Source organism: Mesocricetus auratus, unplaced genomic scaffold (genome assembly GCF_017639785.1).
Source record: "Mesocricetus auratus isolate SY011 unplaced genomic scaffold, BCM_Maur_2.0 Super-Scaffold_100021, whole genome shotgun sequence".
NCBI lineage: Eukaryota > Metazoa > Chordata > Mammalia > Rodentia > Cricetidae > Mesocricetus > Mesocricetus auratus.
In genome coordinates, this window is record NW_024429202.1 from 28,832,136 (window position 1) to 28,899,517 (window position 67,382).

General features: G+C 51.7%; 5 protein-coding genes and 1 long non-coding RNA gene across 17 annotated transcripts in view; 1 reads left to right on the plus strand and 5 right to left on the minus strand.

Moving 5' to 3' along the window:
* Window positions 1–1,574: 1,574 nt before the first annotated feature.
* On the minus strand, window positions 1,575–4,076 carry LOC110341890. The gene is made up of 2 exons (XR_002383893.2): window positions 3,055–4,076; window positions 1,575–1,932 (listed from the first exon to the last, which is right to left on the minus strand). It is a non-coding gene; the product is annotated as an uncharacterized LOC110341890 (long non-coding RNA).
* Cnnm3 (cyclin and CBS domain divalent metal cation transport mediator 3) lies at window positions 3,936–19,970 on the plus strand. Of its 2 annotated transcripts, XM_040729586.1 has the most exons (9): window positions 3,936–5,193; window positions 11,728–11,871; window positions 12,963–13,109; window positions 13,435–13,604; window positions 13,732–13,828; window positions 14,159–14,292; window positions 14,659–14,797; window positions 16,768–16,866; window positions 17,922–19,970. In XM_040729586.1, the coding sequence occupies exons 1-8, from the start codon at window positions 3,951–3,953 to the stop codon at window positions 16,815–16,817; spliced, it is 2,124 nt and encodes a 707-aa protein (XP_040585520.1). In that variant the 5' UTR covers window positions 3,936–3,950; the 3' UTR covers window positions 16,818–16,866; window positions 17,922–19,970. The 2 variants fall into 2 exon arrangements, with proteins under 2 accessions (XP_040585520.1, XP_040585519.1); XM_040729585.1 differs by lacking the exon at window positions 16,768–16,866.
* Window positions 19,971–22,674: 2,704 nt separating this feature from the next.
* Ankrd23 (ankyrin repeat domain 23) lies at window positions 22,675–29,164 on the minus strand. Its single transcript, XM_040729587.1, has 9 exons — window positions 28,084–29,164; window positions 26,634–26,780; window positions 26,316–26,444; window positions 25,101–25,226; window positions 24,837–24,935; window positions 24,645–24,743; window positions 24,408–24,506; window positions 24,219–24,317; window positions 22,675–24,128 (listed from the first exon to the last, which is right to left on the minus strand). The coding sequence occupies exons 1-9, from the start codon at window positions 28,108–28,110 to the stop codon at window positions 24,033–24,035; spliced, it is 921 nt and encodes a 306-aa protein (XP_040585521.1). The 5' UTR covers window positions 28,111–29,164; the 3' UTR covers window positions 22,675–24,032.
* A 1,891-nt stretch (window positions 29,165–31,055) lies between these two features.
* Ankrd39 (ankyrin repeat domain 39) lies at window positions 31,056–40,051 on the minus strand. 3 transcript variants are annotated; one of them, XM_005075404.4, is made up of 4 exons: window positions 39,906–40,051; window positions 35,877–35,980; window positions 34,795–34,998; window positions 31,056–31,604 (listed from the first exon to the last, which is right to left on the minus strand). In XM_005075404.4, the coding sequence occupies exons 1-4, from the start codon at window positions 40,003–40,005 to the stop codon at window positions 31,461–31,463; spliced, it is 552 nt and encodes a 183-aa protein (XP_005075461.1). In that variant the 5' UTR covers window positions 40,006–40,051; the 3' UTR covers window positions 31,056–31,460. The 3 variants fall into 3 exon arrangements, with proteins under 3 accessions (XP_005075461.1, XP_021085970.1, XP_021085969.1); XM_021230311.2 differs by having other exon boundaries at window positions 31,056–31,620; window positions 34,791–34,998; XM_021230310.2 differs by having other exon boundaries at window positions 39,897–40,046.
* A 1,416-nt stretch (window positions 40,052–41,467) lies between these two features.
* On the minus strand, window positions 41,468–51,254 carry Sema4c (semaphorin 4C). Of its 3 annotated transcripts, none has more exons than XM_013117381.3 (15): window positions 51,086–51,254; window positions 49,003–49,148; window positions 47,309–47,457; window positions 47,007–47,069; window positions 46,767–46,865; window positions 46,532–46,628; window positions 46,288–46,404; window positions 46,007–46,158; window positions 45,748–45,923; window positions 45,278–45,422; window positions 44,956–45,178; window positions 44,746–44,858; window positions 43,645–43,805; window positions 43,326–43,396; window positions 41,468–43,195 (listed from the first exon to the last, which is right to left on the minus strand). In XM_013117381.3, exons 2-15 carry the CDS (start codon window positions 49,109–49,111, stop codon window positions 42,366–42,368), a joined length of 2,505 nt encoding a protein of 834 aa, XP_012972835.1. In that variant the 5' UTR covers window positions 49,112–49,148; window positions 51,086–51,254; the 3' UTR covers window positions 41,468–42,365. The 3 variants fall into 3 exon arrangements, with proteins under 3 accessions (XP_012972835.1, XP_012972834.1, XP_005075460.2); XM_013117380.3 differs by having other exon boundaries at window positions 49,003–49,151; XM_005075403.4 differs by lacking the exon at window positions 51,086–51,254 and having other exon boundaries at window positions 49,003–49,886.
* Window positions 51,255–56,358: 5,104 nt separating this feature from the next.
* The window catches only part of Fam178b (family with sequence similarity 178 member B), a 110,112-nt gene continuing 99,088 nt past the window's right edge, over window positions 56,359–67,382 (minus strand). For 3 of the 7 annotated variants that reach the window (XM_040729351.1, XM_040729350.1, XM_040729348.1), the window contains 4 exons: window positions 62,858–62,926; window positions 58,450–58,527; window positions 57,939–58,091; window positions 56,359–56,693 (listed from right to left, as the gene is read on the minus strand). In XM_040729351.1, coding sequence (XP_040585285.1) covers window positions 56,661–56,693; window positions 57,939–58,091; window positions 58,450–58,527; window positions 62,858–62,926 — 333 coding nt within the window. In that variant the 3' untranslated portion in view covers window positions 56,359–56,660. Of the gene's footprint in view, window positions 56,694–57,938; window positions 58,092–58,449; window positions 58,528–61,942; window positions 62,224–62,857; window positions 62,927–67,382 lie in introns of those variants that run through there. The other 4 variants (XM_040729353.1, XM_040729349.1, XM_040729352.1 and 1 more) reach the window with 3 other exon arrangements.

The following is a 67,382-nucleotide window of genomic DNA, read 5'->3' on the forward strand; positions in this document are numbered from 1 at the left end:
CTTTCCTTTCTTCCATTACCCTGCTTGAACTGAGCATGCTATCACATGTAAGCTAGCACACAGGACGCTGAGGCAGTAAGATCATGAATTTGAGGCTAGCCTAGGCTGTTTAAGAAGACCCTGTCAATGGGGGGCGGGGTGGTAGGGAGAAAGCATTTGGGTAGGCAACAAAAAGAATATCTCAGATGAAAGGGTAGCATAGATATGTGTATACAGGAATGGGAAGAAATGACATTCATCTGTCTGTCCCAAAGATATGTTTGGTGCTGAGCTCCTGCTACACATCAGCTGCTACCAACCTCTCAGTGAGTTTTGTGAGGAAGAGCCCCAGAAGGGATCGTCATTCAAGGTCTTTGCACTTGCTGACACTTACACTAGGACATGTCTTCCCGTCTGCAAGGCGTGCCCCTCATGTCACTTAAACCCCTGTTCAAAGTCACCTCCTTGGTTACCTTCATTTCAGACAGCATCTCCTCAGTGTTCCCTTCTTCTCGTTGTAACACTTTCTGCTAGGTCTTAGAAATACAGTCTTGAGTGTTTTCTGTTGTCCCAGCATTGGATTCCAAGCACCACGAGAGTGGAAGCTTTTGTCCTACCAGAGTCCCAGCCTTTAGAAAGGTTCCGGTCCCAAGTGCACGCAGTGTAGGAAATGCTTGTCAAACGAGCAAATGAAAATCTTGGTTAGATCCTTGGCCCAGTCTAGTCAACATAATCAGGGAAGATCATACCAAGTTAGGGACATTGGAACTGAGAAATGCAGAAGCTAGCCAGGGAAGTCATCCCCCATAGCTGTTTGTCTTGTCATATTCTTTTATTTTAAAATGTGTGTGTGTGCGTGCGCATGCGTGTGTGTGTGTGTGTGTGTGTGTGTGTGTGTGTGTGTGTGTGTGTGTGCGTGCGGGCACCATACAGCACATGTGTGGAGGTCAAAGGACAACTTTGTGGAGTTGGTTCTCTCTTCCCTTTAAATGGGTTTAGGGATTGAACTTGGACCACCAGGCTTGTGAGGTAGGTGCCTTTATCCACTGAACCATCTCACTGACCCATGTCTTGTTTAATACAGGGTTTCTTTGTAGCCCAGGCTGGCTTTGAAATTTTATTTATCCTGCCTCTGCTTCCTGCATGCTGGGATTACAGTAGTTATGAATTTTAAATAATAATAATGAATAAATGTTTAGCCAGGCAGTGGTGGTGCACACCTTTAATACCAGCACTCAGGAGGCAGAAGCTGGCTGATATCTGAGTTTGAGGCTAGCCTGGTCTACAGAGCAAGGACAACCAGGGCTACACAGAAAAACCTTGTCTTGGAAAAAAAATAAAAAATAAATGTTCTGATAAAAAGTAGAAATAAATGCTTGACCTAAGCAACCACCAAGGAAAATGTCCCAGGGAGGGCCCATAAGAAACTTAAATAAAAGTCAAGTGTCTCCACTGAGGTTGTGATGGAGCAGAGATGATGAACCAGAGGTGAGGCAATGGGTTGCAGAGACAAGAAGAGCCCTCCAAACTGAAACACCACACCAGCAGCCTGGATTCTGCATATGCTTGGATACTGACTGTTTAAGGATCATCTGTTGTTTTCCAGATTTTACTCGGTCTTCTTTTACTCAAGGTTTTTAGACTTAAAAAAAAAAGTAGAGAGGGGGAAAAGCCACTTGAGTTCTTCCTCTCGTGTAGATGGCTCCTTGCTAGCTGATCCTTCAGACCCGTGACTCATTTCATGCACACCATCTGTTCTGTCTTGGTGTCAGCGTTTTATCTTGACTTGGAGACACAGTGAAAACTGGGGTTGAATCCACTCTAAAGTTCTGGGGCTTTTTTCCTTAAAGACAGCAGGACGGTTCCAATGCAAAAGAACAGCCACGTCTCAATGCTTCTGCTGGTAGCTTGTTCTGTCACCCGCAGGAGGCAAACTTCTTGGAGCATATAGCACTGCTCAGATAGGAAAAACAGAAGCAGAGATGTGATTTGCTAAACACCATTCTGAGTTACAATGCAGAAGAGTCACTGCCAACTCTGGAAAGACTTGGGGAGGGCGTGTGTATGAACCACGTGTGTGTGAGGCCATTGGATGGTGTAGGATTCCCCGGAGCTGGAAGTGCAGGTGGTGGAAAGCTACCTGATATGGGCACTGGGAACCATATCCGGGTCCTCTGGAAGAACAGCATGTACTGGTAACCCGGGAGCCATCTCTCCAGGGAGCCATCTCTCCCGGTCCTTGTTTGATTTTGAGATATGTAGCCTAGCTGGGTAGGAGTTCTTCCCAAATTATTTTCCCCCTTGACCTTTCCTCATGGGCCTGTTTTTGCATATTATCCTCTGCACTATACTGCACATGCTTTTTTAGGTTGGTATTTTCAGGGCCGTGAGTTATGTCTACAGAATCCTTTTTAAATATCACTTAAGGGGCTGGAGAGCACTGGCTGCTCTTGCAGAGGTCCTGAGTTCAGTTCCCAGCAACCACATGATGGCTCACAACCATCTATGGTGGTATCTGATGCCCTCTTCTGGCATAAAGGCATAGATATCACTTAAGGGACTGGAGAGATGGCTCAGTGGTTAAGAGCACTGGCTGCTCTTGCAGAGGACCTGGTTCCCAGAACTCACGTGGTGACTCACAAATGCCTGTAACTCCAGTTCCAGGGTATACAGTGTCCTGTTCTGGCAACCTTGGGCATCCACACACACAGTGTGTATATACACACACTTGAACCCACACACACAGACAGAACAAAACACATCTTTAAAAATAGGATTTAAGCAGGGCGGTGGTGGCGCACGCCTTTAATCCCAGCACTCGGGAGGCAGAGGTAGGCGGATCTCTGTGAGTTCGAGGCCAGGCTGGACCGAAAGCCTCCAAAACAATACAGAGAAACCCTGTCTCGTAAAAAAACAAAAACAAAAAAATATGATTTAAATTGACATGTATAACAAGTGTCCTTGTACTAGGACTTTTGGGGGGAAGTTTAGAGAAAATACAAAAACATGTATGGGGATACCTATAGAGAAGTTAATCCTTTAAAGACCATGTGCAAAGCGTGAAGAATACTCTACCTGATTGATGTAGTTGTCTTCTACAACGAGGACCTAAGAATCGTCTACCGGAGGAATCAGGATAAACTGCGGTTGTGAAGCTAGCAATTATGAAAATTCTTGACAGCTGCTACCTCCTCAGATGGCTGGACGACCTGGATGTCAGGTCGCACATCAGAGCCCAAAGTCTGTGAGCATTGCTTTCCCTTGTAAGACTGACTACATGAGGATTCAAGGAAACTGATTTATAAGGGTTTGAGTATTTACTATGGGTCTCCCTAGCAGGGCAACTTCCTCAAAACCAAGTGTGTGTATTGATGCCCACAGAGTCCGAGTTGAAGCAAGAACACTCTCAAGAAACCTTAGTTTTAAAAACAATCCAACAGGGCTGGAGAGCTGGCTCAAGAGGTGACGAATGCATACTGAGGACAGTTCAGTTCCCAGCACCACCTCACACCGGTAGTAACTCCAGCTCCAGGAAGACCCCACGCCCTCTTGTGGCCTCCTCGAGCACAGCACTCGCATGCAAAAACCCACACACATTCACATAATTAATAAATCCTATAAACAAAGAACTCCTGGCTTCCCTGTGCCCAATCCCTGCTTCTTATTCAGTTCTAATCCTTGTAGGCCAGGGGGCTTAACAATCTTCCTTTCCTCCAACGCAAGAGTTGAGACCCTTTAGGTCGTCCCAGAGCTCGGCTTGGAACCCTCCGTTGCCGGCCGAGCCCCACGCCCCCCGGCCCGCCCCGCGCCGCTTGTTTACTCCCCGGCGCAGCCTAGTTCTCCCCGGAGCCCGCCCCCGCCGGCCGCCTATTGGTCGAAGTGACGCGAAGGCCTGCGCTGATTGGCGTCAACGGCAGAGGCGCGGGTGAGCGGGGTAGGCTGCGCTTGAGGCCCAGAAGGGGTAGCAGGCCATGGCGGCGGCGGCGGCGGCGGCGGCGGCTGTGGCGGGTTGGCTGGGCTGGGTGCTTGCCGCGCTCTGTCTGGGCAGCACCGCGGGGGAGGCGGCGCCGGGAGCGGGACTGCTGGGCTTCTGCATGGAGGACAGCGCGCCGGGCGCAGGCTCACTGCGCGGAAGGGCAGCGCCGGAGGCCACTTTCTGCTTGCGACTCTTCTGCTCGGGCTTAGCCAACAGCTCCTGGACCTGGGTGGCCCCGGAGGGCGCAGGCTGCCCCGAGGGCGGGCGGGCCACGGAGCCCGAGGAGACGGCCGCCCCCACGGGCGAGTGGCGTGCGCTGCTGCGCCTGCGCGCCGAGGCCGGGCACCCGCGCTCCGCGCTGCTGGCGGTGCGCGTGGAGCCGGGTGGAGGAGCAGCCGAGGAGGGGGCGCCACCCTGGGCGCTGGGGCTGGGGGCGGCCGGGTTGCTGGCCCTGGCGGCCGTGGCGCGCGGCCTGCAGCTGAGCGCGCTGGCGCTGGCGCCGGCCGAGGTGCAGGTGCTGCGCGAGAGCGGCTCGGAGGCGGAGCGCGCGGCTGCGCGGCGCCTCGAACCCGCGCGGCGATGGGCCGGCTGCGCCCTGGGCGCGCTGCTGCTGCTGGCCAGCCTGGCGCAGGCGGCACTGGCGGTGCTGCTGTACCGAGTGGCCGGCCAGCGCGCCGTGCCCGCCGTGCTGGGATGCGCGGGGCTGGTGTTTCTGGTGGGCGAGGTGCTGCCGGTCGCCGTGAGCGGCCGCTGGGCGCTGGCGCTGGCGCCGCGCGCGCTGGGCCTCAGCCGCCTGGCGGTACTGCTTACCTTGCCCGTGGCGCTGCCAGTGGGGCAGCTGCTGGAGCTGGCAGCGCGGCCGGGGCGTCTGCGTGAGCGCGTGCTGGAGCTGGCGCGCGGCGGCGGCGACCCCTACAGCGATCTCAGCAAGGGTGTCCTGCGCTACCGGACCGTGGAGGACGTGCTCACGCCCCTCGAAGACTGCTTTATGCTGGATTCGGGCGCTGTCCTGGACTTCAGCGTCCTCGCCAGTATCATGCAGAGCGGCCACACGCGCATCCCGGTGTACGAGGAGGAGCGTTCCAACATCGTGGACATTCTGTACCTCAAAGACTTGGCCTTCGTGGACCCCGAGGACTGCACGCCGCTCAGCACCATCACTCGCTTCTACAACCATCCACTCCACTTCGTCTTCAACGACACCAAATTGGACGCTGTCCTGGAGGAGTTTAAGCGAGGTAAGGTGGAAAGGGTCTCACTCTGCTGGAAAAGGCACTAAGACTTGACCTTTTCCAGAAAGTGATGGCCTTGAATCTGGGAGTGACGTTTTGGAAATATTTAAAGATCGTCTTTTAGAAGCAGGAAGGAAGTGCTGTGTCAGTCTGATGCAGGAGGACTAGAGGGTGGTTCCGGGCCAGCCTGGGTTATGTAGTAAGACCCTGTTTACTTAAAAAAAAAAGTGCTTGCCTAACATACACAAAGCCCTGAATCACTAAGTAGGTGGTGGGCCTACCTCCTTGGAAAGATGAAAGCCAACCTGGGCTAAAGAGTCTGTCTCAAAAATGAATGAAGGAATAAAAGCCTCCCACGACCCTTTTCCCCCCATTGGCAGCCAGCGTGTCTACTTGGCTCTAACCCCAGAGGTTTCTTTCTCCTGGGCCATTTCTGTGCACTTGGGCTTTCAAGCTCACCCAGAGTCTTGGATAGTAACTAAGAGGATGTCAAAAAGATAACTGCAATTCATCAACTTCGCCTATTTAACATTAAATTGCCTGGACCTGTGATGTCAGGACAAGGCAGGACTCAAATACTCTAATGCAGGTACAGAGAAGACTTTCATTTAATGCCATTGAAAGCAACGTCATGAATAATGACTAAACTTCCCTTCCTGGCTTGTTTTCCCCCTAACAGTTTTTTGTTTTGTTTTTTGAGATTTTTATTTGTGTGTGTATGAGTGTTTGCACGTGTTATATCTGTACCATGTGCATGCAGTTTCTATGGAAACCAGAAGAGGGGGCTGGAGTCACAGATGGTTGTTAGCCACCCCGTAGGTGCTGGGAACCGAGTACTGGGTCCTCCGATGCTCTTAACAGCTGAGCCATCTCCCCAGCTTCCCCCTTTCACTTGAATTGTTTTTAAGTGCCAGTAATGAAGTTCAGGGCCTCATCCTTTCGAGACAAGCGCTCTTCCTGTGAGCCACGCCCCTGTTTCCATTTCCACTAAGGTCTCTGGGAGTCTCCCTGAACTCTACATTTTTCACCAAATCCTTTCACTGGTTTGTTTAAGCAGCTTTTTAATTTTTTTTTTTTAGGATTTACTTACGTATGTTAGTGTTTTGCCTGCATATATGTATGCACACTGTGTACATGTCTGGTGCCCCTGGAACTGGAGCTGTGGGTGCTTGTGGGCGCTACATGGGTGCTGGGAACTGAACCCAGGCGGTGCTTTACCACAGATGCCTGGAACCAGGTCCCATCTATCAAGGTTGAAAGTAGAAACCATGAGGCTCTTCAAATGCTAACATGCTAGGCGAGTTGGTGACTGCACCTTTAATCCCAGCATTTGGGGAGGCAGAGGCAGATGGATCTCTGGGTTTGAGGACAGTCGGGGCTACACAGAGGAATCCTGTTGGGGGTTAGGGCGGCAAAAACAACAACCAAAAAGATACGAGTTCCTCTATAGCACTCTGTCCTCATCCTTACAGTGCTTCCCAGAGCCTACGTGATCTTTTCCTCCCCGATATGCCTCCTTGGAGGGTGGGGGTGGTAGACACCAGGGCTCTGGGTGGAGTAGGTTGCTTGATAAGAAGTGGCAGATGGAGCAAAACCCCTTGAGTTGGGCAAGGGGCAAATCTTCTGGCCCCAGGTTGACTCAGTGAGCCCTGGACAGTCAGTAAGAGGCAGCTCTGGGTAATGAGCACACTACTCTTGTATTGAGTGCAGTGTGTGCCAAGCTCTGACGGGTACTCTGCATGCCCAGTCTCCCTTTGTCTTTGCAGGAGACCCATGTGTAGATCATGAATGGGAGGCTTGAATGAATTTGAATGGTCTGTTGGAGGACCTCTCCAGTGTGTCCTGGCTTTTTTCCTAGAACTTGGTCCTGCAGCCCTCTTTCTGGGGTGGGGTCCATCTGGGCTCCTCACCCTAAAGCAAGACACTTCTCATGGTGTGAGAGCCCGCCAGCAGGGTTCTGTTCTTTCCCTGCCTGCTTTGAGTTCCCAGGTCATAGGAAGACTGCTGAGTCTCTCTTGCTCTGATAGTTTATCAAAGACAGAGACTCAGGTCTGGTGAGCTCATTAGTCTAGTGACCATCATTCCTGAGAGAGGGTGTTTGTCCACTCCAAGTGAATTAGGCTTTAATGTGAACCTGGAAGGATAGGTCCTTTAGGAGAGAAATAAATATAGAGACCATCATTGTCCCTCCGGTGTGTCAAACTCTCTTGTTACTAAGGTCTTTAAATTGTTCACTCACATCAAGGTTGGTGGCATAGGCCTTACCAGAGCAAATTTCTGGTTGACCTGTCAGTAGGAAAGATGTCCCAGCTGAGGACAGAGGCGCGGAGGGACTGTGAATTTGAAACCGCGTGGGATGGGAAAGAGGAGTGGGCGAGGGAGGTGCATGCTGCAATGTCCGTTAGGAATTGGCAGCGCTGTTCAGGATGAGGTTGGTGAGAGCTGCTTTTCATTTAGTTAAAATGTTCACAGAGGCGGGGCTGCAGAGATGGCTCAGCAGTTAAGGGTACTGATTGCCCTTTCAGAGGACCTGGATTCACTTCCCCGCTCCCACATGGCCCCTCACAGCTGCCTGTAACTCCAGTTGCAGGGGATCTGACACCCTCACATAGATAGATACATTCAGGCAAAACGCCAATACACATAAAATGAAAACAAATTATTTTTAGGAATGTTCACAGAGGCAAGATGAGTGGAATGATTGTGTATTGCATTGTGGACATGGGTTTGAGCAGTAGAGCTATGAACTAGGTGGCTTTGTTTTTTGAGACAGGGTCTCACTATGTAGCCTTGACTGGCCTTTAACTCCTATCTGCCTGCTTCTGCCCACCCAAGTGCTAGGACTAAAGTGCTGGGTGTGTCCTACGCCCAGATCCTCTGAGTGATTTTTACTGACCGGTGGCTGATGTGGACAACAATGGTGTGGGGAACCCAGGTAATGTGCCACATCGGCCTGTGGAGGTGACCAGGGAGGCATTAGGAGGTAGAACAGAGGATATTTGCTGTTTGGCTAGGGCTGTGGGGCCAGAGGTAGTAGTAGTATTGGAGGAGGCCTACGTGTCTTCCTGTATGATAGCATTGGCTTCCGTAAGGCCTGGAGCCAGCAGCAAGTGAGTGTTTTCTTACATTGGAATTTGTGTCCCAAGGAGCAGATTCCGAGCAGGCAGCTGATATGAACTGCAAACAAAAGACTGAAGAGGAGGTGAAGATCTGAATGTCAGTGTAGACGTAATCTAACTCCTGAGCTACAGGAGTGGCACAGAGAACCCAAGCCCTGGGGAACACAAAGCTTGCAGGATGTTAGGGCTGGGAAGGATGCCGAGAACAGGCTGGACCCTGGAAGTGAGAGGGACCCAGACGCTTAGGGTGTCCTGAGAGCTGAGAGAACAGACCACCTTCTGAGAGAGGTCAGCAATCAGGATGACTGGCTGACTTTCCTCCCAAGTGCTAGGGAAGTGACCCAGAGCCATGTACATGTTAGTCAAACACTGTGCCACTGAGTTTTTGCCCTTGATCTGTGGGTCTGGGCAGAGGAGTAACTGGGAGAATGAATGCGGATGGTCTTCATTCACTGTGCGTGGCTGTGAAGTAGAGCCCAGGAAGCAGTGACTAGCAGAGGACCAAAGGTTGGAGGATGTGTGGCAGGGGAGGAGCCCTCTGCTCTTGGGTTTTAGGAGGGGAAAATAGAGCAGGTTCCATTAGACATGTCAACAAGAAGGAAATGACACAGACAGAGCAGGCCACGGTGTGGTTGCTCCAGATTTGGGGTGGGTGTCCTCTGGAGAACTCAGCAGGAAGGTGTCAAGCATCCCGATGCTTGGGGCTGAATGCCTCTGTTTAAATAGACTAGTCCAGAAGCTTCCCGGTAACGTGCCTTCTAGAAGCTGGGTATATATAACCTGGAGATCCAGTGGGGTCCTGTGGCGAACGGGCTTCCTTGGCTTCTGCGACCCTGCATTTCCTCATGTGGGTCCCTTTTGTCCCAGCTCTTCTATATACTTTTCTCCTCTTGAGAACAAATTACAGTCTTCTGATGTCACAGTTCTTAGGTCGGTTCTCTCCCCTCTCACAAGCATCTGAGACTGTGGTGCCTCTGGTCTTTCTGGGGCTTGAGTCTGTGGTACCATGTCAAATAACCCTTTGGGGCTCTGGTCCATGTGCTCATTCCAAGCACCATTAGGTTGGGACTTTGGTAAACTGGCGGGGGAGGTGCCCCTTGCCGGGGATTATTTTGTGCACAAGTCACCTGACGGAGAGTGTGTTGGAGCTCTAGTGACTTGTATTTTCTGTAAAGCTTTCTTCCCTGTCAGCCCCGTGAGACTCTTGAAGCAGAGGAAGGATTAGGGATGAGCTTTTCATTCAGCCTCTGCCTTCATGAGCTTGAGGTCTGGTTTACTGTCTGTTAAGCCAAGGATTGTCATGGTGCTGAGATGAGTCAGATTTGCCCAGTTGCTGGGAGGAATGTTGGCACATGATTTTTCTCAATGTGCGTGCATACATGATTGCTTTAGGAGACAACAAAGGGGGCTTGAGGCATAGGTCAGTTCTGGCAATAGTGAGAAAGACCGTGGTTTCTATCCCCAGCACACACACACACACACACACACACACACACACACACACACACACACACACACACAGGGGTGCGGCATGAACAGGCCTTCCAGCCTCCAAATAATTGCAGCACTTTTGAGCCTGCTAACTAAGAATGAAATTCTAGAGCCTTCCAGTTTGTGGTTATTTGTGAGATCACACCAGTCACACCTGCCATGGCTCTGTGGAGCTGGCCTAGCCAGATTGTGCGTCTGCCCTAAGTAGTATTCAGTCCTGTCCAGTTGGGGACAAAGTGTTAATCCCTCCAGCCTCCCTTTTTGTCCCCCTGCTATTTTCTTGTAAAAGGCCTTCTGTCCCTCCAAGCTCTCTGTCTTATGGTCTTTTGTATTCATATGGCCAGGGTATTCTCCAATTTGTTATTGAAGCATCCTGGTGCAACAGGTCACAGAATTGTGAGTCTTTTTCAAAGCAGCTTTAGCGCACAGGAGAGGTTAATCCCTTCCAGTAAGTAGCATGCCAGAGGGGCTCACTCTTGGGAGGAGGGAGTACATTGTGGATTCTCTACTCTGAGTGGCCTTTTATTTAGAACCCAAGCTTTGGGTTTGAGAATCCAAAACTTGCATCTTGCACTCTTGACCTTCCCTGCATGACCTCACAAGTTTATTCCATGGCAGAGCAGCCCTTGTGGAAATGGCACCTGCCTGCTGGCTTGAGCCAATTCTAGCACTATCACCAAGGACTGGAAGGAATTTAGAAACCTGGCACTTTGGCCCAGTGCCTCTGACTCAGCAGAATGGGCAGTTGTCGGGGGCAACTTTTCCTTCTGGGAGACTTTAATCTTTTCCTGGGTCATTTAGAGCCTCCTGAAGAAAGATGCTTTATTTGGTTATGTGTCATGGTTCAAAAGGCTTGGACATTTCTCCAATAGCCCTCATGTGGGTCTGGACTGGTTTTTTCACTAGTAATAAGAATGTGCGTTCTCACTGCTTTGCTTCAGACCTGCCTGTCTCCACCCTCTAACCCACCCGTGGCTCTGGAGCCCTGGAGTGGACCCTTTTCTGGGTTGTGGTATGCTGTGAGTGTTAGGCATGTATACACCAGGTTTCAAGGATGTGTTATGGAATATAAAGACAGGTATAAAATATATGTTGTGTTTTTATGTTAGTTACATGTTGAAACGATACTTTAGCTATATTGGATAACATGCAGTCTTAAAATGCTACTGAAACATTTTAAATTATACTCATAGCTTACACTCCGTCTTTCAAATAGATGTAAAGTTTTATAGATAGAAAACACTTATGTGACCCTAAATAAATTTCTGAAGTTTCCCCAACATTTGCCAACCCTATAAGAGCTGGGTTTTTTCAAGCTCTTCTGTCCTTACTAAATTAGCCAGGTGGGAAAGTGAATGAGGAAGAGTTGGGAGTAAGCTGGCATGGTCCAATGCTAGCTCTTCCTCTTGACATGGGATTCTAAATGTCCATGCCTACTCAGCCCCATCCTCTGGAGGACCCCTGACTGGCAGGGAGGACCTCTGAGGATGCGTGTCTGTCCTCTTAGCACTAGAGAGGCCAGAGGGTAACAAGCAAAAGAGGAAAACAAAGCACCATGCTGTACACTTGATCTCAACACTCCTGAGAATGAGGCAAAAAATCACATCAGGCAGTGGTGGCACCCACCATTAATCCCAGCGGAGGCCGGTGGATGTCTGGGAGATCAAGGCTAGCCAAGTCTACAGAGGGAGTTCCAGGACAGCCAGGGCTACTCACAAAAACCCTGTCTCAAAAAGCCAAAGGGGGTGTGTGTAAGAAGAGGGCTGAGGATGTAGCTCGGGGAAGGGGTAGAGTGCTTGTGTAGCAGGTTGAGGCACTTGCGTGCTAGTGCTCAGAGGACAGGGTGTGGCAAGTATAAGCATCTTCTTTCCTTTGGTGCAAGGAAACCTAAGGATGCCTGCAGACTGCAAGTAAGTGTCCCCTCCTACAGGGAAGTCCCACCTGGCCATTGTGCAGAGGGTGAACAATGAAGGTGAGGGTGACCCCTTCTACGAGGTGCTGGGCCTGGTCACCCTGGAGGACGTCATTGAGGAGATCATCAGGTCTGAGATCCTGGATGAGTCTGAAGACTACCGTGAGTTTGACTGTTGTCCTTTCTCTAACTCAGAGCCCTTCCAGCAGCCTGAGGGGTGTCTGTTTCAGAGACCAGTGGGTCTTAATGCTGCTGAGAACTGGCTAGAGTTCCATCCAGACCTTATCTTCCCTACTGTGGTATGGGCCAGTGTTGTCTCTCCATTCAAGCCATGCAGACCGTCCCATTGTTGACTTCTGTGGCCCCTGTGTGAGCAGAGGGTTGTAAGAGCCCTCCATTACTGGACAGAGTGTCTGCCCTTGATAGGCCAGTGCCTTTCTGCTGCTCTTGCTGACCCACATTCTTTTGTGCATAGCTTCTTAATGCATTCTTTGAGCTGGATATGAAGCTCGGTAGTAGAGTATTTGTGTAGCTTGAATGGAGCTGCATTTGGTCACCTGCACATCGTAGGTTTAAAAAAAAACCAAACAAACCACATGCCTTTAATCTCAGCAAGGCAGAGGCATGTAAATCTCTGAGCTTCTGGCCAATGGGATATATAGTTTACCCTGTCTCCGAAAAGAAAAGAAAAAAAAAAGGATTCATTATGACCAGCTATTGAGCAGGTCTTCTGAAGCAGACAGTTGTGGTACCTTTGATTGTGTCTTCTTCTTCTAAGGTTATCAGAAAGCTCTGTGGGGCAGACTCAGAGCCCGTGCTTAATAGCTGGGGCCTCACATGGCTACTTGGGACCCTGCCATGCCATGCCTGTCTTTGGTTCTGTTTGTGAGCCGATGCAGGGTCACCAGGGTAGCTGCTGCCATTTGCTGTGGGCGTTCTTTGAGCGCGTGTACCCTGAAGGATCTCCACAGCAGCATTTTCCCCTGCAGGAGAGCCAGACTTCCTCTGGACATGGCTGGAAATGGCATGTGTGCTATTGCCTCCTCTGTCCTAGGCACTGGGATTGTTGTGTGCTGATCATGGCAGCTCTGTGTCTTGCAGGGAGCAGTGCCGAAGATGTTTCTTTGGGGCCCTGGTGATGTCTCCCCTGAAATCCCTGGGTCTTGGGAGGAAGGAGTAGGTGACAGTACCTTGTTTGTGTTCATAATTGGGTGCCAACATCTGCTTATGCCATCTTTTCCCTGCCTGTGCAGACGCCAGGGTGAGGAAGAAGACTGTTGCCCTGAGCACCCCTCTCAAGCGGAAGGAGGAATTCTCCTTATTCAAGGTGTCTGATGATGAATATAAAGTAAAAATCTCACCTCAGCTGCTCCTGGCCACCCAGCGCTTCCTTTCCCGAGGTGAGGGTGAAGGGTGGTCCTTGCCCCTGGTCTCACCACCCAGAGGGTCAAGAAACCACCCAGGCCAGATGCCAGCTTGGCTCCTAGTGAGCTGGAGGCTCTCGAAGAGCATCTGCTTCCCTCTGCAGAGCTCGTGGGAGTCTCCTGATAAGGCGTGTTCTGGGAACCTCATCTGGCCCATGTTGTATGCCCTGCTTGGCTCTCTTGTGTGGATTGCCGCAGCCCAGGGACCACTGGGAGAGCCCAGGAGGCAGCAGGAGGCAGGTGTGATGACAGGCCATTTGGGCCCCAGTGGACACTGTCCCTTTCTCCCACCGTGGGGCAGAGGTGGATGTGTTCAGCCCATTGCGAATCTCCGAGAAAGTCTTGCTGCATCTGCTGAAGCATCCCAGTGTCAACCAGGAGGTGAAGTTTGATGAGAGCAACCGCCTGGCCGCACACCATTACTTGTACCAGCGCAGCCAGCCGGTGGACTACTTCATTCTCATCCTGCAGGTAACCATGGTTGCCCAGACCTGGAAAGAGAGCGACCCAGACAGCCACCCTTAAACAATTGGGGCAGAGGTTCCTGCTATACTGTTACGATGGAGAGATAACCTGTCCACCTCTGTCTTCCTCGCAGGGCAGGGTCGAGGTGGAAATTGGGAAAGAGGGCCTGAAGTTTGAGAACGGGGCCTTCACATACTATGGAGTGTCTGCCCTGGCAGCTCCATCTTCAGGTAAGCCATGGCCCCTTTGGATCTGAGGGTTGTGGCCAGCTGCCTGCCTCTGACACTCTGGATGTTGCAGCAGGTCTGCGTGCCCAGGATACTGGCTTCCCAAGAGCCTGTGTCTGTCCCACAGAAGACTTGTCTCTAGGCAGTGTAGAGGGCAGAGCAGCATCTCTGCCTTGTCTATCTTGGTAGCCCACTCAGTGTGTGCAAACGCTCCAAGATTGCTTCTTCATGGTCTTCCCTGCTCCCGCCCATCCCCTCTCAAAGGTGACTTAAGCACCAGAGGCTGTGCAGTTGTCCATTGCCTCCCACCGTCTTTGATTATTTCTTTCGTAGCTCACCAGTCCCCAGTGTCTTCACGCCAGCTCATCCGCCATGACCCACTGCCTGAACCAGCTGAGAGTAGCCGCCCCTCCACGTACTGTCCTGACTACACCGTGAGGGCCCTTTCTGACCTGCAGCTCATTAAGGTGACTGTTTGAGCTGCACATTGGTGCTGCTTTAGCTGGCTTTGTGCTCCAAGGAGACTAGTCTAGCTGGTCACTGAAGATGGAGAGTGAACTCGGCACAGGCTCACACCCTGAATGGTGGTACCTCCCCCTCTCCCTGGACTCTTGGGGTCTGGGTCTATCTGGAGGCCTTATACCTGATCTCTCCATTGTAGATCTTAAAATCACTTGACCTTAAAACAAAACCACATGGCTAAAGGCTTTCAGCGCTTCGCTAGTTCAGAGGCCATGCCTGTCTAGTGCAAGCCAGAGGTGGGAGGGAGCTCTGCTGTATGTATCTCACAGATTGCACCTACTGGGTAATTTCTTTCTTCTCTTATCCTCTAGGTCACACGGCTGCAGTACCTTAATGCCCTCCTGGCTTCCCGAGCCCAAAGCTTGCCTCCATCCCCAGAGAATGCTGAGCTCCAGGCCATCCCAGGCAGCCAGACCAGGCTTCTTGGTGACAAGTCCACCGAGACAGCAGGTGAGCCCCGCATGGTACATCCTGCAGTGTTGGGGCCCAGGGCTCACGAGAAATCCCGCTACTGTGCTGCCTGTGTTTTCTGCTCCCCCTGTCTTGTATCTTCCTATTTCTCTGCCCATCCTTTCCCTTCTTGCTGTTGTAGTAGCTTGGATTACACGATCAAGTGGCACTCAGAATAGAATAGAGCAGACACCCTTTTCTCTCCGTGGCCTCTTAGAGGTGGCTTAATTATGTCTGGATAAGTGGGGAGATGTTCAGTTTAGAAACTCTCAGGCCACTTAAGATCGGGTCAGGCCACTTATCGAGATCTGGCTTTTCCTTGGCCCTGGCTCAGAGGCGCACTTGCTGTGGAGTTGGGTCAGCACATGTGGATAGTGAAGTTGTATAGAAAAAAGTGCTTGGGTTAGGGGCAGAAACGAACACGTTTTTACAGTAGAAGTCGCTTTTTGAATCAAGAGGTGACACAAGGTAAAAAGGACAGAAACCCTTGACCCATGCCTTTAATTCCAGCACTCGGGAGGAAGAGGCAGGCGGATCTCTGAGTTCGAGGCCAGCCTGGTCTACAGAGCGAGTTTCAAGACAGCCTCCAAAACAATACAGAGAAACCCTGTCTTAAGACAAACAAACAAACAAAATCTCAAAAACATGAATGTCTTCTGGCTCCAACCACTAACATTGCATAGGCTGTATTCAGGGTACAGATATGAGCTGGGACTGATAGTTCTCTCCTTGGAACATGTCTTCACCAGGAATTTTTCTCTCCTTCCCCCCCTTCCACCTTCTGTCATCCATCCGCGTGTCCCCCCTTCACTCCCTCCTCCTCTTTCCTTTCCCTGCTTTTTCCTTTCTTTCCATGTGCTGGGGGTGACGTAAAGCCTTGCACACACTAGGCGAGCATTCTACCATTTGAGCTGTACCTCTATTCTGTAGAGAATTTGTTTTTTAATGACTTGTTATGTATACAGTCTTCTGTCTGCATGCCAGAAGAGGGCACCAGATCTCATTACAGATGGTTGTGAGCTGTTATGTGGGTGCTGGGAATTGAACTCAGGACCTTACCAGTGCTCTTAGCCTCTGAGCCATCTTTCCAGCTCCCTAGTCTCTACAGAACTTTTAATTCTCTTGGCTTTGCCCACTCTTTGGGCTATCCTATAAAAAGAGTAAGTTACAGTGGCTTGTGGGTTCTTTCTTCCTTATAATGGTTTATCCACCCTCTGCTTGCCAATTTTCACTTAGGTGTGGCCTGATGTTTACTAACTCTGAGGTTTTCCTGTGTTTGTCCCTGTCCTTGAAGAGCTTAAGGTTACTGCATAGTGCTGGTTTCAGTGAGCACTGTTTAAACTAGTACAGGGAAACTCAGTACTCAGTCCCTGTGGATTTGGGCACTAAATCCCTGGCAGAAAAGTGCTTTTGTTGAAATATTTGGAAGGTACAAAAATTTTAAATTGCCTACATCAGTGATTGGGCCAGGTGGTGGCAGCGCCCACCTTTAATCCCACCACTCAGGAAGCAGAGCAGGTAGAACTAGGCCAGCCTGGTCTACATAGTGAGTTCCAGGACAGCCAGGGCTACACAGAGAAACCCTGTCTCAGAAATCCACTAACAAAAACCCTACATCAGGGATCAGCAAACTGTGGTGTGGGAGCCTGATTTGGCCAAGTTCCAGAATTTATAAATACGGTTTTATTAGAGTCCACCCATTTGTTGCTGGCTGTCTGGCTGCCTCTGGGTGGCAATGGTGACCTAACAGGTGACTTGTAAAATGTAAACTCTTGGCCCTTTACTGAAAGTTTTCTGCTCCTGGGACTCCTCACCCTTGCATCCCTGTGATTGGTGACTTCCTCTGTGGTCCCTAGCAAGACCTGTGTAGCACAGAGCCCTCCCCAGCCTTCCGCGTGGTGCTGAGGAGCTGAGGCCCGCTGCCACTCAATAGTGTGTTTCCTCTTCTCTCTTCTCTCCACTCTCTTCAGCCTTCCCAGTAGACCTTTCCCTCTTTGGCACATTTGGAAACTGCAGTTGATAAATGACTGTGGACTAGTGAGCATTTTTTGTTTTAAGAAAACACCAAGGTAAATATCTGTTTCCTTTTTCTTTGGTTTACTTTTCCCATCCTTTAGCTGTTGGTAGGGACTATAGACAGCTTCCCCCAGGTAGGAGTGCGTTCTCTAGGTGGGGGTGAGTTGGGAGGGGTACTGTATTTTATGTTTCTAGTATTTACTTTTTCTAGAAGACAAGGGGTCAGGACACAACTTGTTTATTCCTGGAACATAAGTCTTCCTTGTAGCACAGGGGCTCTTGATGATCCAGGGAAGTTTCTTTTTGCCCAGCATAGCTGCCTAAGCCCCCTGGAGTCAGAAATATATAGCACCTACTGGGTACTATGGCTTAGACCTATAGTCTCCGCACTCCAGAGGATGAGACAAGAGAACTGCCTTGAGTTTGAGGTCACTCTTCACTGCATGGTGAATTCCAAGCCAGCCAGCAAGACTTTGTCTCAAAACAAAATAAGGGCTGGCAGTGTGGCTATATGAGTCAGGATGCTTGCCACCAAGCCTGATGACCCAGGCTCAGTCCCCAGGACCTGTGTGGTAGAAGGTAAGAACTGAGTCCCACAGGTTGTCCTCTGACCTCCATGCACGTCATGACATCTGCATAACCCTCACACATTTACATGCACACACCAGAAGAAATGTAAGAAAAGCTGACTCCCTCTGAAAAATGAAATAAATAAGTTTAAAAGCCAGCTGTGGTAGTACACTCCTATAGACTAGTTCTTGGGAAGTAGAGGTAGGAGGATGTGGCATTCAAGGTCAGCCTGGACTTCACAAGGTCCTGTCTCAACCCTGCTGCCCCAAAGAAGGGGGCGGGGCTGACCCACAAAACCAGTGACAAAAAAAAAAACAATAGTCCATCTTTGTCCTTCATGGGTAGCATCTGCCCTTGGAGTGGGTCTCTTAAGACCTACTGACCATGTTCCTGACTGTGCTTTGATGGTTCCTGAGGTGTCCTAAGGCCCATCTGACCAAGCTGCTTCTTCTGTGTCCTAAAAGTTCAGTACTTGGTTTTGCTAGAGCCTTCTCCCTTGAGTAGTGTGAATACCATTCTCTTTTTCCCCTCTCCTTAGGGTCCAGCAACAGCAGACCTGGCGTCCCAGTGGAGGCGAGCCCTGGGCAGAACCCAGGAGTGTGACTGCTTGCCAGGCAGCCCCGAGCTGGAAATGGACAAGCGTGTGGGGAGCTGGGGAGAGCTAAGCAGGAGCGTCATGCCAGCCTATCCCCAACCTATTCTGGCCACGTTTTAGATGGCCATTATAAGATGTGGGTCCTGGGCCTCCTGAGTGCTAGAGCCTTCAGCTGGCCCTGCCTTCCCTTAGGAGATGGGATTGGCAGAGTGGTCCTCCAGTAGAAGCCTGTTTCTGGGGGGATGAAAGGAACAGCATCATCTCTAGTCCCAGGGTCCAGCTTGTCCCCTGCGACTGTCACAGCAGTGTCTGTACCTCCCTGAACCAGGTGCCACATGGATGGGTGCAGTTACTGCCTTTACATGGCCTTGGCCTGTCTCCCTTTGCTTTTGATTGGCCAACCCTCTGTTGCTGGTTCACTTTATGAGCAAACCAAGAGTGCTGGCTGTAAATGAAGATTCAAATCTATGACCCTGTCATGCACTTTTTGGCTTCCCTTACAATGCCATATTTTCATTCATGCACTCCAGTTTTTTTTTTTCATGTGCCAAATCTAAAAGCACGGTTCCCCAATAAGTCTGTGCCTAGTCCTGCTCCCTCCACAGGAGGTAGCTTCTCTGGCTCCTTCTGAAGTCATGAGCAGGCCGCCCAGTGACACGGGAAGCCTGCCCAGCATGGCCGGTCATCAGCTTGTGTCTCTCTTCCGCCTGCCGGGTCATGGGTGGGAAACCGAAAGTCAGGGTTGGGTACCTGCCTCGTATTTGTGTCCAAGCCTCTGGGGAGATGTGCAGCTATGTCGTGTAGAGAGCAGCACAGGGAGGGTTGTTTGTAAACCTGGAACCTCCTTGTCACCTGCTGAGAAGTTGAGGTTTTCTTATATCTGAAATATTGCTGTTTCCAGTGACACTGCTGTAGAGGTGCAGGGATGGAAAGCACTGGTTTTCTCTCCTACTTTACCTACATTTTCCTTCCACAGTTTCAGCTCTGGGACATAGATTGGGGTGGGAAGGGAGGATTTCTGGAACTTTCCTCAAAAGAATGTGGGTCCTGGTAAGTGAGACTTGCAGGGCAAGAGAACAGTGTCATGCTTGCTGAGAAATATTCCCAAGGAATATGCTCTAATAACAAACTCAGGTTGGAGGCAAATCATTTCTCTCCAGAACAGAATTCTGAATTTTGGCTGCACCTCAGAATCACCTGGCAAATTAGAGCTTCGAGACTTAGGCCCTTCTGGGACATCTGATTTAGTCACCTTGAACACCAGGGTTATGGTCTTGAGATAGGTTTAGATCCATAGAAGAGTTCCATGTGCCCTTTTCTCAGCTTCCCCTAACGTTAACGTGTTAAATAACCTTGTTACATTTATCAAAATTAAAATGTTAACATCGGTGCCATACTATTTAACTGGAGGCTTGATTTGAATTTTTCTGGTAATGTCAAGGTAGGATGCCAAAATGCACTTAACAGCTATTGTTTTCCTTTTTACCTTTGTATTTTATAGTAATTGCAGATTCATACAATTACAAAGATGCAGAGTCCATGCATCCCTTATCTGGTTTTCCTCAGTGGTCCTGTGTCACAAACTATAATGTCATCTCAAAGCCTGGAGTGGTGCAGATGGTACCTGGCCCCTACATGGACCTGAGTAACTGCTACCCAAGTCTAACCCACGTCCTGTCACTACCAGGGTTCCCCCTGGACTGCCACTCAGAGACACCTGCCCCATTACTAAGCCTTGGTAACTGCTAGACTGTTCCTTATCTCTGTTGCGTTGTCATTTCAAGAATGTTGTTTGAGGGGTTGTGCAGTGTGTGGCCATTTGGGGTTGACTTCTTCTCTGGGATTGATCCAGGTCATTGTGTCGGTAGTTTGTTCCCTTTTCTTGCCAAGTGGTATTCCATGGTGTATTCATTGTCCTGTCAAAGGACACCTGGGTTGTTTCCAGTTTTTGGCCTTTTCCAAATAAAGCTGCTATGAACATTCTTGTACAGATTTCAGTGTGAAGATTGGTGTTGACTCTGGGGGATGTGTCAGGAGTACCGTAGCTAGGTTGTTTACTTTTAAAGAGAAACTGCCAGGCCTTTTGGAGTAGCTGGGTACAACTTCAGTTCCTACATGAAGTGTAGGAATGACCCAGTTTCTCATATCCTCCAAGTGATCATTGTTTGTACTTCAGCTATTTAGATAGGTGACCAACAGAACCAGCTGTGTTTCTCATCTGTCACTAATCAAATCCAGCACTACATACTCATCTGCTCATGTTTTCATTTTGTCGTCATTGTCCTCCCCTTTTCCCTGCTTAAGGACTCTTCATATATTCAGATTCTAAAATCCTTCATTGGAGTTTTGGTTTGTAGAAATTTTAGTCTGTAGTGCTGTAGTCTAATCTGAAATGTGCCCCAAAGACCCGTGTGAGTGCTGAGGTCACTGGGGCCTTGGCCTCTTCCTTTCCTTTGCTCCCTGATGACCCCGAGGTGAGGAGGCCTCTGCCATGTGTTCCCTTGTAATGTACACGGCCCACGGACCAGGGAACCACAGGCTCCTTTGAGCTTCCCATCTGCTGTGTTCTCAGTCACGGAATACTAACAGTCAGGCTGTGTTCTTACAGCAGGGTCTTACAAGAAACAAAGGCTTGTGATTAAATTCGTTTTTCCAAACTTTTGTGCTTTTAGCATGTCTGACTGTTGTAGATCGCAAAAGTTGTCTTTTTTCCTGATAGCTTATGTTTTATATGAAAGCTCCTGATGTATTTTTAGTTAATGTTTCTATAAGTAAGGCTTGGGTTACACATTTATGCATGTGAGTGTCTTGCCTGCGTGTAGGTCTGTACATCACGTACATGCTTAGTTTAGTGCCTGCAGTGGGCATTGGATCCTTCGTCAAACTGGAATTACAGTTGTGATGCACCATATAGGTGCTGAGAATCTAACCCAGGTCCTTTGGAAGAGTGGTCAGTGCTGGTGCTCCTCACTGCCCAGTCATCTCTTCAGCCCCAAGGGCTGTTTGTTTGTTTGGTTTGGTTTTTTTTGTTTGTCTTTTGTTATTGGTGTTTAGGGTTTTTGTTGTTTTTAGGCTCAGGCTGGCCTCAAACTCATATCCCTTCTCTGGCTTCTTCCCCTCCTTACTTGTTTAGCCTAAGGATGTTGAAAAGGCATCTCTTCGTCTGTTGGGTGTATGGGGGGGGGGCTGTTTTTGAGTTGTCTACTGTGTCACATTAGTCTGTATCCACTACATTCTAGATCACTGAAGTTGAACCTACTTTTCCTCCCCCACCACCCCTTAACTTTCTCACAGGGTCCCAGGCTGGGTGTGGTGGTGATGCCTTTAATCCTAGCACTCAGAGGCAGGTGGATCTTTTGAATTCAAGGCGAGCCTGGTCTACAGAGTATGTTCCAGGATAAAAACTGTGTCCCCCTGCCTCAGCCTACCACGTACTGGATTTACAACTGTGTGACATGCTTGCCTTATTTTATTTAGGCGTTTTTTCGTATATAGTTTTAGTGTATAGCCTGTGGTCCTCCTGCCTCAGCCTCCTGACTGCCAACCCAGTCAGCTCAGTTTTTTTTTTGTTTGTTTTTTTTTTTGGTAAAAGAGTCTAACATTATGTTCAACCTAACCTTCCATGCAAACAGTCCTCCTGAGGCCTTCCAAGTGCTGCAATTGTTTGGGGTATACATTTGCCTACAGAGTATAATCTTGTCTACACCTTGCTAGGATTTTGGTAGGAACTGTATTAAGCCTGTGTGTTGTCAACTTGGGAAGAGCTGACGACTTTTACATGCTATGCCTTCTAATCCATGAACATAGTATGATATTTTCATTTGTAGACTTCAGCATCTTACAATCTTTTTTAGATTAAACTTAAACAGTTGTAATAGTACTGTATTTTTTGTATCCATAATGTTCACTGGCATTAGGGAGAAACAGGCTTTTGTTTATATTGTATCCTGAGGTTTTGGATTATTATTTTTTATAAAGATTTATTTTATTTATCACATATACAGTGTTCTGCCTACATGCCAGAGGAGGGCACCAGATTGAATTGTAGATGGTTATGAGCCACCATATGGTTGCTGGGAGTTAAACTCAGGACCCCTGGAAGAGCAAGCAGTGCTCTTAGAGGTTTTGGATTATTAATATCAAGGTATTTATCTCCCACCCCCTATCCATAATTCCTTACAATTTGCTAGTATGCATAGACAACCATGTCCTCAACTAATCTTACCTTTAGGGCTTCTGACCTAGTAACCTTAGACGTGGGGACTTTTGAAAAAAGGTTTCCGCTGTGTAGTGCCCTGGCTGGTCTGGAACTCAATATGTGGATCAGGCTGGCCTTGAACTCAGAGATGGGTCTGTCCCTGAGTGCCACCATACCCAGCAGGCATCAGGACTTCTACAAAACTGTAGCGATTGTAAAAGAAGCTGAAGTTGAAAACTGCCCTTTTCTGAACTTGTCTGTCAATGAGCAGAGGTCCTGAACACAAGAGCCGTGTGCCAGGGACACCCCCCCACACACACATACACACATGGGCGCACATATACAAACTATGCCTCGCACTTGGTGACATGTCGTGCTGTCAGTTGGCATAATTGGTGGACTTGAGCTTTGCAGTTGAGGGTGACAAGGCCTTTGGGTTGGTTTTTGCCGTGTAGCCCAATATACTGCTTCCTCCCAGGTCCCATAAGACAGCAGGGCTGCAGTGGATAACCAGTTTAATGAGAAAACAGTGATTTGTACAAAAAGGTAGCTGTGTGTATACGTGTCCTCATTTCAGAGGACTTGTCATATTGAGTCGTCTTGAATGTCTGTCTGTCTTGCCCAGGCACCGGTTGTCTGGGTGTACACTGGCCTGCCCATAGAAAGGACTGTGTCCCTAGGAGGAAGCACTAGCCAGGTTTTTCACATAGTAACAACAGGCTGCCAAAAGTAGACTAAAAATAACTGTCGCAGTAAAGTGAATGTCAGCTCGGGAGTATGTGAGGGAGGCAGCGCCTTCATCTTTTAGCCCTCCGTTCAGCCTGTGGCCTCAGTGGAGGGTCCAGCTCTTTAGTCAGCTTCCTGGCATATAAGGAGCCAGCCCTGCCAGTAATACTCCACACCAGTGAAGCTGGGGGGGGGTGTGCCTGTGTGAGGTCCTCGTACCACCAGGTGGCGCAGGGGCCTGGAGAGGTGTGTATACTGTTGTCACTGCGTTCCATGGCAAGAGGCTGAGCTCTGTACAGGGCATGAAGAGCCTAGTCCAGGTGCTTCCTCCAGTACCAGGGGGCATTAGAACCTTGGTAAGCTAGGATTGCGGGCCGCCACCCCAAAAGTTGAGTGGGCCACAAGCAATCCCCAGCACCTGGCACTCTGCCCTCATAAGGCAAGCCGAGCTGCCCGAAGCCTTTAGGTGGAGCTTCCCCCGGGGAGACACTAGTTCCAGTTCATCAGTCTCCAGCTTCTGGGGCAACCTGGTAGGTACTAACTTCTGTGGGGCCTCAATCCTGTTGACATGCCCCTCAGCCTGCCAGAACCCCCCCCCCTCCAGAGTTCTGAAGACTAGAGATGCCTAGAACTACTCCAAACACTCTCAGGGTTGCTGCTGACAGGAATGGAGTCCCTGGAGAAACTCCATCCAAAAGACAGCAGTGAGCTGCACCAATGCCTGGCCCTTAGGTAGCCTGTTTCTTCTCTTCCACCCTGGATGCAGCCACTGGCCACATCTGAATCTCTACTTAGAGAACAGGCCAAGGCCAATCTCCTAATCTAAGGGCTGGTAGACAGAGGCCAAGACTCAGCTGTGGGTAGTGCTGGTCTGTTCACTTCCTGCTCTGACCTTGGCCCTTGTCTGGACTCAGTTCGCTTTCTTGTTGCCATGTGGTCCTCTGCTCCAGTCCTGGCGGGGAACACAGTGTCCCTCACTAAAACACAGGGGACCTGCTCTACCTGTTGCCTTAGGCCCAAGGGTACAAAGCCAGAAACAAACGGGGACTGGGGCAGAGAACCAGTTAGAGATGAACGGGTGGGAGAGTGGGCTGGAATGGTGGCTGTGAGTGGCCCACAGGTCTTAGTCATCAGCTCCGGGTCCGGGGGTGCCCCACGTGGGCCTGTAGTGCTTCCCGGATGCCCCGCTGCCAGTCTCGAGCCAGCTGCACCGGTGTCAGGGAAGCCTGTGAACCAGGGTGCCGAGTCAGTCTTCCTCTCCCAGGGACGCCCTTTCCCTCAGCACAGCTGGCCGACGTTGCCCGGCTGGTACTCACCACATTCTTCATGCCCAGCTTGGCTCCGTAGAGCAGCAGTAGCTTCGTGGCTTTGTGGTGCCCGTAGCGTACAGCCTCATGGAGCGCTGTGTCCCCTTCCTGTGGAGAGACCAGCCAGTCACTGCTGCGGGCCCAAGGCAGGAGGGGCTGACAGATGCCATCTCTGGCTGCTCAGTCACAAACACCCACCTTGTCCTGTGCGTTGATGTGGGCGCCACACTCCACGAGGTGCTCCAGGCAGTCAGAGTGGCCTGTGCGCACTGCTACATGGAGAGGGGTGCTCCAGATCTAGGAAGAAGTGGGGGGCAGTGCTGGGTCCGGGCTGGCCATGCCACCCGATCCAAAAGACCTGTGCCTTCCAAGGTGAACATCTTTTCCCGTATGCTACGGCAGCCCCTAACAGGTTACCACCCAAAGTCCCCTTACCTTGTCCTGGGCATTGACCTGAGCTCCCTGGTTAAGCAGCAGTTTGAGGATGTCCAGGTGTCCTCCACGGCAGGCCCAGAACACAGGTGTCCTGTCCAGCTGCAACACAGAGCATAAAGGTATTGTGACCACAGGGTTGCAAGGCCTAGCTAGATGAGTCACCATATTCTCTGTGCAGGATGATCTCCTCACCAAGTCCCGTGCCTCTACAGCAGCCCCTGCCGCCAGCAGCTTGGTCACCAACTGTCTGTGGCCCTTCAGACAGGCCCAGTGCAAGGCTGTGCGGTGGAGCTGGGAACAGAAACAAAATTAGGCCAAGAAAGCAGAGCTACTCCCTAGAGCCACCAACCCCTTCTGTTCCTAGAAGGGGTCAGAGTTACCCTGTGTCCCAAGTGAAGGCTAGACTGTGTAAGATGCCATCTACAGGTGTCAAATGCATTCACCCACCCTCTTTACCTTGTCACAGGCATTGGGGTCCCCTCCATCTGTCAGGTACTTGTCAATCAAGGCCTCCTGGTTCTCAGCAGCTGCCTTTAGGAACATTTCCAGGTCCACGGGCTCCATTGGGACCTGCGGCTGCGGCTGGGTGAGCAGAACAGAACTAAGTTACTCCCCAAGCCCGAAGGCACCTGCCACTGCTGCTTTACCAGTCTGTTCCAACACATTTGGCCTGTTTGATTATAGTTTTTCAATTCTCAGGAGATGAATGGGAAGTGTGTGTTGTGCACTGATTGTTCCCATACTCTAGTTCATATGCTGAATCTTAATACTAGTATCTCAGAATATGATCTTTCTGGAAATAACGGTCGTTGCATTTGTAGTTATGTTAGAGTGGGGTAGGCCCCTTTCCGGTACAACTGGCATTGGATACAGGCAGGCGCACAGAGCCTGAGTGAAAGTAGAGATGGGTCATGTGTCTGCAGCCCCAGAAGCTGGGCAGGTAAGTGGATGCTGAAGGACAGCCCTACTGACAGCACACATCTAGCTCCTGAACAAACTGGAATGACCTGTTTGGGTAAGTCCTTGGTGGCCAGCACTTGGTTACTGCCAGCTTGCCTGGGACACTGTTAATTTGGCAGGATCTAGAATCACGTAGGACACAAGCCCTTGGGCACATCAGAGCTAGATTAGATAGATTAGGTTAGCTGAGATGAACCACTCTAAATGTGGGTGGAACCATTCGATAGGGTCCTAGGCTGAAGAAAAAGGAGGAAGCAAGCTCAAGGAAATGAGCATTGGGGTCTGGAGAGACCCAGGTTCAATTCCCAGCACCTACATGTTGCTTCACAACCATCTGTATGTGGCATATAATGCTTTCTTCTGACCTCTGACCACGAGGCATGTACACGGTACACATACATACAGGCAAACACTGGTACACAAAACAAGCTCCCCTCCCTGTTCCTGCCTTTGGTTGCTGTGTGACAGCTCCCTCAAGCTCCTACTGCCATACTTTCCCCACAGCAGTGAACTACACTCTGGAACAGTGAGCCAGGAGTTTTGCCACAAGCAGCTAATGCATTGCCCTATGGAAGGAACAGAAAGCTCTGGGATGCATTCCACGCAGCTCCCACGCACTAAGCAGCGGCAGCACCTAGGATCCATTCTTTCCAGGCCCCCAAGACAGGAGGCTATCTGTGCCTCTGGAACACCAGCCTTAACCTCACTCACCTCAACCACGGGCTCAGGTTCCCTGGGGGGGACTTTGTGTCTCAGTCGCTTTTTTCTTCGTCTTTGAACCAGGTTTTCCAAGTCTTTCATGTTGTCCAGAGTCAGTCTGGAGCTGTTAAATCTTTCCAGCTAGGGCAGAAGACATGCCCAAGCCAGACATCAGTCACTGGGTAGGGTCTCAGTGCAGGCTCCTGGCTAGACTAATCCTGCCTGGAAGAAGCACCCAGCCATCACGGCTGGGTGACAGTGGCCATGGGCTCTAGGCCCTTTCTGCTCATACATACCCACACTGCCCCAACCCTAGTCCAAGACACTTACTTTCTTCTTCTTCTCTTCCTCCAACTTCAGTTTTTCCCGGGCCACGGCCTCTTGGGGTCCCAGCCTCCAGTCACTAGGCCAGCCTCCAGGATCAGGAACTCCATGTCCAAACCCCAACACTTTCCTATCCGCTCTTTCTTCACTTACCTGCACAACAGGTAGAGTAGGCTAAGGAACAGGACCTTGGAGGGATGCTTGGGAATCAGTAGTGTGGCCCAGCATTATGGCTGAGATCTGACAAAGGTCAGTTGTGAACCTGAGAGTCAGCCTGACTTTGTTGAATGTTTCCTGGTGGGCTGTAATGCCGGCATATGTGCTGGGGGGGGGTGTGAACACGCATGCATATGCTCGCACACGCGCGCGCACAAACACCCCTACACACCTGCAGTTTTCACCGTGGCAATTGCCAAGGCACAGGGGAATGACTTCCTGTCAGTAGCAGATCACAGTTGAGGGAGGGTGGTATCTTTACCACTGAGTTCACGCCAGGGAGCTCAGACAGATGACACCTTAGTTTCCAACCTGGACTTCTAGGCAGATTCCTATGACATCATGCCACACTGCTACTTGACCCAAGCTTAGAGACGTTCCTGGGCCAAATTCCAAATCCCTGCTTTCAGCACTTGGGTCGTAGAGAAACTATGCTTCTGCCTCTGTAAAATGGGCTCAAACCATCCTCTATGGCTGGTCACAGCTGATACCCACCCAGTCCCTTGGCCACCCAGGGTGCAGCTTGTGGAAGAGAGTGCTGGAGAGAGGAACAGAAGAGTCTGAGGCTTCTGACCAAATGGCCGGGGCTTCCCTCTAACTCGGCAGCTTCAACAATCTGATATCTCCTGGACAGGGCTTCGCCATCCACTTCCCAGGAGCCAGCTGGGACCACCGCACCACAGTGAAGCCCATGTGCTGCCTGCCCTCCACGCCCTACGTCACCCAAACTGACACTGCATTGGCGTTCATCTCACTGCTCAGGGAACCCAAGGACACTACTCTCAGTTCTGAGCAGACTGTCCTGTGCTTGGCGTAAAGGAACTATACAGCTATATCCATGGCTCCCAGAGTAACTCACCACTCCCTTCTTTTCCCCCATCCAGACAAAGGCACACCTGGAAGCTTGGGGGTGCAACTCTGTGGTAGAGTGTTAACTTAGCATGTGTGAAGTCCCAAGATGGTCTCCCAGTACCAAACTCACCAAAAGCAAACAACCTCAACTCAAGGATTTTCCCATATACGATCACCCAGTTTTTTCCTGGTTTGTCTTCTTTCTCTTGACACCCGTTAACATGAGAACCGGGCAGGAAAGAACCGTGCTGTCTCTCCCCTCCCCCCCATTTGACCCTCAAATCCTAGACAGCAGCGTTCTGCCCTCAGCCAGACTGTTACTTTGACCATCATCTGGGTACCTGCACCTTGCGTTGAATCGTCACTGTCACCCGCCTCGCATCCTTACCAACTGCCGAATGCTGATGAAGTCCATGGTCCCCCCTTGCTCTCCACACACCCAGCGAAGTGAGCAGAGCGCTCAGCCCTTTTATGGGAGAGCTCTCTCGTGGGGGTGGAGAAGGACAGAGCTTGTGCCAGGCCAGATGACTCTGTGGCCCTGTCACACTAACCAAAATAAAGGTCTGGGAATGTGGCCCACTGAGGGCAGGAAAAGGAGCTTTTGGAGCTGAGTCTGCAACCTCCTCAGACACCCACTACTCTGCAGCTGCCACACCCCACATCTACCAGGGAGTCGCTTTACCACCAAGGAAAACATTTCTTACTCCTCTGAGTTTAGAGCCCACTGGTGGAACCCAGCCTTACAATGGAGATCTGCCTGCCTAAGATACTGAAGAGACCAGTGCATTCACCCCTGCACAAGGCAGGCATCCTACAGAAGACCTCAGGAGGGACAATGGAAGAGGCTGACCTAATGCCTTGGGAATTCTCCTGGACCTGCATGATGAAACTAGGCTTCATATGATTTCCCAACTGGCTAGTTTCAGGGCTGCCCTTCCCCCCAGACTCGTCCCCCAGCAGGCTGACAGCCAACGTGGTGTTCTGCCTCAGTCTGTCATCAGCCCTACGAGGGCCGGTGAAGCCTTCCACATCCACACCAGATACTCCCTGGGCATGAGACATGCCCTTCAACAGGGCAAGGGGACTGAGACCCACTCCAGGACCCTGTCTGTAGCAATAACCATGACAGCCAGTCACAAAGCGGCCAACAAAATCAAATTCCTAATTCTTCACAAGCCAGGGACGCTTTTCACTCTGCTGTGCCCTAAATTCCAACTTGACCTTTGAAAGGAAATCAGATACCTAGTAAACAAGACTCCTGCTTGAGAGCAACATGGACAGAGAGAACCAAAGAATCACAGGAGCAACGCGGCTGGAAGGACCAGAGACCACAGAGGGTTGCCAGAGCGCCCGTTGTCCATGCTGCCCTCAGATATGCCGTTCCCAGAGAACTTAAGGGAACAGCCAATCCCAGCACTCAGGAGGCAGAGGCAGGCGGATCTCTGAGTTCGAGACCAGTCAGGTCTACAGAGTGAGTTCCAGGATAGTCAGGCAGTTAGAAGCCTGAGCTAGGGGGAGGGAGGGAGGGAGGGAGGGAGGGAGGGAGGGAGGGAGAGAGAGAGAGAGAGAGAGAGAGAGAGAGAGAGAGAGAGAGAGAGAGAGAGAGAGAGAGAGAGAGAGAGAGAGAGAGAGAGAAGAGGGAGGGAGACAGCGTAAGAACTGACCTACTGAGAGAAAAGACAAACTGGCCTGTTCCCTGGCAGGAAGGGGTTACATGTCAGCTGCCATGCCTGGTGCTCTTTTTAAATATACACTACATTTTGATGCGTCTCTTGTTCTGTCAGTGCGGGGGAGCCCAAGGCCTCGTGCCCCAGTGCAGGGCTTGTAAATGAGGATGAATCTTCCTAGGCTGCTACAGATAATCAAAACTATTGGCTCTGTTCACTTAAGCATTGCTGAATTGCCATCTAAGGTGTGTGTACCAGTTTTCATGACCAGAAGCCAGCCAAACTTAAGGCACATGGTAGTGCAAAAGGAAATTTTAATATACATATATTAAATGCATGTATCATACACATTTCTCTATATATATCCATGAAGACATGGCAAGCTCCATGTGGTGACATACCTATAATGGCAAGGAGGCTGAGGCCAGAGGATGGCTCCACTTTGGAGGCTTGCCTAGACTACACAGCAAGAACAAAAACATTTTACATAGGCATAAATAGGAAGGTCAGAGACAGGTATGCAGTCTCACTAGTAAGCAGTGCAAACCAAACAAAAAAGCAATTATAATTCCATGGTTTTTGGAGACAGGGTCTCTGGAGCTCTAAGAGATCCTCTTCCCTTGGGTACCATGACTAAAGGTGTGTGCAACCACACCCGGAATAGTTACACTTTGTACAATCAGACTTCTAGAATAGAAATTCTGGAAGAAAAGCCAGTATCAGTTAGACTTTGGGACTGAGCACCGTTTCTCCCCATCGTGTTACATAGGGCTTCTGCATGTCAGGCAAGCACTCATCCCCTCTTTTTACCTTTTAAGATGGGCGGGGTCTATGTTGCCCAGGCTGGCCTTGAATTCCCTGTAGCCCAGGCAGGCCTCAGCCTCCTGAGCAGCTGTTTCAGGCCTGCACTCTCCAATATTATAATGTAGCTCACTCACTAGCGTGCCCTCCACGAACTTCTGTCGCGTCTGCTGCGCGGCCTGTGTCCGAGAACGTGCGGAGGGTGTCGGGGATTGACAACACAGAGACTCGTTCAACGATGTAAAGAAAACTTTAAGCAGGCTCCAAAAAGGTTCAAGAAAACTTCCTAAGAAAGCTCCCACCAGAGAAGCTTCTGCTCTCTCCTCTCCCCTGGCTGGTTCTGCTCTGACCCCAGAAACTGATCTGAGCGTGGCAGAAGAGGCGGTTAGTCTCTGGACAAGGTGGAGCTCAGGGTGGTTTCTGCGGGCAGGCCTTTTCCAGGAACTTAATGCCCCCAGGCATTGTATTGTTTTTAGTAAACATTGTCTTACAGCTGCCTACTCCCAGGCAGAAGGGGAAGTGGGTCTCTGCTCAAGGTCTGGTGTTCCCACAATTCACCCCTTTTTATTTTTAAATGAGGCACTCCTGGCTTAGGTCAAGTAGGGTCACCCTCCCTTTCCCGTCCTTGGGGGACCTTGAACCCCTGTCTTAGGCGGGAGGGGTCTTCCCCACAGGTGGCCCGTCATCAGAGCACCCCAACTTTAAATCATCTGTAACCAACCTTCATGGCTATTGGGATTGCCATGGGCTAGGCTAAGCAATACTTGGTTACGGATCTCTTGCCTCTGGAACAAGGCACGTTTGAGCCCGGCATAAAGCCAGAATGCCTACCGCCACTGCCACCATTTCCAGGACCCCCATTGACATAGCGCCTCTCCATCACCGTACCCATCACCAGATCTGGGCCATAACATTCTACCAGCCTTCGTCTGTTACAAGGGTAACCCGCATGTGACTTAGATTTACAATTTGATAAAGTTACAATTGTTCCAACTATCCATTTGGAAGAAAATAAAGCTTATATCCTGACATCATCCCACAGACAAAGATAAATTTCAAGATATAGAATCCTTCCAAATGGATAGTTGTTTCTACCAGGACTAACTTATATGATCACCTGTCCAGGCTCACAGCCTTCAAGCCTTCCCAAGCCTCCCTACTGGCTCCCATACTGGCCAGACGGGGGCTCTTCTGGGCATTTTGGCCCTGGTCCCATCCAACAGCATGATGCTGAGCAAGGCAGGGGTGTGGAGAGCGGTCTGTGTACCCTTCAAGGGCAGAGGCAGGAGGTAGAGCCTCAGCTGGCCAACAGGTCCCGCAGGCCACTGTTGCAGGGCAGCAGGTCACATGCTAGGCGTGCTTTGCGATCCCGGACAGCCTTCAGGGCTGGGCTGTGTTGTAACAGGAGGGAACAAATGTCCTCGTGACCCTTCTCTGCAGCCTGTGGAGAGAGAGGCCTGAATCAAAAGACACACCCGAGCTGAGCCCTGAACTCGTCCCCCTCTTGGGGGACCTGCTTAAAAACGTTTCCAAGAAACAGGAACCTCAGATGTGTAAGCAGACTTCCAAATTCCTACCAAAGCCCCATGCCGTATACACAGAGCTGTGAAGCCCCATGCCGTATACACAGATCTGTAAAGCCCCATGCCGTATACACAGAGCTGTGAAGCCCCATGCCGTATACACAGATCTGTAAAGCCCCATGCCGTATACACAGAGCTGTGAAGCACCTGGGCTGTTTGGGCAGATAATCAATATCAGTTTTGGTTCTACTTAGCTGTTCTGGAACTCTCTATGTAGACCAGACTGGCCTGGAACTTTTGGCAACTCTCCCGCCTCTGCCTTCCATGTGCTGGAATTACAGGTATGAGCAGCCATGTTTGGGTCTTTGTGCATGTCACACAAGCACTCCGCCACTGAGTACATGCCCACTTTTTGCCTTTTGAGACAGGGTCTCACTATGTTACTTATATTTCCTCTTTTTTGAGACAGAGTTTCACTATGTCGCCCTGGCTGGCCTGAAGTGCACTATCAAGCTATGTAATCCCCGAAGTCCGCCTGCCTCAGCCTTCTGAATGCTGGAATCAAAGGCATGCACCACCACTCCTGACCTCTTACTTTGTTATTATTGTTTTATTTTTGTTGTTGTTTTTGCTTTTTGAGATAGTCCCTCACTATGTAGTTCAAGCTAGCCTCAAACTCACAATCTCCTGCCTTGGCCTCCTAGGGTCTAGGATTAGGATTACAGGTATGTGCCTCCATATACACCCTCCACCCCACAGCTTAGCCTGAATTGTTTTTAATATCCTTTTCCAGTAATCATTCTGGGTTTTTTTTTTTTTTAGCTGTCCCACAACTGCCCATAACCCCCGAACTGAGGCGAGTAAAGACAAGAGAATCTCTGAGGCTTGCTGGCTTTCAGCCTAGATGAGACAACTTGTGCCCCGCTTTCAGGAAGAGACACTTATCTCACAGAAAAGGCAGGGATGGATAGAGTAGAATGTCCAATGCCTATTTCTGGAGTCTGTGTGCAGGCACAGGCATGTACATCAGCACTTAAGTATGTGCAAACATACATATACACAGATAAATCATAGTTTTTAAATTATGTGTATGTGAGGGGGTATGTGGAGGTGTGTACAAATGCCTGCAAAGGTCAAAAGACGGCAGCAGATTCCCTAGAGCAGGAGTTACAAGTGGTTGTGAGCTAGGAACTGAACTTACATCCTCTGTGTAGCCCTGGGCTGCCTGGAACTCACTCTGTTTACCAGGTTGGCCTTGAACTCAGAAAAACCCTCTTGCCTCTGCCTCCTGAGTGCTGGGATTAAAATGTCCATCACCACCCAGTTATTAGTAAGTATTTTTAGTGTAAAGAGTCGAGCTTCTACACCTGTCAAGGATTTAACAAACCCAACATGCAGCTGTTCTCTCAGCACCTGTGGCGTGTGCTAAGGTTGCATACACAACAAAGCCAGCCCCAGCTGCTGCCTCTGGTGAGGCAGACCTCAAACAGAATCTGGAAATGAACAGGTGTCTTAGGAAGATTTCTATTGCTGTGACAGAGCACCAGGACCAAATGCAGCTTGGGGAGGAACGGCTGTATTCTAGTGCTGGCTGCTGCTTACCATGAAGGGAAGTTGGAGCAGGGACTTGGAGGCAGAAATTGAAGCGGAAGCCAGGGAGGGAGGGATGCCGCTTACTGACTTTCTCCTCATGGCTTGCTCAGCCTGCCCATTTTTTATTTTTTTATTTTTTGGTGCTTCTTTTGAGATAGGGTTTCTTTATGTAATCTTAACTATCCTAAGAACTTGCTCTGTAGACCAGGCTGGTCTCGAACCCAGAGATCCACCAGCTTCTGCCTCCCAAGTGATTGGATTAAATGCATGGCCACCATGCCTGGCTTTTGCTTTTTTAAGATTTGTGTGTGTGTGTGTGTGTGTGTGTGTGTGTGTGTGTGTGTGTGTGTGTGTGTGTTTTGCTTGCATGTAGGGAGTCAGATTCACTGAAATAGAGTTCCAAATGGTTTGTGGGTACTGGGAATTGAACCCAGGTCCTCTCTAAGAGCATCCAGTCCTCTTAACCACTGACCTCTCTCTCCAGCCCCTGGCCTGCCTTCTTATACTATCCAGGATAACCTGCCAGGGGTGGCACAGCCCCTTGTGAGGTGAGCTCAACATCGTCAATCATTAATCAAAAAAATGCATTACAGGCTCGCCCACACAATCTTATGGAGGCATTTTCTCAGTTGAGAGAGGCCCATCTCCCCAAATGAGTAGAGTTCATGTCAAGGTGGCATAAAAATAACCAACATACCAGGAGTCTGGAAGTCAAGTGCAGGGCATGAACAGCTGGGGATGTCTGGGGACCAGAAGGTTCTACAGAGTTTATACGTAAACTGCAGCGCAGAAAGAAGGGTAGAAGTAAGACCTAATTGGGGGGGGGGGAAGCTGGGTGTGGTGTTGCATGCTTAAAACCAATTCTCAAAGACAAGGCCAGAAGGACTGCCACATGCTGAGAATGGCCTGGTCTGCTATAGTTCCAGGTTAGCCCACGCTAACACACATCTTGTGGCCAGCTGCCTCCTGCTCCTAGTTCCAGGTTAGCCCACGCTAACACACATCTTGTGGCCAGCTGCCTCCTGCTCCTAGTTCCAGGTTAGCCCACACTAACACACATCTTGTGGCCAGCTGCCTCCTGCTCCTAGTTCCAGGTTAGCCCACGCTAACACACATATCTTGTGGCCAGCTGCCTCCTGCTCCTAGCCTCCTACAGCTGTTGCCTACTTGCCGTGATGGACTGTATCCGCCCCCCTGAACTGCGATCCAGTATAAACCCTTCCTTAAGTTGCTTCTGTTAATTTTATCACATGGGTGTGGTGGCACATGCCTTTAATTCCAGTCATCGGGAGGCAAAGGCATGTGGATGTCTGTGAGTTCAAGGCCAGTCTGGTCTAAATAGTGAGTTCTAGGACAGCCAGGGCTACACAGAGAGACAGTGCTTCAAAAAACAAAAACAAAACCAAAAACAAACAAACAAAACAAAACAATTTTGCCACAGGAAAGTAACAAGAAAAGTAGCTAATATACGACTAAGGAAAAAAAAGTATGATGGAGATGGAGACAGGGACATACCTTATGTAGACTAGTCATGCCATCGTCATCGACCAAGCGGGGGTCGCACCCGTGGGACAGCAGTAATCGTGCAATTTCTGTGTGCCCACAGTAGCTGGCCCGGTGTAAAGCTGTGGCACCCCCGTGGGTCTGGGCATCACACTTTGCTCCACTTTCCAGCAGAAACTGGCAAACAGCATAGTGCCCATTGCGGCTAGCGTAGTGCTGCGGGGGCAGAGACTGAAGTCAGATAACAAAGTCCTGGCAGGTGACAAGGTCACTAGGATGCTAAAAGCAAGGGCTCTCCAGCAAGGGGCGGGCCCGGCACCAGCTCAGAGACACTGTGCTCCTCCACTAATTAAAACACCCAGCTGCTCGTGATGCTGCCAAAATAAAAAGGGGAGGGGTGGCTGCGGATACAGTGTAGGTGGGCGCCTGCTTGTCAGTCACAGCGGTACAAGCCTTTGTCTGTAATCCCAGCACTTGGGAGGAGGCAGGAGGATTAGAGTCACCTGCCACACACAGCAAGTTGAGGCTAATCTGGGCTATGTGAGAGCCTGTTTCAAAAGACAAAACAACAAACTTTAAAGCGAGGTGAGCTGGCACATGGCTGTAATCTCAGGGAGAGGCAGGAATGAACTCCAAGGACAGCCTGGGCCACAGAGTGAACCCTTACAAAAACAAAAATCCCAAGAGCTGGTGAGATGACTCACTGGCTAAAAGTACTCACTACCAAGTCTGCTGATCTAAGTTCTACCCCCTTCCACTCAGTGGAAGGAATGAAGCAACTCCCAAAGGCTGTCCTCTGATCTCCACACACGCTAACACACACTAAAGGCTGTCCTCTGATCTCCACACACGCTAACACACACTAAAGGCTGTCCTCTGATCTCCACACACGCTAACACACACTAAAGGCTGTCCTCTGATCTCCACACACGCTAACACACACTAAAGGCTGTCCTCTGATCTCCACACACGCTAACACACACTAAAGGCTGTCCTCTGATCTCCACACACGCTAACACACACTAAAGGGTCTTGCTGAAGTAAGAGGCAGAGAGCAGGCGGCCCGAAGATAAAGCCTTTCCCCCAGAGCTCACCAGTGCAGTGTAGCCAGCAGAGTCAGGCTGGCTAGGGTCCGTGGCCTTCTGGATGAAATGCTTCACTCGGCCCAGGTCTCCATTCAGGGCTGCCGACCAGATGCCTGCAGGGAGCCAATCAAAGCACTAAGCAGTGCGGCATGATGGGAGTTTTCTTCTTTCTTTCTTAAGAATTTCTTCTACTTTGCGACTAGAGTTTTTACATCTATAAGTTAGAGCGTGGGACCCTATCCCTACATTACCCCAGGAAGCAAGCGTTCATCAATCCCATGCTAAGAATTGTTATAATCTGCATCTGCCATAAAAGCTGGTCCAGGGCTAGCCAGCGGTGGGGACACTCGCCTTTAAGCCCAGTAGTCAGGAGGCAGAGGCAGGTGGATTTCTGAGTTAGAGGCCAGCTTGGTGTACAGAGCCAGTTCCAGGACAGCCAGAACTGTTACACAGAGAAACCCTGGCTTGAAACAAACAAACAGCTGATTGGGGACCAGTGAGATGGCTCAGCAGGTAAGGTGCCTGCCACCAAGCCTGACGAACTGAGTTCAATCCCTATACCTACACAGTAGGAGAAAATTGACTCTAGCAAGTGTCCTCTGAACTCATACCCAACACCCCACACACCCTAAATAAATTCAAAAATAATAAAACTGTTGAAATAAAAATGACCACACATAGGGTGACCAATACTACAAATGGAGTTGATTTAATTAGAGGCTTGGAATTCACTCACAATGCAGCATTGAATGGGGGAGGGGGAGGTAAGGAAACACGGAAGAGAACTTGTGCCAACATTCTAAAAGGATCACAGAGATATGCTAGACAGAACCGGTATCATGTCCTTGCATGGCTCCAGGAACTTGACCTTACTGGTAGCAGGGGAGCCCAGACACGGGAACACAGAGAAGCTAAGAAGCTGGCACTGGTGGACTGGGCTCTCTGACGGAGAACTGCGACACCCAGAGGCTCTGTGTGTTTATTGCATATGGTTTAAAAGACAGCCGAGGGAACTGTATTGACTAAAAGGGTGGGTTATTATACACAGCTGAACAAGGAGGCGGGGTTACTATACACAGCCGAACAAGGAGGCGGGGTTATTATACACAGCCGAACAAGGAGGCGGGGTTATTATACACAGCTGAAAAGGAGGTGGGTTATTATACACAGCTGAAAAGGAGGCGGGGTTATTATACACAGCTGAACAAGGAGGCAGGGTTATTATACACAGTTGGACAAGGAGGTGGGTTATTATACACAGCTGAAAAGGAGGCGGGGCTATTATTATATACAGCTGAACAAGAAGGCAGGTTTAGCTACCATTAGTAGGAGAAATCTCTGTAGAGCAGCAGTCTTCAGACTATGAATATCCAGAGGGAGCAATGGTGGGCATTTTCTGCATATACTGTCAACATCTACACATGGACTAGAGGAGGGATCTACCATCCCTCTTAGCCTCACCCTGGGTGTGTGTGTGTGTGTGTGTGTGTGTGTGTGTGTGCGCGCGCGTGTGCACGCGCTGCACCAGCCATTTCCCCATAGGTCTGAGGCCAGGGTCCATAACATGGCCAGTTCATGTCAACAACACACATTCACTCAGGGCTTCCTCTGCTCCCCACAAATAGGAAAGATACTGGTTGAAGAGGTAAGAATTATACAGAAACAAAGACAATCAAAAGCTGGGCATGGCATCACACGCCATTTGGGAGATGGAGGCAGGAAGATCTCTGTGAGTTCAAGGTCAGCCTGGTCTACATAGTTCCAGGACAGCCAGAGCTATATAGTGAGGTCCTGTCTCAAAACAAAATAAAACAAAACGCCAGAGCTAAAAGATGGTTCAGCACTTGTTGCTCTTTTAGAGGACCTGGGTTTGATTCCTAGCACCCACAACCATCTGTAACCCCTGTTTTAGGGGATCCAATACTCTCTTCTGACCAAATACATACATGATGCATATATACACACAGGCAAAACATTCACACATATTAAACAAATACATTTATTTAAACCAGTGATCAGAGAGATGACCCAGCAGTTAATAACTGCTAGGGCTGGACAATGGAGATGCACACCTTTAATCCCAACACTAAGGAGGCAGAGGCAGGTGGGTCTCTGAGTTCAAGTCTAGTCTGGTCTACGTAATGAGTTCCAGGACAGTCAGCACTTTATAATGAGACCCTGTCTGGAGGGTGAGGATGGGGGAGGTGAGGGTGGGGGATGGGGAGATGGACAGACTGACAATACAGAACACACACACAACTGAATTAAAAACTAAAAAAAAAAAGCCAGGCGTTGGTGGCGCACACCTTTAATCCCAGCACTCGGGAGGCAGGGACAGGCGGATCTCTGTGAGTTCGAGGCCAGCCTGGTCTACAGAGTGAGTTCCAGGACAGCCTCCAAAACAATACAGAGAAACCCTGTCTCGAAAACCCAAAAAAAACAAAAAACAAAACACACGATTTACAGAAAACATTCCCACAACAGGTGAGCATCTATATCACATGCGGGAAATAAAATAAGCAAATAAACTAACAGCAGTTGATACACAAACTATTCCTTTTTCATTTTTATCTTCTGAGACAAGTGTCTCACTATGCATCCCGGCTCTGCCTGGCTATGAACTTGTAAACCTCCTTCCTGCCCCAGCTTCTGAGTCAGTCCAAACTGCTACAATGAGAACAAGTGCTAACGTAACAGAGTAACCCGCGCTTTGCACATGACAAGGTTTCTTTCTCAACAGATACAGGGCTGACATGTTGAGCCAGGTCCTCTTCTCTTGTGGCAACTGTCTTGTGCATGTCTGATCAGCTGTGACATCGAAAAATGTCTCTAGCCCTTTACTGGACATAACTGTCCCCAGGTAAGGATTCTAAGGCATTAGGAAGGTTTCTCTGAAGAGATGTCATAGAACTGACAGCTGAAGGAAAAGCTTCAGGTAGCCTGAGTTTGCAGGAAGACTGGCTAGCAAGCAAAAAGAACGGTGGCAATCAGGCAAGGGTCTTGCACACTTGAGAAACCCAAAGAGGACTGCAGCAAGGATGAGAACTATTACGAGGATACAGAAACAGAGCTTTGCAGGTCACAATGGAGGACTCGGCTAAGGGGACTAAAAGCAATAGAAGGGGCTGGAGGAATGGCTGAGCAGTTAAGAGCACTGGCTGTTCTGCGGAGGACCCAGGTCGGTTCCCAGCACTAAGCTCACAACCTTCTGTAGCTGCAATTCCAGGGAACCTGATGCCCTTTTCTGGCCTCCATGAGCACCAGACACGTGTGGTATACAGACATAATTCTGACAAACGCATACAAATGATCTTTACATTAAAAAAATTAAATGTAATAATCTCATTTGCTATTTTCCAATAGCAAGGAGAAAACACTGCATGAGGGTGTGAGAGGAAGTCCTATTATATCCCTAGCCCAAAGGACGGACGGCAGTCGCAGAGATGAAGGGTGAAGGCTAAGAAAACATTGCTGTGGCAACGGTCAGGTGTGACTGCACATACATCTGTAGCATCTACCCTACCCTGCTATAGCTGTACAAGCCACCTGTCTGTGCGTGGGGATAACATAGTCCGGAACCTAGTGGTTCGGTTCCAGGTACAGAGAACATGGCAGCAAGATATCTGGATAATCTGGGACAAGACAGTTACATTTCGCGCTTCACCTGCTAAGATGCAATCACCTGATTAGCGATGACTGTCATAGCTAAAACACATACACTCACACTCGAGATCAGCTCCCCTGATCCCGCAGGTGGATACAATCAACCAACTGCAGATTCTGTCCCTAGCTCCCCGTCACCTGAGCAGACTGTCTCCTAGCTAGGTTGGTCTCCAGACCCGGCTCGGAAACCAATGCCTCAGTTTACCCGTCCGCGTACGAGACGATGTGACCGAAGGGCTTTCTGCTACGCTTTGCGGTCAGCCTTCCCGCACCAGGCCCGGAAGCTCCAAACTCGGTTCGCGGCTTCCTTTGGTTCACGTCCCCAGGGCTTGGAATTGCCCGCCGCCAGCCACGCGTCCGCCTCACCCTTCTCACCCCTCTCGAAGTCCATCTCCTCCAGCGTCTGCTGTACCCCGGGCACAGCCCCGGGGTGTGAGCAGCAGGAGCCATCCGCGCAGGGTTGCGGCGCCGCCATCTCGGCTGCCGGGTCTGCAGCCGGGCGTTCCTTCGATGTGCCCACGCCTCCGTCCCAGGCTGACCACTCGGCGTCCGTGGTTGACCTCCGAGTCCCGCCCTCTCACCCGAGACGACCAATCCGACGTTTAGACCTTAGTTTAGCAACCAATAACGATAGTGAGGCAGGGCTGGATGGTCTGGGCCTTGCTGCTCTTCCACCACGGGAGGGCGCCCGAGGCTAACGAAGCACCAGGAGGAGCAAAGGCGCGGGGTTCTGCTGCGCACCCCGCAGGAGGCGGGACGGTTCGTGCAGCCGAGCCTTGTAGGGTGTGGGGACCAGGCAGCTTGGCCGGCCTGGCAGTGTTTATGTCGCATTCGTCAGAACCGAGGCCTCGCGGGCTCCCCAGGGCACAAGAACTCTGGACGCCGCCCACAGTTCCTCTCCTCCCTTCTTCCCGGCATCACCCGAGTCACAGGCCGTCCATGGGCTGCACAGTGACCGCCAGAAAGCCATTTATCACCCTAACCCTCGTTCCTTAACAATCCATTGAGAAGCAAGTGGCCTGAGGGCAAAGCAAAGACCAGGCCCACCTTTGTACTTAACCCTCCGCCCCCTCAATGGGCACTGGCTGACAGCATCCTCTGGGCTGACATCTGAGCTAAGGGAAACACACTCAAGCATAATCCAGCCTTCTGACCCACACACACTCAGGGAAACCAGGACTGCAGCCGGCTCAAGCTGTAACCAAGTGTTTGGGGGTAGGGGAGAGCCGAGGGCAGGGGGTGCCCACTATTGTGGTCTCAGACTGCCCCTATGCGCCAGTTAGATTTATCTAAACCAGTCGTGCCCAAATTGCTGCCAACAATAACATTGAATTCAACTTAAAACGTCATTATTTTCCCCCTATTTTCCTTTCTGAAACATTTGCTGGGCAACTCCCATCCAGGGCACTCAAAAATGAATCCAGGCTGGGCCTGTTGTTTTTCCCAGTAACATCTGGGCCTGTACTCCCTCACTAGAATAGGGCCTGGAACTCCCTGGGTGGCAGTGGGGACTACTATCTTTCCCTACAGATGGGACAGAAAGCTACAAGTAGTTCCTCCGACCATTGAGCTTGTCCTGAGCTGTCTTTAGAAAAACACTGTCCACACAACCTCCAGAAGCTTCTAGGTCCTCTCCTTCAGACCCCTCACCCCATGCTCACCCTTCCTGGAGTTCTGGGAAGACAAACCCCTTCTCCACTTCCCCCAAAAAGCTGACTTTTCCCTGTGGCACCAGGCCAAGTCTGGTTCCCAAGAGGACATAGCCGTGGTCTGGTTCCCAGTCCCATAGGCACCACTGTGGGAAAACACTTGAGTCTCAGCTGGCGCCTCCAGAGAGGGGGCACAGACAGGCATTAAGACCATGATGGGCCTAGCCCAAAGGATGGTTCCCTCTGGGTCAATAGATAGGTTTTAGTCAAAACATCTGCACACCAGAGTTAAGTTTCATTTTCTCCATTTTATTTCTCAATATAAAAATACTCAAATATTTACAACAAATAAATATGTGGGGACACAATAAGTTACACTGTTAGGAGCCCTTTTCCTAGAGCTGGGAGAGGATATGCCAGTATCCACAGCATGCCCATCTTCTCCCTCCCCTCCCCCCAACAACCTTTCCCAGCCCTGTCGGAAGAGCACAAGTATAAAACCACTGAACCCAGAGGCCAAGTGGGAGGCCCTGCCCACCCTTCCCCCTGAAGCAGGAGGCTCCATCTCCCTCCCCCCGCCCTGAAAACATTCACAGCCCTAGGAGCAGGACTAGGCCCACCCCTGAGTCCTGCGTTCCCCTCAAAGGGGTACAACACCCTGTCCATCCCATCCCCATATGTACATCACTGTCCCAAGCTCAGGACAGGTGGGGTTAGGAGAGGCAAAGTGGCATGACCCCCTTCCCCTTCATAGCTCCAAAGACTCACCAGGAGGACCCCAGGCCAAGGGAAGACTTGACAGAGAGAGACACACACACACACACACACACACACACACACACACACACACACACACACAGAGTCTCCATACATACATGCACCGACACATATATGCACAAACACCCACATCTTGAAACTTCTGCCTTGCAAAGTTTTGGCTGTTGGGGGTCCCGCGTGTCTGAAATTCACAGAGGAAGGCGTGCCTCCTGTGAGGCTGGTGCCCTGCTGAGCCACACCAAGTGGCGGTGCCCACGCTGAGCAGGTCCTCATGGCTGGGCAAACGCTGGGCAGTGTCTGTCGCGGAGCAGGTGCCCCTGCCATGTCCCTGAGGTAGCTGGTGCCTGTGCAAAAGTTAAGAGTGCACCTCCCAAGAAAGCCCCGCCGGTGAGGTGGGTGGGGGGTTCCCTCATACTGAGGACTCCTCTGGGTTAGAGTCAGGCAGTGGCTGGCGATGCTGCAGTTTGCGGCGCAGTTCATCAGAGAGCTCAGGCAGTGGGTGACCAAGTCCTTCTTGGTCCTCCCCTCCCAGCTGTAAGCGCACATAACCATTAGCGTTTGAGTTCCGCCCGCCCCCTAGGTGAAGCCGAGTTGGAGAGGGCAGGGGCTGACCAGGTATGCCAGGAGGCGGAGAAGGGGGCCCGCCCCCAGGCTGGCACCGGGCATGACCAGGCACAATCTTGAGAGAGCCATCTGAATAGTAGTAGCCAACGGGATCCCAGAGTTTCTCGTCTGTTTCAGGGCCAGGACGAAAGGGGGGACTGGTTGGTTCCTTGGGCAGTTCTAGGGGGTACACCAATGTCCTCTCAGCTGCCTTGGCACCCTTTTCTAGCTCTTCTCGAAGTCGCCGACGAAGTGACAAAACCAGCAGCAGCAATACCAGGCACACGGCCCCCAGAGCCACCACAGCTAGCCACACAAACCCCAGGTTTTCCAAGGGAGCCCGGGCCTCCATGGTCACTGATGGGCCAGCCACGACAGTAACACGGTAGCTTTCTGCAGGTAGCCTTGTCCCCTGCTCCTCCAAGTAGCATCGATAGGGCCCAGCGTGGCGAGGCTGGGCAGCCATCACTACCAGCACCTCGAGTCCTGGGTCATAAAGGAAGGAGCCAGGTTGCTCTGCAGGCAGCTCCTGGTTTTTGAAGGTCCAGCGAGCACGGGCCAGGTTGGATGAGAGGTGGCAGGGCAGAACCAGGTCTGTGCCTGCTACTACTGTGATGTTCTTGGAAGTAGGTCTGACTGCAGGGGCCAAAATGAAAGAGAACAGCATTAACACAGGAAACCAGAGCCAACAGCAGGAGATGCGCCAACTCTGGCTGTGATGGGGGCCCATCCCCAAAATAAAAAGCAGAAACAAAAAACAGCTCACCCTTCTTAATGCCATACTGGTTGCACAACGTTGAGGGATCCAAGTTTGTCACTTGTTGGATCAGAAGGGATCTGTAGGGAAATGAGAGGACATCAGCAGGTGCTACTCCAAACCACTTTTTTGTTGTTGTTTTTTCGAGACAGGGTTTCTCTGTGGCTTTGGAGGCTGTCCTGGAACTGGCTCTGTAGACCAGGCTGGTCTCAAACTCAGAGATCCGCCTGCCTCTGCCTCCCGAGTGCTGGGATTAAAGGCGAGCACCACCACCACCTGATCTCAAACCACTTTTGTCTCCCCTCCTGGCACAGATTACCAGACTTACCCTGAGTGGTCACTGGTGGTGGCCACACAGCGGCTGGTGTTGACATTCCAGGCACAGTAGGGGTCCCGGGCAAGGACACAGTCTGTACAGAGGTGGTACTTTGTACAGTCAGCCAGGGGCAACTGGACCAGCTGAGAGTGGGAGCCAGCAAAAATCATCTTCTGCAGAAAAATCAGGCAAAGGGTTGGCCTTTGAGAGGGACAGGCACAGAGAGAGGTAGCTGGGATTTGTGCAGAGAGCATGAGCACACTACACTAGGCACCAAAGGAGGAAGAAGACAAGAGAAAAGTCCAGGCCGGAGGAGCAAACGTGATGAGGGCTTAGCCAGCACAATCCTAATCACTTTAATAGACATGACCCCATTAGACAGGGACAGCAGACGGGGAGGCTGAGGTGTAAGCACACTTGCTCACACACGGTTCAGAGAACGGTTTTCCTCCAGCCCTGGGAGCCTGCACAACAACAAGCATACCCTTCTGGGGTGTTTTCCTCTGAATGGTGACTGCCAAGCTGGGCATTTGCTCCACCCCACGCTTTCCCTGCTGCCATCTCATTATTCAATGATCGGGGAGCAACTCTGAGTCGTGATAGCTGCTAAAAGGCACACAAAGTCCAGAGGGTGCTGTGGATATGCCAGTTTTGCATGAAGGTTAAAAAAAAAAAGCAAATGCTTCAAGGAAAAGATTCAGGAAATTGAGGGCCCGGCAGAGACCCACTGGGCACTGGAAGAAAACTGATGTCCCTGCTGCATGGGTACCAAAAACATCTTAGAGCCTGGAAGGTCTGGTCAACCAGGGCATGACTGAGAGGTTACAGGCAAAGCCCCAGACCCACTTGGAAGGGCCTGAAGAAAACATGACGGCATTTGCCAAGGCTGGATTCTGGGAATGGGGGCCCACGGGGATTGGCTCTATATAAGAACCCTTGGAGGGCAGGTTCCGGTGCGTTAATGCTCTTACTTCCTGGAATGCACATGCACTAAGCGAGGTGTCCTGAGCTGGCCAATCACATGAGCCTGACCAGGGAAGCAGAAAGGCTGGGTGTGAGACAGATGGCGATGCAGAGGGCGGGCGGTGCGGAATGTGTGGCCCATCCTCCTACCTGACTCTGAGACAGCACCAGACTTCCCACCGGCTCCTGGTCAAACACCTGCAGCTCCTCTATCATGTGGATCCAGGGCCCCAGGTTCACAGCCTTCAGCAGCGAGCCATCTCCTGGAGAGGGATGAGGAGAGCATGTAAGGGATGAAGCCTCGGGCCTCGCTCGCGGCATCCCCAGGCTCCCAGCCTTGGGCACACCCAAAGAGCCTACCTGTACCAACGAACAGCACTGTATAGGTGGCACCATCAAGCCCTGTGACCCTATCGGCCACCACGTGTGTGAAGTTAGTGTTTTTCTTCACAAGCAGGGGGCGGCCCCACCGAGGCTGCACCTGCTCCTCCATCAGGGGGTGCTTTTTGATGAAGTTGAGGATGTTGTCAGGCAGCTCCAGAGAACTGGTATAGCCATTGTGGCGGTGCCAATTGTTGATGCACTGCATGGGGAAGGGGCGCGGGGAGGAGAGCCGTCAGCTGGGTGAATGAATGGGTCCCGGAACTGACGCTGGGAACACAGCCCCATGCTGAAGACTCACCGAACCAGGCCGAGGGCTGGGTACCGGGTCAGTATAACGGGCCCACTTCTGGGCTTCCTCACTGTATTCTTTGAAGGGGCCGTCGAACACCTGCTGGATATGTTCCAGCTGGTACTCACAGACTGCTGACAGGTCCATATCACCCCTGGTGCAGCAAAGGAAGGACCCTGAAAATCGGGTCTGGTGCCCACTTGCCCGCACCACACCCCACCTCCAGAGGAAAGACTAAAGAAGGCGGGGCTTGGGATGGAGCAGTCAAGGCCATAAGGTGGCTCTGAGTTGTCACCTGAGGCAGTTTCTGCTCCTCTCCCCCCACAGAGCTTTAAAAGGGGCAGGCCAGAGTGATCTTGGCTGCGAGGCACTGGCCAGCTGGACTTCCTCCAGAGACCTGTGAGGCCCTCACACCCACACACTATCCCCGACCTGACCACCTGCTCCTCCCTACCCCTAGCAACGCCAGAGCCACTCACCACCGTGCCTGAAAAACCCCAAAGAAGGTGGTGTTTTGCCAGGAGGCGCCCAGCAGGGTGTGCACTGACTGAAGCTGGTTGAAGTAGACCTTCCACTCAGGGGCTGCACACACCAAATGGGCTTTTAGGAAAGTCGTCCACTTCTTCTGCAGGGTCCGTGCGCCCCCCATGTCGCCCTGGCAGATGGCAAGGAGACACGGCTGGTCAGTCCCTGCCAAGCCTTCAGGGCCCCACTGCCCGCCGCTGCGGAACCTGGTACCTTACAGACTCGAGCCACACGAGCCACGATCTGCTCAGTATAGCAGTCATACTCCACTGCCCGCTCGCTGAAGAAGAAGTACACCTTGTCATCGTCCCCCGTGAAGCTCCCCACGCTCTCAGGGACATAGGCAGAGCCTACAAAGTGGGGTTCTGGGACAAAGGAAGGAGGGTCAGTGGCGGGGTGCCAGGGCCTTTGATGCCCATCCGTCCTCCATGTCTTCCTGTCCCTAGAACAAGCTCAACTTCCTAGAGCTTCCTCAATGCCACTCGGTGACTCACCATTCAGCCAAAATGCCAGGTACTCTGTTTTGACGGGGTGGTGGGGGCCCATGTTTCGAAGGATAATAGGCTCTGTGCCCAGGAAGTTGTTGAGTGTAGCTGAGAACATCTCCCCATCTATAAGAGAGAAATGGCGGGTCAACTAAGCCAGAGAAGTAAGGTACAGACCACTCTAAAGACAAGTCCCCAGAATGTGACTAGCCAAGTCCCAGAAGGGTACCCTGTCTGAAGGGCAGCCACTCACCCACAAGGATTCCAGTGTGGCCTTTAGCTGGGTCATAGGGACATTTACCCTTCCCGTCCTCAAGTTCTTCACGCTTCATTTTGAAATTGAGCTTGTTCTAGGGACAGGAAGACGGGAATTAATATGGGGCCCTGCGCAGCCTGAAAATCATGATCTCAAGAGTCCGAGGAAGGAAGTCACAGAAGTCAGGGACAGGTGGGTAAGGGACACACCCATAGAGGGGAGTAACACTCACGATGTAGGTGCACTTGGGCTGGAAGGCATAGGTACCACAGACGTACAGGTGGGAGGCATTGTACGGCTGGAGGAAGCAGATGAAGTTGAAGCATTCGGTCTTCAGAGAGAAAGGCACACAAGTTAGTGAGAACTGGGAGTCAGAGACCCGGGATCACCGGGGTCCAGAACGGGGTCCAGAACGGAGAGGGAGGCGAGCATGCCACAAGGGTCTGGCAGGGGAAGCGCCCTGAGCACCCACCTGGTTGCTCTTCCCTTTCCGGGTACATTCAATCTTCTTCTCAGTCGGGGCCCTCCAGGAGATCTGAAGGAGGGAAAGGGCGCATCAGCGTGCCCCAGGCACGCGCTCAGGACGATGTGCCACAACCAGCCGGAGCTGTGCCATGGCAGACACCTGGTCCCCATTCTGACACGAGCCCCAAGTTATCCCTCCTGGCCCAGCCACAAGGGGAGGGTGATGGATCGCCAACCCTGACACCTCTGGGCTGAGGGACAGCCTGCAGAGGCCACACACCCCCAGCCTCCCACTGCCCCACCTCTCACCGCTCCTCGCAGGTCCATAGCCTCTATGCTGAAGGAGAACAGTGCCTCCCGGGCCCCCACATATAAAAGCCCAGAGTGCTCTCTCAGGGTCAGGGTCAGGAAGTCCTGGACTCCCGGCAGGGAGAACCGCCTCACTACTGTGGCCAGCTCTGTAGAAATAGGGACAAGAACAAGGGGTGAATGGCAGCCTCCCTGGGGTTCCAGAGTCCCCTACATCGATCTTCCTTTGTCCAAGGGTCCCCCAGATCTCACCATCACTGTTCTCCCCAGAAGCTAGCACCACACATACAGATGACAGCCAAACCCCTACTGGCCATAAAGGACTTTTTTCTGAAAAGACTTTGGCTCAACAGCTCCACCCTGCCCAGGCTTCCAAAGCCCCTCTTCAGCCTGGGAGGAAGCAATCTGGGCTGCTAAAGGGAAAGGAAGGATATCTCAGCCAAAGCTTCCGGCCACAGGAAGCCATCTGACTGATGGCTCTCACTCAGGGTCAGCGGTACCTCAGGCACAGAGCCGCCGGGCACTTCCCCTGACCCTGGTCATCTCAGCTGTCATTTCCTCCTTTTGCTCTGCTACTTGCTGACCACACGAGGGTCCAGCCAGACCCTGGTGGCAGATCCAGTGGGGCAGGAGGCACAGAACAGTTGTGAGCATTCCTTGTCTAAGAAGCCATTCACGCCAGCAGGCATCCGTGCAGGCTTCCAGAGATGCAGAGCACAGGTGGGACTGGCAGGGTGGCATCGTGGGGAAGGAGGAAGACGTTAGGACCGGGTGGGCAAAGGAACCGGAGACTCAGAGATCAGAGGTGGTGTTGAAGCATGAGACGCTGTGCTGCCTGCCATTCAGTGTGTGTAGGGCATGATCATACACATAGTCATGTGATCTGCCAGAGGTCCCTTTTCCTGGCCACCTGGCCACAGGGTCCACACCTAAGCCAGCCTCAATCTTTGGAGGCAATGACCAGCCAGAGCTGGGTCGGCATGGGAGGGGCTTCATTAGCAGCTGAGTGCAGCCTGCGGGAGGTGAGCTCATCCCATGTCCCAAGAGCCCATAGATGGTACAAACACCTGACATCACCTCTTCATACAGGTGTGCGTGCAAAGGAGCTCTGTCTGCTCAGCTCTGCCTCCTCCTTCATTAAGCACAAGCACATATATATACACCCACCTAGAACCAGCAGACAGCTCCAGTGTCAGGGTCGCAGGGGAGGACCATTAGGTGAATTAAGGGGCTTCTAGGGACAGACAGCGAGAGAGACTGGAGATGGGGTTAGGCTTACACTTGCCCTGGGGTTCAGTTTCTTTCTCTAGGCTTCCAAGCACTAGTGACAATTCAAGTGAGGCACAGGGAGGGTGACTCAGAAACTACCTCCCTTGCACACCAAGACAGTCAGGTGTTGGTTGGGAGTTGGGGGCTGGGGGTTGGGGCTGGGGGGTGGTAAGAGATTGCACATAGTTATCCCAGTGTCAGATGGGGGCAAATCCCAGGTCCCGACCTGCACTACCAGTTCTGTCTGGGTCCCTGGGGCCACTCACATTTCTTAGAAAGCCACAACCACACATATCAGTATAAAGGTGCATGCTTGGGGGTAATTCCTCAGCAGCTGCTCCTTCCTTCAAGCACGCACCCCCTTCTTCCCCCAGAAACCATTCCTGCCGCCCTCTGGCCCTGCCTCCCATGCTTCAGGCACTCACCCCCAGAAGATACTGTCTTCCGGGGCACAAGGTTCCACCACACCTCAGCCCCAATGCCCAGGCCCCACAGCCCTGCTGCCATCAGCCAGACAGCCCAATGTGGGGCCATGGCAAACACCCAGGCTCTGAACTTCAGTCCAGCAGTCCTGCTGAGGGAAAAGAGACTGGTCAGCATCACAGACCGGAAGGGGGCCGCAACAAGAGGTCGGCAGCACAGGCACACACTTGAACACAACTCCCCCAGAGCTCCTGGATCTCCCCCTGCTCCCTTTTTTGGAGCAGACCTAGTTTCTGCAACTGGCCTCTGCCCCCCCCGGGGGGCCCCAGGGGTCTCCCAGAAGAGCAAAGAGAGGAGCTGAGTCAGGAGCAGTAGGCGTGGGCAGTCATCAAAGAGCCTTCTATGGCCTCCAGGCCATCCCTACTCCCTCTCTTCACCAGGGAGTTGTGTAGAAAAAATTAAAAAGGGTCTTCCCTCCTTTCCTTCCTTCAGGTCTAAAAGGTTTTAGAATAATCTTAAGAAACAGGACCTGCTACCTGGGCTCCGGCCAGTCCCAAGAACTAATTTGGGGAGGTGTACCCCTTATTCGGCAGAGGCAGGCAGGCGGTAGAGCAAAGACCCCCAATGGGGGACTTGGTGCAGCAGGCTACGTGCAGAGTTCCCGGCCCCAGCCTGTCCCCTCCCCCAGCGCAGACAATAGCCGGGCAGAGCCCAAACCCGGTTCCACATCAGCAGGGCTGGAGTAGGAGTGGGGCCGGGAACCAAAAGGGCCCAGCTTCCCGAGGCCCCTTTGTTGCCCAAGAAGGAGGCAGGAAGTGGGTGGGATGGGCGTGGAAACGACCAGGACCAGTCCTGTTCTTCCAACAGCCTTCTCCGAGGCACTGACCCTCCATCAGAGAGGCGGCCGGGCAACGAGTAGGCTCCGGCCTTATGGGGATCTCCTCCCCGCGACTGGAGCGGGATCGTGAAAGGAAGTGAAAAGGGTTTGGAAGGGCCAAGGAGGGTTTCTCCTGGAGCACATGGTATGCCCACGAATGGCCCTCGAGGGCTGCGTTCCCCCGGCTCTGACGAAGGTTCTTAACTCGGAGATTGCCCCCCGGGGACCCTGACCTAGGCACTAGGCCAAAGGGCTGAATCCAGACGTTCGGGGACGAGAACAGAAATGCAGAATCTTGGGATTTCAGCCCAAAACAAAGGTTCCAAGCCAAGACCCGGTCCAGGTCTTCCTACCGTGGGCTCTCCCCTCCCCCAGCTCCGGGGATTTGAATGCAAACAAAGCGGCGGCACTGGGAGCGTGGCAAAACCTGGCTTGAGGACGCCCCCTGTCGGCCCAGAATCCCTGCGCGGGAAGGCGTGGGGGGGGGGGCTGCCTTTCCCGGGGCAGTCCCCCTGACACACCCTCAGCTTCCCCTCTACCAATTACCCTACGCTGGGGTCAGAACCCGGTGGCATGCTCCGAGAATCCGCCCGCGTACCGTGACCCAACCCCCAGCTCTTTCCAAGGCAAAAGACACGGACAGCCAGGGGGATGGCGGGGTGCAGGACCAGGATTGCGCCCCACACTTGCACACCCGGAGCAACCGATCGTGGATCGCGGCGCTCCAGCGCGGGACCGGGCGGCCGAGCTCCGATAAGTGGGTTGGTTCTCAGTGCTAGCCCGCCTCCCCAGCAGAACGGGAGGGCGGGGGGCCGCGCAGGGGAAATCCGATCCCACAACATCGGCCACGGTCCAAGCCCGCCCCGAACTTTCCGTCGAGGTGGGGGAACCGGAGCAGTTCGCGGACCTGGCACAAATTCGAACCGCGCGTCGGACAGCCCGAGGGTCTCCCACTGTCCCTAGCTCCACACCCTAAGGCGCCCGCCACTCCGGCCACTGGAGCTGCAGACATTGCTTGCCTTGCTGGTGCTGATCGTCCGCTGGGCAGCTCGCGGAGGGCTTGAGGGGGACCCGGATCGGACAGCTGTCTGCGCTGCCGCCCCGCCCTGCATCCCCAGACGCTGTCCCCTCGTGCGCACGCCAGCCCCAACCCGAGTCAAGGGGACAAAGCGGCAGCTCCGGGGCCCCAGGGCTCCGGCCTCACTCACCTCTTCCGTGCAGCTCCAATCCCTGGGCGCCGCCCTCGCGTTCGGCTTTGGCCGCGGTCCTCCGCTACCCCCGCGCCGCTCCAGCACGCGTGCGCCCGCCAGCACGCCTAGGGTGTCCGGCGCCACCACCCCGCAGCCCCAGCACCGCTCTCGGCACCCCTGAGCCCGGGGTCCGTGCTCCACCGCGCCGAGAACCGGCTCTTTCTCCGCTGCTGCCACTGCTCTCCGCCCCCAACCCTCTGACGTCAGGCGAGGAGGGTGTCGAGTGGTGGCCGGGGGCGGGACGCTAAGGCCCGCCCAAGAAGGGGGCTGCGACCCGCTGCCTTGCTTGCCCAGTGCTGAGGCTTGGGGACCCTTTGCGACTCTAGCCGCCGGGGAGTCAAGGTCTACGCCACGGCGCCTGGAGGGAGGGGTGCGGGGAGGGACTCCAGGCGTTGCCACCGGGAACCGCACTCACCTGGTCTTCCCGAAGTGTGCCGTCAAAGCCCTGCGGCGGGCTGGGCTCAAGGAGGGCTGAGGGGCTCCCCTACGCTCCAGTTACAGGAACGAAAGCTGGCGAGCCATTTTGGGATGCACATCCGAAGGGAGGGAAGAAACGGAGGAAACTGACGGCTCTCTCAGGGGTTAACCACAATGGTCAGTCTTTTGGCTCCAAAGTCGTCCTCCTTTCTGGCCCTAACCCTTGGGCTGGAGGGAGCAGCTAACAGGCAGAGAAGACCCCCAAGTCTCCAGGCAACTCCTTTCTTCCAGGCTCCAGCAGAGCCTACCACCAGGAAATGACTCCTGGTGCCACTCGGAAGGTTGATGAAAGGGGCTGAGGGGAGCTGCGCTGACAACACTACCACCTTCACAACTGCCAGCTTCCGCCCCCAGCCGCTCCTAGATAACCTGTAGCTGTGGCCTCCTGGGCCCTGCTGGATGGCCAGTCCTCCTTCCAGCCAGGTGGCCCTCAAGCTAGGCAGCAGGGCTCAAGGACCCTCGGGGGGGAAGCTGCTCCCTACCCAGAGTCAAAGGACAGGGATAAAGGGAGGTAAAGGTCTGGAGATTTCTGTGGTAACTTTAAGCCCCAGGTGCTGTTCTATAGGGGAGAAACACGTCAGACCCCATCAGCAGATCTGGAGTATAAATCAGTACGACAGCGGCTTTTGTTCTGGGTTAAAACTTGGCATCTGAAAAGTAGAGACCAGCAGAGCAGTGCGGATCACTGAGAAAGGCAGCCCAGTTTGGTTTCTGTAACAATTGGGTCTTTGCTAGGACACAAAAGGGCCCTTCTCCCTCACTGGCCAGAACCACGTTTCCCAGCTCCTTTCCATTAGGAAGCAACGCTGCAGCCTTGGAGATGCTGGAGAGAAGAGGCAAGTCGGGTACTGCCAGGGGTGGGCAGTTCCTGCTGGAGCTGGCCATCGAGGAAGACAGACATGCAGGACCTGCCTCTTTCTCACACTTGGTTTCCATCTCAATAAGGGTAAGCTGCTGCACAGCCTGTCCAGGCATTTGTTCTGTTGTTCTGTGCTGCCAAATTTCCTCATGTCGTGCTCAGAACACTGTAAAAACTGAGTATCCTCGGCCCTGAGAGACTGAAGCAGGACTTCCAAGCCAGCCAATGACTGTCTCTCTCATTTTATCAGAAAGATTAAGCAAGATCTAAAAGTGGCTCACATTCACATAAACAGCAAGGTAAATTTTTTTGAGTGAGGTCTTGGAGTGAATCTATGTCCCAGCTGCTTGGAAAGGCTGAGACAGGAAAGTTGTGAGCCCTTGAGTTCATACCCATTCTGGACACCCTAATGAGACTGTCTCAAAAAAAAAAAAAAGCTGGAGAGATGGCTCAGAGGTTAAGAGCATTGGCTGTTCTTCCAGAGGACCTGAGTTCAATTCCCAGCAACCACATGGTCCCTCACAACCATCTGTAATGAGATCTGGCACCCTCTTCTGGCCTACGGGCATACAGACAGACACTGTACACATAATAAATAAATAAATCTTAAAAAAAGTTGAAAAATGGAAAAAAGACACTTGTATCTCCTTTGCAGGGCGTTGGTGGCACACGCCCTTAATCCCAGCACTGGAGAGGCAGAGGCAGGTGGATCTCTGTGAGTTCGGAGGCCAAAGTGAGTACCAGGACAGCCTCCAAAACAATACAGAGAAGCCCTGTCTCAAAAAAAAACAAAACAAAACAAAAGCTGACCGGCCAATAGCTAGGAAGGAGTATAGGTGGGACTTCCAAGCACAGAGAAAGGAAGTAGAAGAAGATAATCAAGGCACAGGAGACATGGAGGGAGTTGGATATATAGAATAAAATAAAGGTAAAAACCCATGGGCAAGCCGGGCATTGGTGGCGCATGCCTTTAATCCCAGCACTGGAGAGGCAGAGGCAGGTGGATCTCTGTGAGTTTGAGACCAGCCTGGTAGCCTGGTCTACAAAAGCTAGTTCCAGGACAGCCTCCAAAGCCACAGAGAAACTCTAAAAAAATGTCAGTTGAGTTGTGATGCCATATCTACCTACCTACCTACCTATCTATCTGTCTGTCTGTCTGTCTGTCTATCTATCTGTCTATCTCTCTATCTGTCACCATGCACATAGCTAAAGCTCCCTTTCCTTTTCTCTCTCACCTGTAAGTCTTGCCCCCAGGAATAAGGACTACTCAGTAGTGATCTGAGCTCCCTGGCTCTACCTCCATGGTGGCCCCAGTGGAAAGTTTCAAAAGGTTTTGGTTTCACTGGCAGGGACAGTATTCTGTACCTTCATGGCAGGCACTAGGGTCTTCTAAGCCAGGGATGGAGGGGGAAATAAGACTGCTCCAGTAACAGAGCCCGTGAACCCCTCCCCACCAGGCTTCTCACCAATAGGGTTCCACCACCTCCCGTCCACGGGCCACCTCTGCGCATTCCCTGCCACACTGTATTACTACCCCACAGGCAGGTGGGCAAAAGACAAAGTGTCTTCGCGTATGTTCATGGTTCATGCTTGTTAATAAAAGGACAGCTGGCAGAAAAATAAGGATCCTGGACCTCCCATCAAGAAAAAAAATTAGCAATGCTAAAAAAAAAGAAAAGGATGTATATCTGTATAATCTCCCTAGGCTGCCTAGCATAGCCTATGGAATGCATCACACCCTATTCCTATTGGAGCCTGACAGACCAGACCCCCCATCTGTTCCCCTTTGGCTAGAGCTTAATGCTGTGCCCAAGTAAAGGAAACTGGAGAAGACATGTTAAATGCCCCCAGGACCCACTGAGTTAAAGTCCATCCTTATAGAACCCCAATATTGATCATGGCACCCTGCTTCTTAGCAGCGACCCTCCCCGAGCTAACTGGTGAAAGAAAGGCCTACAGTCAGTTGTTGCCTCCCCACAGGTGGGAAAGTGAAAAGACCAGGGTCAGCCCTGTTCCAAGGGGTGCTCTGACCACTGTGACCCCGGGAACTGGGATAGGAAAAGGACTTCCTCGGTCTACCTGCTTCCAAAGGGAGAGTTATCGAAGCTTTCCACGTAGGAAGCTTTTCCCTTCCCAGCCCTTCCTTCCAGCATCACCAAGAGGAAGCAGGAAAACATCTGTCATCATAGCCCAGGATACTGCTTTTTCAGTGACTTCTATCAGGATATCCCCTGCCTTTTCCCAGGAGCTTAGGGTCAGAAACCTGGAGGGCAAATGGTAAAACAGTCAGCTTCATTCCAGAATTCTTGGCCTCGAAGTGGCTCCGTTTCTAATTGATCCCAACCCAGTTTTAGGGCTGGTCAGCTCCCAGTTGGTCTCAGAACAGGACAATTACGTGACCCAGGGGACAGTGTCCACCCTTGAGTGACCTCACATTGCATACCTCTGCTCAGGTTGCAGCCAGGCTTCTGGATGGGACTGAGATGTCACCAACACCTCTTCTCCCCTGTATCTATTTCTCTCTCAGGGATGAGCATGTTTGGGGAGTAAGGAGCCGGGGAGGACTCCAGATGTCTACACTGGTACACACCTTAATCCCTTTTCTTAAAGCCAGGTAAGGGCAGCTTCAAGAACTGGAAACTCCCCAGCTCAGCCTCTCAGGCCTTCCCACCCCCCTCTCTGCCCTTGGCAATGAGAACAAGAGAGGGAAATTTCAAGGTGATTTCCAGGTTTCCAGAGCAAACTCAGTTAGTGAGGATGAACGTCAGGATGTACAATGTCAAACAGGGGTCCCGAAGGCAGGGTGAAAAGGGCTGGTTCTCTCAGGGCAGAGACCTGAGGCTGCCCTGGTGGCTGCTGCTGGGGTGAGGGTATGCCAAAGGGGCATGTGATACAGCCAGGAAGAGCAGCCACAACTATCAGTCAAGTCCCTGGGCATCCGAGTCACCTGGCTCTGGAAAGGTTTCTTCCACTTCTCATTTGGCAAAGGCTTTGAGACAGAAACAATGTCCTCTGTGGTACCCAGTACTGTGCGGAGCCTATGCCTTGTTTCTAAATAATAGATGCCTCTAGCTCCTGGCCTTCTGAGGACCCAGAGAGGGAGGTACCTGTGTCAGAAACAGACCTAGGAAGGTATGGGGTTTCGACTTCAGGTATGTTCTTTTTTTTGTGTTTCTGTCTCCTAGTCGGTCCCTAATCCTGGAACATATAAACAGAGAAAATGGTATGCAGCATCCATGGGGAAGTTCCAAGGGCCATCACCAGCTGAGACGTGGACACAAGTCAAGTTGGCAGGAGTTATCCTCTGCCACCTCCTGGCTCCTCCTTATACCTACTGCAAAGCTCACTCTAACCCTGAAAGTGTCTGAAGGGACCAGGGATGAGCATGGATTCTGTCGGAGGAGTAGACGGATAAGAAAATAAATAGGGGCTGGGGGTTGCTCCTGGAGGTACAACTTCTCCAGGGTACAGGTCAAAGACACCCAGTTATACAATTAGAGGTTAGGACCCAATGAGACTGACCTGGGGGCAAGGACAGGGAAAGGAACAGAAGGATCTAGAACTGTCTTTTGGACCCACCCCCACTTCTAAGTCTAAGGAGTCAACTTCAGAGTTCAACAATAAATTGAATTAAGCATAATTATAGCCCTGATCCACCATCCTCTCTATAGCATCCCTCCAAGGGGCGGGGTAGTCCCAGACAGGATCTGGACAAATGTTCGTCATCCGAGTGCCCAGGCTCCAGCGACTCTGGTCAAGGGCAGGAGGTGGGTCCTAGGCTGCAGTCACATGACTGAAGTGAGAGCAGCAATGGCTGGCTCAAGCAGAGGTAAGGCACCAGGCTAGGTGCTAACCATGAGCCCTCAGGATAGGGATTAAGGAAGGAAACCACTGATGCCCAAAGTAAGACTTTAATGTGCATAAAGGAACCCCATATTAACAATGGTCAGAGAGCAAGGTGTGGGGGCGGGGAACAGTGACCAACAAGGAGGGCCCAGGAGGACCTGGGAAGCCAGAGCTGTAGAGACAAGACCCCAGAGATAGCTGAGCAGTCAGGAGAGTTCAAGGATGTGGATGGTCAGAGACAAGGACCCCAGTGACAGCAGTCTAGCTGCACTAGGCTTCAGCCTCCATTCACCTCCTACAGTTCTCTTTCTGCTGGAGTCCAGAACCCTGGGCCACTTTGCCCTGACCGCTTTAAATGTCTTTCCAAGGACTGAAGTACTGGCCCTGTGAAGAAGAGAAAAGCGGTCTGTAATGGCCTAGCCCCAGTACTGCCCTCTATCCACAGGTCCCCGTGTTGGTGGTGTCCATTCAACATCTACCAGAGATGCCTCTTTCATACCAGGTGTTGTGACACTAAGTAAGACTCTCAAGGCTCAGAGACCAGATACAGTAGGTCAACAGGCTACTTGACCTAAGTGCCTAGAAGGCTCAGTCAGGGTGTTGTCTCCTACTACTACTGGCCCAAGGAATATGGGAGGAAGATGGTATCCGTGCACACTCAGCCAGGCTTCAATCACTTTGCTTCCTCTTTATGATAAACAATGCTTTCTACCAGAGACCAGTGGATCAGGGGAAGGTCCATGTTCCAGCTTTCTGTTTCTCAGGGACTTGTGAAATCTGAGCACCAAGTACAACAGCCTGTGGCCAGTGTGTCAGCCTCAAGTCAAGGGTTAGAGGGGGTTGTAAGGGAGGAGTCAGGGAGAGGCAAGCTGGGAACAGGGAGTCCAGCTGTCTCCATTAAGGACTTGGGGGCTCAGGGCCAGCCCAGCAGGGCACGCTTATTGGAGAAATGGGGTGGGGGTGGGAGAGTGCAGATGGGGACTGCTTTGTGCCAAGAAGTGATGCTGGCTGTGAGCCCTGAGTTTTGCATTCACTCAAGTTGCTTGCTTGATGGGGCAAGTTATTGACCCTCTGGAGCCTCTAGTTTGCTCATCTGTGAAACGGACTTCTAATAATCTCTACCTCCTGAGGGTTCTTCAGGCTCCCATAGAAAAGGATCTTCACTCTGTACCTAAGATGTTACTGCCTAGATGAGACAATTCCAAGAACAGAGTTTGCTCATATAGAAATGAGAGTGGGTGCTGTGGCTGGGAAATGCTCTTAACAAAGCAAGAAGCCAGCTGAGGTCTACAGGACAAGCGGACAGGATGCGGACAGCTGTTGCCTCTGGTGTCCCTTCCTGGCGGTTCCTGACACACTGGTGTTGCTCAGCTCTCCAAGGCTGAGTTTCTCTTTGCATTTGTTCACAAACAGGCCTCCCTATGTTCCCTCTTGCATCCTCTCCCTGGGTCCTGGATTAAGAATGAAGGTCCCCTGAGACATCCCCTCCCTTCACCGCACTGCCCACTCCACCCTCTCCCTTTGGAGTCCAGCAGCTGCAGTGGGGGTGGATGGACTGCTGGATCTGCCAAGCCCCACGGACTGACCACTTCCCTTCCCTCCCAGGTCTAGGGGATTATGGGACACCACCTGGGGCTGACAGTGAGCCAGCAGGTCCTGCCAGCGGATGTAGGTCTGGGTGGCTAGGTCCTTGAGTTTGGTCCGGTGCATGGCCTGGGGGCTCTCCCGGATATGGGTGCTGATGTTGCGGTCCAACTGCATGCACAACAGCTGCAGCTCACCCTGCAGAGGAGGAGGAGGAGGCGGGACATAAGCCAGGCGTGTTCTGGAGGCCAGGGCAAGATTTAGGAGAACTAAGGCACCAGGGGAGTGAGTGACTGCTGGCAAGCTGGGCAGGAAAAGGAGCAGAGGGGAAGGGCAGCTTCTAGGGGGCAGGTCAGCATCCCTTGGGAATGGCTTCTGAGACATGGTGGGAGGAAGAGGCCCTGGCCACCCTCACCACTTTTTTCTTGATCTCTCACTCTGCAGTTTCTGATGAAAGGCCGGTTCCGTCCTGGCTGTTGTGGTCCCACATTGCTTAATGCAGTAGATACTACTGGGTACCCAGCCCTTCCCTGTTCCAGACTCTTGGGAGACTCACCCACTGATCTGGAGTGATATCCTGGCTACTGACCACCACCCCAGCCAGGCTCAAGAGGCTGTGGCACAGATAGCAGACCTAGAAAGAGAACATAACAAGGGCACTTTCTTAACTCATCAGAGCCTGAGAACGATCCTTGCTCTCGGCACACAGCAGCAGCTTCCGGAAAGCATCTTCAAGGAGGGCCAGCATGAACAGAACTTGGCGCCATTGTCTTAGAGCCGTCACGGTCCCAGTAGGCTGTGCCCACATTCCTTCTAACTAACAACCACCCCCCAAATGCCTGCCACCTAGAAAGCCATGCCACCCCAAGCCTCCGGAAATGAAAGCCCAGAGGGTCTGTGTACTACGACCTCTGCACAGCTGTTTGTTGAGTCACCTACACCTGTGGTCAGTGACTGAGGTGAAACTGTCCCCTGGGCGACCTCTAAGCCCCCACCTTGGAGATGTGCCCCACAATGGATAAGCAATGTACAAACCCAACAGAGCACTGTTTGACATCAGTCCTGACAACAGACAGGAAGCTGGTGAAGGAAGGGAGGCCAGTGGAAACAGTATGGGGTAAACGTCTCCATACATTCCCCATGAAGTCCACCTCCCCTCCTGCCACCACTTCAGAGATAAAAACCAGAACAAAGGTCAGGTATGATGGAGCATACCTGTAATCCCTAACTTGGAAGCTAAAGCAGATAGACCACAAGTTCAAGGCCAGCCAAGGCTACACAGGAAGACCCTGTCTGAAAAACAAAAGAAAATATACAACAACAATGAACACAAAAAAGAGACAAAAAAGAAAAACAAGATAATTACGGCAAAGGCCAGTTCTATTGGGTGAGAGAAGGGACAGTCATGTGACACCCTTGAACTCTCTACTGAAGGTATTCATTTAGGACATGTCTGCCTGCTATGCAAAGAAAATGAACTATATAGTTCCTGATAGATGGTTACTGACACCAGGAACCCGCTCTTAGCACACCAACCTCTACACAGAGGTCTTTCAGTCCATCCCTTGGATCTTTTTCCATCTAAAGTAAGGAGAATGGCTGCACACCTGAGAGATATCTGGCAGATCTATAACCTTGGAGAAGAAAAAGGATGGAAGAGGAAAGCCCCAGGGATGGCCAGGAGGGCTCTCAGCCAGCCCAAGGGCCCTCTGTGGATGGCTCTCTTGCTGTTATAATTCTGCTCCCTGGGCTGACTACTGCTGGCATCCCAGAACTCGGCAGACCCCTCTGTTCTATAGGCTCAGTCCTGTGCATCTCTACTTGACTAGGAGCGGCTCTGCTCAGAGCCAGCAGCTTTGGGAGGCAATGGATGATTTGCTTAACAAATACCAAATCTCAGCTTCTCAGGGAAAGAGTCTCTTCTGCTTCTGGACAGTGTGGTGGGGGCTGCAGGGAGGAAGTGACTAAACCAGAGTAGGCCTCCAAAGGACAGGAGGATTTGAAGCGAAAATGGCCCTAAGGGGGTAGAGGCAGCAGATTACAACACCAGACAGATCCTGGGGCTGATGCAGGAGACAGGTGGGACATCGGGAGGAGGCGGGGCTGGCCAGCCACGTAGTTAGCTGGGCTTGAGTGGGAGTAAGGGAGAGGGCATGGCTTGGGGACAGGGCTGGCTGAAGAGAGACTGAGGAGAGTTGGGTTGTGGGGTGCTGATTAGAGGCTCCTGGGGAATGCTGGTGACAGAAGGGAGCGGTATCTGGTGTGGGTTGAACACACCAGTACACACAGTCTTTCTGGAACAAAAGACTGTAAGATGTGTCTCTCTCTCATATTCTTTTTGCTGTCCTCCATACTGTGTGGTTGGTGTGCGTGTGCGTGCGAGAGACTAAACTCAGAAGTAAGCAAGTGAAGTATATACTCTTCCCCTGAGCTGTATCCTCGGCCCACATCCTCTTTCTTCCCCTTATATATGTGGTGCAGAGGTGGGGGTGGGGTGACTGGAGAGATGGCTGCTGCCAACACAACAGCCCAGGCTCACAACCACCTGTAACTCTAGCTCCAGGGGATTCCAAGGTCTCTGACTTCCTTGAGCACGCATACTGTGTGTATATGCACATATCCCCAGATACACAAATATACACAATCAAAAGTAATGAAAACCTGAGGAATGTAATGGTATATGCATTTAATAACAGACAGAGGCAGATGGATTTCTGTGAGTTTGAGGCCAGCCTGGCATAGTGAGTTTTAGGCTATTCAGGGCTACAGTGTGACCCTGTCTCAACAAATAAATAGAAACATACGTGTAATAACAAAGAAAAAGAGATTGTGAGGTTGACAGGAAGCAAGGTGGTGGGTAGTATATAAGAAACGGGAGAGAGAAAGGGAAAAGGGAGAAAGTGATGTTATCATATTTTAATTTAAAAAATAAAAAATGTGAGTCGGGTGTTGGTGGCGCACGCCTTTAATCCCAGCACTCGGGAGGCAGAGGCAGGCGGATCTCTGTGAGTTCGAGGCCAGCCTGGTCTACAGAGCCGATTCCAGGACAGCCTCCAAAACAATACAGAGAAACCCTGTCTCGAAAAACCAAAAATAAATAAATAAATAAAAATAAAATGTTATAAAAATCTTTTTTGAAAAATAAAAGGACTATTTCTGGGGACTGGGGATCTAGCTCATTTAACATAGTGCTTGCCTAGCATGCAGGAGGCCTCAGGTTCAATTCCTAGTACCATAAAATTGGGCCTGGTGTCACATGCCTGCAATTCCAGCATTCCTTAGAGGTAGAAGGATCAGAAATTCAAAATTATCCTTAGCTACACAGTGAGTTCAAGGATAGCTTGTACTACCTGAAACCTTGTCTTTAAAAAAAATCTGTATAATATGTATACTTTACTGATAGAGTCAGAATATTCCTAAATTTGTTGGAGATTTTCTAACAGGACACTGCCTGCTTTAATTGATCCTAACGGGGTTTGGGGCAAGAGAGGAACATGACCTCAGAAAGAAGCTGAGGCCCCTTTCTGACAGGGCAAAGCTCTGCCACCCTGTGAGGTGGCAGAGGATGCCAAGAGAAGCCCCCCCAAAGGAGCTGGGGAGCAGCGTTGTCTGGGCACGGCTGGGAAGGGCGGCTGGGAACCGCCCTCTAGGGTGTAAAGGGATGGCTACAGTGTAGGTAGGAGGGCAGCGGGATGCAGAGACTCCTCACCTCTAAGCCTTTCTTTCTCTTGTAAATGCCTTTCTCTAGCACCCCACCCCACCTGAAGATCGGCCGGCCCAAGCTCAGTTGTGAAGATCTTTGCACCATCTGGGTTGCAGGATTTATCTTTCCTAGGTGGAGGCTTGGTGGGCAGGCCGTAGGCTCCCTGGAACGCCCTGGAGGAAGACTATAGGAGGAAGGGCTGCCAGGGTATTTTCCCTGTGCCGTGGGGGCTCACTGGAGAAAAGCTAAGCAGCACACAGCTCCAATTTCACAGCACAGCTCCACACTGGTTCCCATAATTCAGTCTTCAAGGAAAACCCCAGATAAACTTTTTTTATTTTCATTTATTTATTGTCTGGGTGTGGGAAGGAGGAAGAGGATGTTCGAATTTTCGAAGCCATTTCACCAAAGGAAAAATCCAAGTGCACTGCAGCCTGGGTGCTGCTGTGTGTTCCCCTTGCAGAGAGGGTCCCCGAGTTAGATTCTGACTCACTTGAGGTCTTAGGGCTCAGATGCTGAGTCCCTGCCAGTGCTTTTTTTTGGGGGTGGGGCTTTTGGCTTGGGATGTTGCTCAGCGGTAGAATCCTGGTCTAGCAAAGGTAAGGTTCTGAGTTCTAGCATCAGTCCCTGTGAAACAAGACAAGGGTGGCATGGTGGTGCGTGCCTTTAATCCCCGAGTGGGGATGAGGGAAACAACAAACACCACCAAGTTTCAGTGTGGACATGCGCCATGCCTAGCCTTCTCCTTTTATTTCCTCCAGACCAGGCAGGTAAAGGGAGAGCATTTGGTTCCTCTGTAGGGAAGCAAAGCATTAGCAGGGACTAAGGGTTCTGGGCCTGGAGCATGCAGAACTGGGGACGCTTCCTCTAAAATGCCACTGCTTGCAGGACCCAAGGTGGGCAAGGGTCATCCCAGTAGGAGTAGGATGTATGTAAAGTATGACCGGTTTCTGAATTTAGCGAGCCTGTTTCTGTCCTGCCTGCCACCACACAGTTCAGCAGGAAGTGATGGCCAGAGGACAGGACACGGGTGAAGCAGCCCCCCCAGATTACCCCTCTGCCTTTTCCTCTACCATTGGCACCACAAAGTGGCCTTTTCCCCAAGCCACGGGAGGCCCCTTCTAGATGTCAGCTTGTGCATGTACATTGGTGTGTCTGGCTTGTGTGCGTCTACATGTGTGTGTATGTCTGGGGGTGGGGTCAGTATGGTTTTGGAGTCAGTCTTCCACGGTGGTGGGGCGGCAATATCCAGGCCTCTTACCTTGTTTGGAGCAGCAGAACCCAAGCCAGTTGAGGAGCCCAGCTTCTCATGCACAAACATGAATCCAGGCTGGGAAACCACAGAGGGAAAGAGATCCAGGAAACCTCAGCCAAGGACTCAGAAGAGAGAAGCAGAGGGTGAAGAACAGGGCGTGCCTGGGCCCAATTCTGACAAGCCAAGGCGGTACTAGCCCTGGGTCACATTGCCAGCAAGGCCTTTGCTTCCACTTCCTGGGTCTCTCCCCAGAGTCTGGTGGCAGGGCTCTTCCCAGAAACTCATTGCGGCATGTCTCATGCCTGCCCTCTCCCAAATCAGATGAGAGGGTCCCAAGGCTGGCACCCAGCAGACAACAGGCAGGTGTACCTCTGGTTCTGCTCCGGTTAGTTCTCATCTTAGGAATCACTCAAGTCCCCAGGGTCAAGTGGAACTCATTTGCAAGTTTTTGTCAAATGAGACAAAAGGGAACATGGGCGGACATTTCCCAGGAACCTCATCCTTCAGGAAATCCCCTGCTAGCGAATGCCAAGGGGGCAGGCTGGGTCACTTACACCAAAGGGCAGAAGGGAGAAGGGAGTTCCCAGGAAGCCACTTTCTCTAACCCAGCAGCACGGTCTCTCTCACCTCAGGTCATAACCAAGGATGCAGTCTTACCCTGCAGTCTTTAGATGGAGCCCTGTCCTTAGAGCCTGCAGAAGGGGACAGCAGATTTTCCGTGGGCAGAGGACTCTGAGGAAGAAGGTCCAGCCAGGCCCTGGGCAGCTGCTAGGGACTGGGGAGGGCTGGGCTAGCCCAGGAGCTCTGAGGAAGGAGGGTGAGGGAGATACTGTGGCTCTCTAAGACATACTGCTGAGGCCCTGGCTCATCCTGCAGGGGAGCACACCTGTTCAGTAGCACCAGGATGCCAGGGCTACTTCATCTCTTCTTGCCTTTGACATCACAGGCCCTGGCTGGTGGCTACCCTGGGGAACATGCATTCAGCTCAGTCTCTAAGGTCTGGAGGCTCAGCCCAGCCTAGCTTGACAACTGATCCTCATGTGGGTCCTCTTGGGGGGGGGAGGGGCAGGACAAGAGCATGTGTGCTAAAGATGAGCTCTAGAACCAATCCAGTTAATGACTGAGGCTACACTGATCACTAGATCACCTGTGGTGACAGGTAGACCACGATTCATTTGCATTTTAAAATTAAATTTAAATCTAGTATCACAGCATCCTGATCCAACGGGACGTACAGAGAAGGCCTGGTGACCCTATGTCTTGGCTTATGTGGAAGCTCAAGCTTGGCTACATCTCCAACATGTCCAGTTAGGGGAGGTATGGCAAGAAGCAGACGTCTGGGTCTTCCCCCTTCATCAGGAAAGGCTGTGTGTGTGTGTGTGTGTGGTGTATGTGGGGGTATGTGTGTGGTGTGTGTGTTAATGTGTGTAGTGTATGTGTGTGTGTGTGTTATGTGCGGTGTATGTGGGTGGGTGGTGTGTATGTGTGCAGGTTGTGTTTGTGTATACGTGCATGCACATACACACATGTACTCGAGTAACCTCTCTAAATGGGGCTGACACTGTAGAAGAGAACAGAGGTCCCTGGATGTTCTAGAGACTGGACATAGAGACCAGGCTATTCCTGGGGTATATGGGGGACATTAGCCTGGGCCCAAGAGCATGGTTTAGGGGCTTCTTCAGGGTTTGCACAAGCAACAACATCATTAGTCCTAAGTAATCCAGGTAGGGCCACTCACAGGCCTCAGGCCAAGAACTTCAGCTTAAGGAGAGAAGCAGGTTCTATCTTTCCTTCACGGAAGCACAGGACATGCATGTTTCTAACTACACCTTATCTGAACACTGGCACATGGCACCTGCCTTTTTGGATCTGTAGGGTGCTATTTCTTCCATTTCTGGGGGTAAACTGCACAAGCTACTCCCCTTGTCCATGCATCCCCAGTTCCAAGGTTATACTCCGTGACCTTGGCCTTGGCAGGCACTAGATTAGCAATGGAGCAGAGGGCTGCAACCAAGGTTCCATGCCAAAAGGAAAGCTGACTCTCAGAGTGACTCTGCCTAGGACAGGGGACTGGTCACTAGTTCTAGCAAGTAGGAAATGATGAGGACACATGATTAACTGCTAGGAAATGAGACTTGTGACATAATACCCTTTCCTAGACTAGTGTCCCTGAAGACACAGGGTCAAGAGGTCAGGTGGCAGACGTCACAGACAAAGCCTGCCAGATTCACCACTGGGTTGCAGGGCAGGCCATCCTACTTTGTAAATGAAAGTGATGGGGCTGTGAGGGTGGGGGACCCTAAAAATGGAACAGAGATGAAGTCATTTTAGGGTGATAGGGGACAGACTGGCAGCATCTAGACAGGAACAGGGCTTCCACCTCAGCTGGTGGGAACAACCACTAAATGAAAAGTTTCTCTCTGGACCCCAGCTGGGTCAGGAGGCAGGAGGTCTCTTCCCAGGGTGCTGGAGGATCTGAGAGGCCCAGAATGTACCCTAACACCCCCCCCCTTCCTCAGAGCATGGGCTCCAGCCTGTTCTAACTTTCCAGGAAAGGAGTTGAGACCCCAGACCTCTCACAGTGGGATCCTCTTGTAAGCTCTACCTGAACTCTGAGAATGGACCCAAGGAGGCTTCTGCCCCTGCTCTAGGACTGGGTGGGAGCTGGGCAGCTTTGGCACAGGAGCCAGGGGTGGGACATAAGCCGGAAGGCTGAGGACACATGCTGAAGCACCACCATGCCAGACAGCTGGACCAGGTCTGTTCTCCAGAGGGAGGAACCACAGAGCTGTGGGCAAACCCTTGAAAGAGTGATCCTACCCTGGCTGCCCTGCCTCTCTGGCTTCCTTTAGGGGTGGGGGTGGGGTATGCAAGATGACAAGCCATAACAGTAGCTCTTCCTGCTTCTCCAGCAGAACCAGAGACCCTGATCCCATGGGAGTCTAGACGGAAAAACCTAGCTCTGCCAGGGTCCCAGAATCTCTGGCTATAGGAATCAATGTGTGAGGCTGTGTGTCAGTCCAGGCTTATACCCGTACAAGCACATGGGTGAGCGTGTAGGCCTGAGGGCATGGTGAGCATGTGGAGCTCTGCAAGGAGTAACTGGAACTGGCCATCTGCAAAGAGAGCTGCTTTCTCCCAAAGCCCATGACAGAAGAACAGGATGTGCTATGCAGCCCAAAGTTTTTAGGTACCTAGGACATACCTCTTCCTTTGTAAGAGTGGCCCAGCCTCCTGTCCCCTACATTTAGGCCAAAATGTTCCATGGTGGTATCTACAGAGTTGACTCCAGCAGAATACATGTGACCAGCCAATCCCACCCGGTCCATGCCAAGCTAGTGAGATTTGACTCAGGGACAGAAGCTCGTTCTTTACCCCTGGCCAGGGTGGCTGAGGAAAGGAGGTCAATGTAGGGTTTTACACACAGACAGGAGAGAGCCTGTCTGGGAATATACCATAGGATAGAGCCAAGCATTGGGAGTGTAACACTGGGATTTTATGACATGGTGTATGTAGTTCTGGGTTCAGCCACTGAGGAGTCCCCCCAGGGTGACCGGAACTGTATTTCCATCAAAAGAGGCCCAGGGAAGAAAAAAGGGAAGGGGACAGAACAGGTGAGAAGATGGGGAGCAGACAGCAGCCAAGAAGACTGTGAACCCTGTAGGAGGGAGTAATTCTCATTCCTCTCTAGTCAGTCAAGGCAGAGCTGCTTGGACACAGCATTTAGAAAGGGCTCCCACACCCAATTTTGGCCTGACTCAGGCCTGATAGAAGTAGAGGCCAGGTTGGGTATAGCAATGGTAGGAAGGGTCCTTGCATGGCTTACTTCTGCCAGGCATTTCAATGGAGGCCTGCTGCTGAGGGCTGAGGTTGACTGGGGACCCAGCCTCACAGGCATCTCTGTTTAAGTTCATGAGGACAGTGGACATGCCATAGGTTAAGTGTTCAACAGACAGGAAGATTCAAGGCTGAGGCCATCTGCTGTGATTTGGTCTTCAGGACTGTAGGTGATGGGGGCGGGCAGAGGCTCCCTGGTACCCACCCTGCCCCCTGGGCCTAACCCCGTCACTGCAAGCCTTGTTCAAGTTCTTGCAAAGAAGCCAGATTTCTGGGAACCCAGCAAAGCTGGCTTGGGCCTGGGCCTCAGTCTACACTTGCATGTAGCTCAAGGCATCTACAATGTCAGCTTCTCAGAGGCCACTAGGGTCATGACAGAATGCAGCTACTGCTCCTCATTTTCGAGGAAGGAAGATGGAACAAAACCACAAAGCTAGCCAGGAAGAACTCAGGAGTCTGCATGTCTATTTTCCATTCCTCAAATCCAGTTTCCTCCTGGCTCTCTTAACTTTGCCCTGACCCAAGAACAGCACTGGGGAAGGGGAGGGGGGGGGCGGTCTACTGCACTTTCAGATGAGAAGGGCAAAGGGAGAGGCTCCAGAATCTGCTTGTATTTGAAGATGGCACAGGCTCAAGCCAAGCCCCAGGGAATACACACATCACCTTGTTGGGGTTGTAAGTACCAGCAAGGGTG

What these genes read in the sequence shown, in the direction of transcription:
- Cnnm3 (XM_040729585.1), top strand. Translation starts at nt 3,951, where the DNA reads ATGGCGGCGGCGGCGGCGGCGGCGGCGGCTGTGGCGGGTTGGCTGGGC. An exon ending in ACTTCATTCTCATCCTGCAG is followed by an intron (nt 13,605 to 13,731) that starts GTAACCATGGTT and finishes TCTTCCTCGCAG; the next exon opens with GGCAGGGTCGAGGTGGAAAT. An exon ending in CAAGTCCACCGAGACAGCAG is followed by an intron (nt 14,798 to 17,921) that starts GTGAGCCCCGCA and finishes CCCTCTCCTTAG; the next exon opens with GGTCCAGCAACAGCAGACCT.
- Ankrd23 (XM_040729587.1), bottom strand. Translation starts at nt 28,110, where the DNA reads ATGGACTTCATCAGCATTCGGCAGTTG. An exon ending in AGGAAGAGAAGAAGAAGAAA is followed by an intron (nt 26,445 to 26,633) that starts GTAAGTGTCTTG and finishes CTTCTGCCCTAG; the next exon opens with CTGGAAAGATTTAACAGCTC. An exon ending in AGGTCAATGCCCAGGACAAG is followed by an intron (nt 24,507 to 24,644) that starts GTAAGGGGACTT and finishes ACTTCTTCCTAG; the next exon opens with ATCTGGAGCACCCCTCTCCA.
- Ankrd39 (XM_021230310.2), bottom strand. Translation starts at nt 40,005, where the DNA reads ATGGCGGCGCCGCAACCCTGCGCGGATGGCTCCTGCTGCTCACACCCC. An exon ending in CTTCGAGAGGGGTGAGAAGG is followed by an intron (nt 35,981 to 39,896) that starts GTGAGGCGGACG and finishes GGCTCCCTGCAG; the next exon opens with GCATCTGGTCGGCAGCCCTG. An exon ending in GCATGACTAGTCTACATAAG is followed by an intron (nt 31,605 to 34,794) that starts GTATGTCCCTGT and finishes CTCTCTCCACAG; the next exon opens with GCTGCAGAGAAGGGTCACGA.
- Sema4c (XM_005075403.4), bottom strand. Translation starts at nt 49,177, where the DNA reads ATGCTGACCAGTCTCTTTTCCCTCAGCAGGACTGCTGGACTGAAGTTC. An exon ending in GAAGACAGTATCTTCTGGGG is followed by an intron (nt 47,458 to 49,002) that starts GTGAGTGCCTGA and finishes CTATTTCTACAG; the next exon opens with AGCTGGCCACAGTAGTGAGG. An exon ending in GTGTGGCTCGAGTCTGTAAG is followed by an intron (nt 45,924 to 46,006) that starts GTACCAGGTTCC and finishes GCCATCTGCCAG; the next exon opens with GGCGACATGGGGGGCGCACG.